Source organism: Lactuca serriola, chromosome 9 (genome assembly GCF_051521515.1).
Source record: "Lactuca serriola cultivar US96UC23 chromosome 9, Lser_US96UC23_V15, whole genome shotgun sequence".
NCBI lineage: Eukaryota > Viridiplantae > Streptophyta > Magnoliopsida > Asterales > Asteraceae > Lactuca > Lactuca serriola.
In genome coordinates this window covers 178,857,361-178,922,677 of record NC_136416.1, presented here as the reverse complement: position 1 = coordinate 178,922,677, position 65,317 = coordinate 178,857,361, and the positions used below count along the sequence as shown (strand labels likewise).

Below are 65,317 nucleotides of genomic sequence, written 5' to 3'. Positions count from 1 at the left end.
TGGGTCCTATGCTTCGGGTCATGTTACACCGTGGGAGCTCTTTATGAAAAATTTATCACTCCAGTATTGGTGCTCCGCCTTTTGAGCTCTTATGTAGGCGGAAATATCGTACCCCAGTTTGTTGGGGCGAGGTTGGTCACAGGGTTATGGGGCGGACCAAGGTGGTCCTTCAGACTACGGAGATTTTCAGTAGATCAGGCAGAGATTGCAGACTGCTCAGCGTCGGCAGAAGAGCTATGCCGACCGGCGCACGATCCGGGTTGGAATTGCAGGTTGGCGATATGGTATTGTTGAAGGTCTCACCTTGGAAAGGTGTGATTCGCTTCAGGAAGAGGGGGAAATTGGGTCCCCGGTATATTAGGCCATTTCAGATTATTTCCAGGGTTGGCAAGGTGGCGTACAGATTGGATCTTCCTGAGAAGCTCAGTCAGATTCACAACACTTTCCATGTTTCGCAGCTACGAAAGTGCATATTGGATGAGGACGCGGTGGTTTCATTGGATAAAATTCAGGTTGACGAGCGCCTGAATTATGTTGAGAGGCCGATAGCTATTCTGGAAAGGAAGGTAAAGGTTTTGCGAAGCAAGGAAGTACCTTTGGTAGAGGTACGATGGCAGCACCGGAGGGGCTCCGAGTGGACCTAGGAGCTGGAGGCTGAGATACGAGAGCATTACCCGGATTTGTTCACCGCAGCAGACTTCGAGGATGAAGTATAGTTCGAGTGGAAGAGAGTTGTAACACCCCGATTTCCAGGTATGAGAGTTATTCCATTTTTACATGTTTTTCCTGTGAAGCACGGCGTGGTGAAGCCTCACCACGACGTGTTGAGGAACTTTTGGGCCGCGTGTTTTTATGGACCAACATGCCGTGTTGGCGGCTGGTTGAGGAAACCCTAATTTTCAAGGTTTGGCACCCAATATAATCTCCTTAAGTCCCAAGGGGTTGTCTTCTATCAGCCTCCAACTCCCCATATCGACCCTTGAGAACCCTAATCATATTTCCCTCTCATTTGTGAGTTAGTGTGGTGTTTTTGGAACCAAAGAAGATATAATTTGGAAGTAGGAAGTAAGAATCCAACAAGCAAACCCTCATATTTCAGTTTGGCACTCTTCTGGACCTTTGTAAGTGTCCAAGATCTGATTTTTATTCCTCTTTGTGTTAGGGTGCAAAGTCATGCTTGGATGTAGTGTTTTAGGCTTTCATCTTTGTATGTGTAAATGGGTTGAGTCTTTCCTATAAATAGGAAGTGAGTGACTCCCATTATGTAAGAGTCCATTTTAGAGTGTTAGACTAGAGAGAGAAATTGTATACAAACCCATTTGTATAATCTTTCTAGATCTAATAAGATTTATTTACTCCATGTGTTCTTGATTTGTATGATGAATCACTAGATCTTTCCTAACTCCACACATGCCATCATAATCAACACCACTACAATTGGTATCAGAGCGGGTGTTCTTGATTTTCATCAAGAATTGATCCTTGATGGCTATTTTGATTTGGTAATTCTTATTGTTCATTGATCTTCGTGTTTTAGAGAGTTTTTGGATTCTAGAAATCGAATTCATCTTTGATTCTATTCATAATTTGATTTTCTTCACTAGAATTCAAGTGATTTTTACTTTCTCTCTCTAGAAAACTCATTCAAAATCACTTTCTCTCTCTAGAAATCTTTAAGTTTTTGTGATCATGGTGCATTTGGAGTATGATTCTTGGATTGTAATCATTGAAGGTGTGAAATACGAAGTCAACGAATTTCAATTCTATGGATTATTGTTGAAAGGAGGTTTGATTTCATGGGATTCTTTGGTTTCTTATGGAGGTTTGAAAGATGATCATGGAAGATTGATATTTCAACAACTTTCGAAGATTGAATGTTTGTATGATCTTTCCATGTTCATGATAGCTCGTAGCAAGAATCGAGAGGAAGGAGAAGAAAGAGACTTGTTTAATAAGAGTTACATTTCTCTTGTTGAAAACCCAAGTGATCTTCAAGCTCTTATGTTTGTTGAAGATGTTCTTGATGATCATCATGTTCTTGATCTTCTTGATGTTCAAGAAAAAGGAGTTCAAGTTGATTCTCATGATGAAAAAGTTTTTTGCTCGATTGGAGTTCAAACCGATGATATTTTGTGTTCTTGTGATTCGTTTGAAGGAATGATTCCTTATCGGAAGCCGGTGATCCAAGAAAATCACAAGTATCAAACTCCAAAAGATTTGATTCAAACTCAAAATGTTCATGTTGTTGAAAGTGGGTTTGTTCATGAAGTCAAGTCTTCAAGATGCAAAAAGATGAGAAAGAAAAAGAGGAAGAAGATTAATCGGAAGAATAAGCGGGTTTACTCACAAAAATCGTCATATGTTGTGAAGCCAAAATCCGTGAAGCAAATTTGGGTTCCAAAGCAACAATCTCCAAAGGTTGCATTGAATTTGAAGTCAAAACCCAAATGTGTTGGTGGTTCTTTTGAAGATGTTCTTGGATCGTTGAAGAACACGAAGAACACGAAGAATGAGTTGTACATCTCGCATGGTGGGTGGTATTGTAACACCCAAAGTTTTGAAGGCCAAGAAAGGAAAGAAAAACCCTAATTTCAAGGGGAGACTCGGCGAGTCCAAGGAGGGACTCGGCGAGTCCGAGCAGGATCTGGGTCGGGGAGTAAGTGACCGACTCGGCGAGTCGGCCATGGAGACTCGGCGAGTCTGGTCTGTACGAGGAAAACCCTAATTCCGGGAGTTGTATCCTTATAAAGGGTGTTATGTCCCTCCCTCAGCCTCCATATCATCCTAGAGAACCTGTAAACCTTAGACTTCGTGGGAGCTTCCATCATTTGAGAGAAATAGCTTTGGAGGAAGGAAATTTTGGAAAGGAACTTGAAGATCAAGAAGGTTGCTTCAAAGGAGAGGTGTAAATCTGAGATCTACTTCAGTTTGTGTTCATCTTGGAGGTATTAAGCTGCCATTTTCCCTTCTTTGCATCTAGATCTATTTTTGTTATGGGATTTGGGGGTTTTATGGTTGATTGAGACCCAATTCGAGTTAGGGGCTTAGATATGTTGTTGCCACTTCAGATCTAGTGTTGGGATGGTCCAGTATGTCATAAAGCATCAGGAGATGAGTAGTTGGTGAAGCCCTTTTGTCCTAAAACCAAACCCTAGTATGTTTTGAGCCTAGATCTCTTTAGTTATACGTAAAGTTTGCAACTTTACGTGGGGATTGAGCTTTGGAAGTATGGATCTATGGTTTGGAGTCCCTGCATGACTCAAAAGTCCTCTGCATGTTTGGAGATCTGAATGGACTCGGCAAGTCCTTTGAGTGGACTCGGCGAGTAGCATGAAGATGAGGAGGAACTCGACGAGTGGGATGAACAGCTCGTTGGAGTCAGATGAAGATGGGCAGGAACTCGGCGAGTTGGAAGAACAACTCGGTGAGTCTGTTGAAGGTTGTCCTGGACTCGGCGAGTCAGGTCGCGAAACCCCAAACCCTTCGAGTTGAGACTCGAATCAGTGAGTCGAATGGAGACTCGGTGAGTTGGACAGGTCAGGACTCGGTAATCGGTAGACTCGGCGAGTCATGGACTGACTCAGCGAGTCGAGTTGCGAATAGAAGGACTCTGAGCATATGAACTCGGCGAGTCATTAGGTGGACTCGGCGAGTAGGGTTGACCTGGAAGGTTGACTTTGACTATGACCATAGTTGACTTGGTTGTCTTTCGGGGGTCAGTTAGACTCAGTGTCGTATTGATATTGGTAGTTCGGGGAGCGAGTGGAGCTGAAGTTCAGAGAGTTTCCGTGCAACAGCTAGAGGGTTCATCAGCCGGTTCAGCCAGTGCAAGTGAGTTTCCCTTTATATGAATGGGTCTACGGCCACAATGCCGACCCATGTAGTTATGAGTAGAAGACCCGGGGGTTAGCCCTAGGCACAGTATGCTAGATGATATTCGGGACGAGGTCCAACGATAGAGGGCGGGTGCCCAAGGAATGGTTTATGTGATAGTTTATACTTGTTGTCTGTGTGATACTTGTATGTGCCTGGTAGGGAGGAGAGTGTGGGCGAGGTCCCGTATCTCACCAATAGTAGAGTGTGGATGGTGTTCCACATCTCAGTAGCAGCAGAGCAGGGGCAAGGCCCAAGTTAGGGAAGGAGTGAGGGTGGGCTGGGCCCATACCTCACTATCAGCAGAAGTATGGACGGGGTTCCATGACTCATCAGTAGCAGGACAAGGGCGGGGCCCAGAGATAGGCGAGGCCTTAGGACAAGATCCGTTAGTATGTGTTTAGATTATGTGATGTGATGTGATATGTTTACGTGCTATTATATTTTAGTGGGAGAGGCCCTGTGACAGGCGAGGCCTAAGTGAAACAAATCTGTATCTGAGCGGGGCTCGAAGCCAGGCGGGGCCTGGAGCGGCGGGGCCGTTGTAGCGGGCGAGGCCCGAGGTAGGGGGCAAGGCCCAGGATAGCGGGTGTGGCCCAGTATGTGCAGTATGTGGTTATGCATGGTATGTGGTAGGGTAGGTAACTCACTAAGCTTCGTGCTTACGGTTTTCAGTTTTGGTTTCAGGTACTTCCGGTAGCGGATGATGGAGCTCGGGGTGATCGCATGGCACACACCGTAGATTTGTCAGCCTGGGAATGTTTTACTCTGATAATGAACATGTGCTTTGGAAACTATTACTTGATTATGTTTTGAATCGATGATTTTACTTTAAGTAGTATTTATTAAAAGAAATTTTTAGTCTTGAATTTTGGGACGTTACAGGTACAATGTTCAATTTGGAGATTTTCTCATTCCGACAAAAGAACCTAGATCTTCCAAATTTGATTCGTTCGTTGAAAATGGATCTCGATTCGTCAAAAAGGTATCTCAAATTCTCAAATGGATTCCAAAACATTCATGATTTCGATTCGTGCTTTGCGTTTTTCATTTTTGATCAATTTGTTTCGTTGGATCTAATCCGTTTCAACCTCTTTGTTGATCCAATTATTTTTGTTTAGATCAAAATCTTTAAAATCAAAATTGTATTCTCAATTTTATTTCTTTCGTATCAAATGATTACTGTTCATAAAGCTCATTTTGACAAATTCAGATACTGTTCGTTTATATGAGCCCAAACTTATGATTTTACTGTTCATCTTACCTTTTGTGTAAGCCCAACATCCAAACAAATATGTTCGACTCTAATTCGCAGTTCATCACTCTTCATTCTCAAATACGCTTTATCAGTTGTACATCTTGTTAATAATTCACGTTTAGTTCAACTTTTTCTCATAGATTTGATTTCGTTTCATCATCTTTAACACTCAATCAGTTTTGATTCTTAAGTTAGAATTGTGAATCGGCTGTGTATGATAAGCCGATAATGATCAATAAATCATCAATCCATTCTTTGATTTAGATGAAATTGATCAGCTTCTGAGTTAGAAGAATCAATTATTATCTGTTTGACATGAAAATCGATGATAGATTCATGGATTTATGTTTGTCGATTGATGAATTTCGATGAAGAACGCTTGAAGAACGGTAGAAATTTTTGGTTGAAAATCGGTGTTTTGATCTGAAATAGTTCAAAGAATTATTGATTTCGTTGTTTATGGTTGGAAGGAGAAAGCTAAATCAATTTGAGTTGGAATCGATATCAAGGATCTATGAAGATTGATTGAAAATTCCAAAAGTGTTGGACTCGATAACTGGGTTTACTTGATTTCGTTTGTTGATGTGTTTAGGGTGAATGAAAAACGAATCATTTGGAGTCTGGGTGTGATTTTGTGTTGACGAAACGATTTTGGAGTTGCGAATTTGATTTTGAAAATCGATTGCTTGGTTTGAAGTCAAAATCGATTGTTGATGTAAGGAAACGCGAAGTATGGAATTTGTTTTGAGGAAGAAGAACTGTGATTTGTTCAAATTGACTGATTTTGAGGAAATCGATTGCTTGGATTTTCGCATATGAGTGAATGCGAATTTTTTTTTAGCAAAGACAGTGAATTTCAAAAGCAGTTCGCATTTAAGTTCAAACCGGATTCGCATTTGTGTAAATCAAAATTCAGGTTCGCATTTGTGTGAATGGAATTCGCATTTGGTGTTTTGTTCAATTTTGGAGTCGAAGATTTTGATTGTGTTCGCATCTATAGAATGCGAAGGAGATAATGATTCGCATTATATGATAAAATGAAAATGCGAATGGTTGAAGAAAATCATTTTTTTGTGTTCGCATGGGTGTAAGATGCGAAGTCTTTTACTGTGAAACATTCGTGATTTGGGGAAGAACACAAAGAATTTCAGTTTGCACCCCTGATCTTTTCACGAAATGACAGTTTATGCCCAACTTCGCAAATGGATAATATAAGGTGAGAAATTGTAGAATTTTCAGTTTTGGTCCCTGCAGTTTGTGCGAATTTACGCTTTATGCCCGGTTTCGCAAATGGGCTAGAGTTTCGCATATTTGACTGTTTTTGGCGCAACGGGTCCTTGCAAGTTTCAGAAAGTGACAATTTCTACCCGGATTTTGAAAAATCTTGCAACTTTCACCTAAAAAGTCAAAAAATTTCATAAATTGGAAATTTTTGTGGCTTTTTAGTGATTGTTTTTCCGTGCAAGATTTTTGGTGATTCATTTTTGGTACACATTAAGGGGGAGTATTGTGAAGACTATTCCTCGGGCGCTTCTCATCCTTAGTGGGTTTTATAATCATTTTTTGATTATAAAATGGGGGAGAAGTGATGGGTATTCAAAGCTTCTCGGGTTTGTCGAATATTCATTTGCGGATTTGAAGACCGGTGTTACTTCGAGGGGGAGTTTGGTCTTGATCGCGCTAGCTCGTTGGAGATTAAAGTCGGACATCCAATCCTAACTTTGAGGGGGAGAATGTTAGGGTGCAAAGTCATGCTTGGATGTAGTGTTTTAGGCTTTCCTCTTTGTATGTGTAAATGGGTTGAGTCTTTCCTATAAATAGGAAGTGAGTGACTCCCATTATGTAAGAGTCCATTTTGGAGTGTTAGACTAGAGAGAGAAATTGTATACAAACCCATTTGTATAATCTTTCTAGATCTAATAAGAGCTTACAAAGATTTATTTACTCCATGTGTTCTTGATTTGTATGATGAATCACTAGATCTTTCCTAATTCCGCACATGCCATCATAATCAACACCACTACACTTTGTTGCTAGATCTTGAGTTTTGTCCCACTTTCTTGTTGTTCTTGAGTGAGGGAGTGGTTGGATCTCATAAAGTTAGCAACTTTATGAATCTTCAGGTCTAAGTGACCTTGTAGAGTCGCGGATTTGGCCTATAGTCGAGTTTTGATGCCATGCATGGAGGGTAGGTCATAAATCCCCATTTTTGACCTATTTTGGGTTCAAGACATGCATTGGACATGCATGTCTTTAAAGCACCGACCTTTGAGATGGTTTTGGTGCTAGAATCTCTTCTGGAAAGGATGGGTTTCAGACTTTAAGGATTTAGTGCTTCTTGATTAAGCCTTTGAACCTTCAAGCCTTATGGTTGGGTTTTGGAACCATTGGAGAAGTTTCAAAGGATAAAGTTGGAAACTTTATCCTTCTTGATAGCATTTGGGTCTAGATCTGAGCCTTGGAGTCCCTGGAATCGTAGAAAACAAGTGAATGTAATTAAGCTGTTGGAACTCGGGCAAATACGGCGTGTTTGCAAGCCAACACAGTGTGTTGGCTGGAGTTTTCCCGATCGTCTGGATGCTACCGAAACACGGCGTGTTGGGTCAATATAGACTATTGACCTTAAACTGTTGACTTTGACCAAGTTTGACCTTGAGGGTATTTTGGGTATTTTGGAATTCTTATGGAAATTGGTCATTTGATGGAAGTATGTATCGTATAGGGAGCTAAGAATCGGAGTTGGGCCTCATCAGTTCTACTCAGTTTGCCAGGTGAGTTGTCATCACTGTACTCTCGGGTCGAAGGCACCAATGTCGGCCCTTTGGATTGTTATCATAATTTATTGTGTGCTTGTTATGTTGTTGTGATATGTTAGATCGGCATCCTGGTAGATAGGATGTGCTATGTTATAGTGATCTGATAGACTTGTATGATTGTCTGTATATGTTAGTTATGTTTGATTATGTTATATATGAATGTGTGGTGGTTGGTTGGGTTAAGGCGGTCGTGTTGTGTGCAAAAGGCTAATAGACCCAAGGCGGCCCGGATAGACTGAAGGCTTGTGAGGCGGACCATTCAGGCTGAAGGCCCGGAGAACGGTCCATACAGGTTGAAGGTCTGGTGCGGCGGTCCAGTCATGTTGAAGGTTTAGTATTCATGTTATTTCCGTAATATCTATAATTATGTGTTGTGGTGATATTTTGGGGAAACTCACTAAGCGTTGGGCTTACAGTTTTAGGTTATGTTTCAGGTACGTCAGATGATTGTGGGAAGGCGAAGGTTTGATCGTGCACCTCCTCATATTATGTTTTGTAATTTTGGGAAAAACTTTGATGTTAAACATGTTTTGAAACTACAATGTAAACAATTATGGTTTTGGTTGGTTTGAAGAAGTTTAAATTTTTATGAAATTTTATGGATGTTACAAGTTATTCAGTCGGTTGGGTCCTGTGCTTCGGGTTATGTTACGTCGTGGGAACTTTATTATGAAAAAGTTTTCAGTCTAGCATTGGGTCATGTTACGCCATGTTGGTCTATAAAAACAATGCGGCCCAAAAGTTCCTCAACACACCGTGGTGAGACTTCACCATGTCGTGCTTCAGAGGAAAAACATGCAAAAATAGAATAACTCTCATACTTGAAAATCAAGGGTGTTACAACTTGGAAAAATGTATTTATGTATCTAATAAAAGTTTAAACTCTCATATCTTTTCAAATTTCTACCTAAAATTATAATTAACTATATTTTTTCTTAAATTTTATAATGAAGATATTCTATTTTACTATGTTTTATGCTTATTTTGTAACTCACACCCAAGCTTATCTAATTAGTTGAATTATTTGAGATTTTTTGTATTCTTAAATGATCAATTATGACGGGATATAAATATAATACAAGCTTTTATACTTTATTATCATGTGAAGCTTTTATACTTTATTATCATGTGATTTTTTTTTTCATTGATAAAATATTATTCATATATTTGGGTGTTTAATATTTTGAAAAATAAAACGTTATGCATAATTAGTTACATAGAAATTATATTTTAGTATTTATAGTTAAACCTGGATTTTGGAAAATTATAAAATGATAGAATGAACTCTTGAAGAATTTATTAGAAAAATAAAGGATGTGATTCAATAAAAATGATTATTTTTATATATTAAATCCAAATTTTTTTATTTAAGTAATGCATTTAATTGATTAAAGTTTTCAACTTTAAGCTATATAGTAAATTTGTTAATTTATTCATCCAAACTAATATATTCATCGAGAATAATAGGTTTCAAGATTAATCATTTATCTTTTACCATATTAATTTGGATTTTTTTTAATTTATTAATTATTACACATTGTTATCAAATAAATCATCCACATTGTTTTTTTTAACCGGCAAATATAAATATTATAATCTACTCCTAAACTAACATCTAATTCCACATATGTTCACCGCGAGACTTAAACCCTCGATCTCAAGGAGGGAGGACACCACCTGATACGGCTGGGCTAAAAGCCCTTTGGTAACTACTGATTATCACCATTATCTACTATTGTGACCTCATCGATAATCATCACTTTATTGGACTTGGATCTAGATCCATGTGGTAAAATTGTTAGATAAATATATTATGTTTTAGTGTAAGTTTGAGAATAAGGATCATTTAAATCCAACTTATGATTATAAGACGTAAAATCTTTCTTATTAAGTTTATGGGATGGCTCTAGCTTATCGTCTAACTCTTTTATCAATGCTTTCAATAGAGTCATGGAAGTAGGTGTGAACCCTTGTTTACCCATGTTCGATATCCACCCAATTTTCTTTATTATTGGGAACATACGTAGCTAATTTGAGGAAATCTATGTCATCTTTAAGAGGTAGTTGGCAGAGTCCAAAGTTGGTTCAGATATACCAAAATGATAATACATTGTTTGGCTATTTGTATACCCCAACTCTTGAAGCATTGCGTGTAGCTCATGATTTGAGAAGACATCAATGTCAACGAAATCCACTTAGTCGACTATGTCAACAAGGTAACGTCTATGAGGAAACTTTGTGAACATTCCCCTATGATGAATCATCGACATGAAGTAGTTGTCTATTCCTTTCATATAAACTTAATACACGCACAAACGAATAGTTTTTTTTACATCAATGTGTGTTGAGCGAGAACAAACTCTTCACAATCTCACCCAATTTTCTTTATTATTGGGAACATACCTAGCTAATTTGAGGAAATCTAGGTCATTTTTAAGAAGTAGCATGCCATAGTCCAAAGTCACTTCAGATATAACAAAATGATAATACATTGTTTGGCTATTTGTATACCCCAATTCTTGAAGCATTGTGTGTAGCTCATTATTTGAGAAGACATCAATGTCAACGAACTCCACTTAGTCGACTATGTCAACAAGGTAACGTCTATCAGGAAACTTTGTGAACATTCCACTATGATGAATCATCGACATCAAGTAGCTGTCTATTCCTTTCGTATAAACCTAATACACACACAAACGAATGTTTTTTTACATCAATGTGTGTTGAGAGAGAACAAACTTTCCACAATCTCAAAACCATTTTTGTTTCACAAACCTTACCATTGTAAAGGTTTGTGTGTGTGTGTTTTTTTTTCGAGTTGCAGGTTTAGGATATTATTAATGGGTTTTTTTTAAGGGATGATCACAATTAGCTTATGGACTACTTATGTCAAGTCTAATTATAATTAATGATATAAATGACGGTAACAAATAAAAATACAATATTCCCCTCATGTGAGGTGCATGTTTGGCGAGAAAACGGTCACAATGAGACGGAAAGGAAGAAAATGACGAGAAAACGACGATTCATGCCATTTTTTGAAAACATAAGGGTTGTTATGAACTCACCTTACCACTTTTCAGAAAACATATAATCATTTTTTAAATTTTGTCAACATATAATTTAGCATATAATTTGTTCATTACAAAGTAAAACTTGTAGGGACTAAAAACACAGTCCAGCCTTTTTCTAGAAATTAAAAGGAAGATAGAATGGCATCAAGACTGGATCTAGTATATTATCATATGATAATGAAGTCACATGCATTATAGATTTTGTTAGATGCTCTGTTGTTGACCAATGTTACATCTTTTTCTGCACGTCGTGTGATAAAATATTCCCTGGGTTTCCTTTTGTATGGCTTTCATATTTTAATATTTATCAGTTTCTTGGTTTAGTTTTTCATTTTTTCTAATATAAAATATATATGAGAAATTAAATATGTTTCTATATTTTGTTTATATTTTTCTTCCTACTTATTTAACATGATAACAAGTATATAAATTTAACATCTCAATTAAATTTAAATTAAATTAAAGGACACTTGTCATCATCTTAAATAGGTCTAAAAGAAAAACATAAACAAAATTTAGGAGGATATTTAACTTCTTCTCAATTTTTCTATAAAAAATTATGATTTTTGTTTCTGGATTGCAAATTAGTCAACTTCTATATCATTTGAGTATATGTTAACATATTAAATAAACTCGATACATACATCGAATCAAGTTTAAGCTTATAAAACCCTAGTTACATTTATTATCGAGTTTTTTTATGTACCAATATTTTTTATCGGATGTATGCATTGCAAAATGACATTTTTACATTAATCTGTTAACATTATTTCTTAAAACAAATTAAACTTTTTGAACTAACATATGTTATTTTTTTCACGCTGATGTAAAAATTTTGTGTTATAATTTGTAAGGGTGGGCGATTTCGGATAAATTGGAAAAAGGACCAAAAGGTAATCCAAGAGAAAGTCTCTATTTTGACGCTTTTGCGTAAAAGCATATCTTTTTTGCAAAATATGGCTATTTTGGTCCTTTTGGATGAACAATTGTTTGTTTGTAATAAAAAACTAACTATGATATTCAAAATTCGATTTAGGGAAAGTACTTTCAAAGATTATCAATATACTTCCACAAGTGATAATTATTATTTATTAAAGAGTATAATATATGTCTAAGTTTATATTCATTTGAAACTCCCACTAATACTCAAGAGCTTTTTAACTTATAATTATTAATTAGTAATTAATCACTAATAGATTTTTATTCTTCTATCATTTATAGACTCTATAATCTATATTAATAGTATACAGGTAAGTTTCGCTCACAAAAAACATTCATGTGTTTGATTAGATTTGTGATTCAAATATAAATAGTTAAAAGAAAATTAGTTTTGTTGAATCTTTGGATAATAGTGTTTCTATATATCAAATATGCATTGATTTTTGTATATTTTTAATAAGTTTTTTATATACAAATGTTATAATATGAGATTTACAGATCGCAATTGTGGTTGGATTCCTCGGATGTAAGCTTTCATGGTTGTCAATTTGCGACTATTGTCAACTTCATGGAGTTGTAGTAACACCCTTTAAGTAAGAAGGTATATTTGTTTTTCAAATTCATTCTTCTTATCTCTCATCTCATGTTGCAAGCTCTAGTACAAATTGAGTCGACATCTTTTTTTTAAACTATGATTGTGATTTATTTGTCTACATCTTAGGGTTAGGTTAACGGTTTTTAAAACAAGAAAACACTTATATTCAACATCACGGAATAATAACAACTAAAAGAAAAGAAAAGTGGAGAAGAATTCATTCACACGAATCATATATATACATTAAAGATACGTGTGTTTTTCAAAAAAAGAAAGATTTATATCGACATACATGGATCAAAATTCTATGCCGCTATTTAACTGAACAGAAAACGAAGGTTGAGCAACACTTCCATTTCCTAGAGGCGTTTCAACTTTTAACACTATCCCTGATCTTCCAACATTCCCATTCCACTTCGATCTTCCTACCTAAAAATTACATAAATTAATTAAGTGGCTAAATTGATATTTTATGTATTTCTTTTTTGTGGATATAAAGTAACAAGAAACATACAGAGAGTGATGCAAATGCTGAGGGATGTGATGCTAAGGAACAACCACCAATTAGATTCAAATTCTCATTCACCGAATGCACAACTTCCGCCTTCACTCCCGGATTGCTCCCACCAACAGTTGGGTGTAAGCTAACCGACATAAATAAATTTACATCTTAAAACAAATTTATTTCTCATTTAAATAAATAAATATTATACTGACAACAAGGTTGTTGTCAGTCAACCTGTGTCGGTGATAATTGACAATTGTCACCGACACATGTTGATGGGACAAAAACCGTAACTTTTTGTCCCATCCAAAAAAGTAATTGACGTCAATGAGACAAAAACTGTCAGTGACAATTGACAAATTGTCACCGATGCATGTTGATGGGACAAAAACTGTAACTTTTTGTCCCATCTAGAAAAGTAATTGATGTCAATGAGACAAAAACTGTGTCGGTCATCAAAAGGTCCCATCCAGAAAGATGGGACAAGGCGACCGATGTAAATGAGACAAAAATTGTAACAAACTTTTGTCTCCTTGAAACAAAGTGGAACAAGGAGTTGTTGTAGATCTCACGTCTGTGGAAAAGACATAAATGCCCTTTGTTGTTTTACCTGAGTTGGATAGTTGGTCTAACCATGAGACCAGATCTTTTCCAAGCTAAAGCTTGTTCGAATCCCATTGTAAACGATCTTTCCGGCCATTGTACCATTGGTGTAATTCGCGTTCCCCAATTATTCTACAGAAAATAAATTTCAATTTCCAATTTTGATAATAAAAAAGAAAGTAGAATTACAAGAAGAAGAAGAAGAAGAAATGACCTTGCATGAGAAACTGAACCTCATTTCTCCTGGATATTGACCTTGAGCTTGAAGAAGACCACCAAAAAGTGGTAAAAAAGCACTTGTAGATACGCCTTCACCAGCCACATACGTTAGTTGACCATTTGGAAACTGTAAATCCATAAATGACTGCGAAGAAAATTTTAATTATATAAATATCGGTTATAACCGAAAGAACAAACACAAGGGTAGTTTTGTACTTACACACGCCAAAGGATTGAGGCAAATCATGGACATCAAAAGCCACCTTCTATGTTTCGACCACACAGCTGGGCAAAGTGAGTGCATTCCATTCTAATAAACAAAAAAAAAAAGTAAAATTATCGAATTAACTTTTATAGAAAACCAAAATGTTATAAAAACAATAGGCGAATAGAATATACCTTTCTATCATAACCATACCAAAGCAAATGTTGTTTTGACAAATGAACAGGTAAAAGAAGAGTAGAATCACGAACAAAAAGTACAGGTCCAAGCTGGACAAGAAATAGAGATGGATTCTCGTTTGCTGACGTGGCACGTCCATGTGACGCTTCTACCCTCCAAAAATCTCCCCTTGCAACCAAAGAACTCTCCACATCATGTGTTCGACTATCAAATGTTGATGAGATGTTGAGTATTCCCTGTAAATAAACCAATTGTATGAATTCCATTCCGGTGGTGTTTGAAGGAATTGGAATGTGAGATTCCATTCCGTGAGGTGTTTGGTTTAAATTTTAATAACCGATATGCTTAATCTAGTAAACTATCAACATTGGCTACATAATATACCTGAGATTTGCCTGAAAATCGAGCAAGCTTCAAGTTAAATCCAGAAACCTCATCTTCATCAGACTCGTCTTTCACTTTTTCAGTTTCGTTGAACCCAAAATCTTTAAACCTTTTCGTCAACGCACCAAGATCCTCATGAACCTGCATATTAACCCCCAAATCAGCAGTTCTTTGAACGCCGGTATCCACCCTTAACACCACCGTATCTTCCTCATGCCGGAATGGCACCGGCAACCTCCTGAAGAACTGCTGAACAACGCCGTTTAAATTTGCCCCAAAGTCCACCCCAGCTTGACCTAACCTATTCCCAATATCAAAAATCGCAGAAACCCCATTAATTCCATAACTGGTTTTCTCAATTACAAGCCCTAGATCTCTTGTAACGAAATTCTGAGTAGGGAACTCGACATCAAACAGCTTGGGTGGGTGAGCGTTTGGCCATGTGAATGATGGAGGGGTGATGTGAGATTGAATCAAACCTGTAAACCCTTGTGTTAATCTATCAGCTAAATCTAATCCGTGACGCTGTACCTCTTCCCATGCTTCAAATGATCTCTCAACAGACATCTTTCCAACTTGAGTAACAATCGGAACTCAAACCTTTTTCAATTGGTGAACTCGTCCCACATGACTCCAACAAGTCAAGAACTTAAAAGCTGTTGAATTTAGGGTTTTGAATGGGTTTTCTCGATCCGATTTAAAGTGAATTAGTAAGAAATTGGGTAGGGAAAGATTCTTGAGTTCTAGGGTATCGTGGAAATTGGGAAGATAAGAGAACAGAAAGGAGAGTGCGTGGTCGTTGTCGTTGTGTGTGGTGATGGGTTTTGTTTGTTTGATGAATTGGGAAAAATGTTTTGAAGTTTCAATCGAACGAAGTGACTTTTGAGGCACTCTTCTTCTCATCATCTTCGTGTGGTGCATTTTATTATTTTCCTTTTCTTTTTTGACATTTATTAAAATCAACAAAATCAGAATCAGAATAAATAAATATAGATGTGTGCTATAATTTTGATAGAGCAGATATTATTTAAGATAGATTTGGTCAAAGTTTTGGGCAAACAATTATTTCGTTTTCAAAGTTTAAAACGAGCTAAATTAGACCCCAAACATTAATTGTTTTCAAAGTTTAAAACGAGCTAAATTAGACTCCAAACATTTTCAATTGTATTTATTTGGTTAGTGTAAATGTCACATGGAGTTCATTCGGTTTGTGTCAAATTCGGCGTCAGCATCCTACATTCCTACATGGAAAATAAGAGAAATCAATTCAAAAAAATAAGGAATGATGTTTAATTCATTCATCTTTTTACATGGCTAATAAGCGTTTTATGGCTTTCACACTTCAAACCAAACACGATCGAAACACTCTCAAACATTGAGAAATCCTTTTTACGGTCATAATCTATCTCGCTATACCCACCACTAAGGTTGTACAGTATATACACAACGAGCGAGCTCGTGGTCTACGTAGCCACAAAAGTCCATCATGCACACTATCCCAGCCATCCGTGGTCAGGCGTGCTCATGCTCAATCTACTTCAGGGTGTGGTGGATGCACTTTCTCACGGGTTTTGTTCAATGGTTGAGATTGTTCGGAGATTGTCGAGTGGTATCAGTTGATGGTGCTGTAGATGCATCAATCTTTCTTTGAGTGTGGGGCAATGGATATTTTTGGACCCATGGTTAGAGTGTTGGAGCAACGTTGACCGGTTTTCTGGACGAGCTTCTTATCCATGCAGAATCCAATTTCGGCAAGTCACGCCAGCAGGGCTGGAAGTAGTCAATCTGATATCGGTTCTGTAACCATTCAAGTTAGTTATGGAGTTCTTCCTTCAACAGTAGGTCTGGTTCAATAAGTTGAGCAATTGTAGGACCTGTTCGATTATTTAATATTAGGATTTTACCTTGAGAAGCTTTTATGGTTGGGATGTCTATTGACATGGATTGTAACTACAAGTCGGAAATCTTAGTGTGTCGTCGCTATGAATTGTGGACATATAGTGAAAATCTTGAAGTTGTAAGGGAGTGGCTGATTCCAAGTAGAGGAGTCAAATTTTTAAATAAATGTCCAACTGCTCAAGATGAAGTCTTTTATTGAAGATTCATCAAGTTCATCTTGAAGATGTAAAGAATTTAAAGGTTAACGTTGAAGTCAAGCTCCAACTGCAGATTGACAAGAAAAGTCAGCTACTTTTTAAAGGGAGTTTGTTGGGTCATTTAGAAAAGAAAGTTATAAACCAATGGGGGGAGGGGGTTGTTGGGTCTAAAATATGGTTTATACTTTGCTTTTCTAGGCAATTGGGTTTTCGGTACATGTGGTGTGTGCAGTTAAAAGTGTTCACGGCCCAATGGGTGTTTAGTGGCCTACTCGTCGAGTCCATGAAGAACTCGACGAATAGGAGCTGGCAGAAGAAACCCTAGAGCCGGGGGTTTTGCACCCTATTTAAGGAAGCATAAGCCTCCTTTGGGCTCTTTATAGTCCTTGAGAGCTCAGAAAACCCTAATTTGTGTGGTACTTCATCCTTGTGTGTCTTAAGCTTTGGAAAGGAGGTTTTTGGAAAGGAAGAACTTGGAGGGCAAGAGTCAAGGAGCAAGGAAGGCGTGGGAATCAGAAATCTACCTCAGTTAGCATCATTTGGAGGTATCAAGTCGTCACCTTTACTTTATTTTCCTTCTAGACCTCATTTGGTTGAGATTTAGGGTTTTTATGGTTTGATTGAGATGATAGTGTGGGATGTGAGCTAGATCCGAAGTTGTAACTTCAGATCTGGACCCTCCTTGGGTTCTAGAGTCATAAATCTTTGAGCTTGATCATGTATGAAGCCTCCTTGAGTATGAAACCCCCATTGTGAGCTTGGAATTGACATTAAGAGCCTTTTTAGCCATGCATGCACGTAAAGTTTGCAACTTTACGTGAAATGCATGCCTTAAAAGCTTGGATCTGTAAGTTGGAGCCACTACATGGCTTAAAAGAGTCTGTATGGCTTAAGGACTGGAGGAACTCGGCGAGTTGCAAGGTCGACTCGGCGAGTCATATGAAGATAATCCTGGACCCGACGAGTTGGATGAACAACTCGGCGAGTCCGATAAAGATTGTCATAGAACTCGACGAGTTGTATGAACAACTCGTCAAGTCGGTTGAGGTTTCCCCAATTTATGTATGCATGTGTAACCGTCAAGTTGCAAGAAGGAAACTCGACGAGTGGCCTTAGAGTTCAATCATAAAACAAAGGAACTCGACGAGTAGGCTAGTACTTCAAGGAACTCGGCAAGTAGCCGAGGGTACTCGGCGAGTTAGGGTCAACATGGATCGTTGACATTGACTGATGACTTTGATTTTGACTAGGGTTTGATTAGTTGGCTTTTGGGGTACCTTGAAAGGTTGGGAACTTATGGGTATAATTATATTATGGTAATAGGCGGTGGAGTTTTTGACAGTGATCTGAGAGTTTGAGTTCATCTACCGAGTCGACATCTGCAAGGTGAGTTATCCTCACTATATCAATAAGGTCTACGGCACCAAGGCCGACCCTTTAGTTGTTATTGTTATGGTATGCTACATGTGGATATGATCTGTTAGATCGGAATCAGGATAGACAGTATATTGTGCTCTTATAATCCGTAGGGATTGGTATGTTAGTGACCTGCTAGGTCGGTGCTCTAGTTACGAGAGATTTCTGTGATTGATAATCAGTGAGGTAGATATGTTGGATGTTTTTATATGCCAGTATATGATAGTTATGCGCACTTGGTTATTTTTTTGTTGGTTGGGTTGAGGCGGTCTTGCTTTATGCTGAAGGACAACATACCCTATGAGTGGTCCGGGGAGACTGTAGGCCCACGTGGCGGTCCAGTCATGCCGAAGGCTCGGGATAGGATCAGATAGACTGTAGGCCCTGCAGGGCGGTCCAGTCAGGCCGATGGCCCAATATGCATGTTATTGATTGTCTGTTACTGATATGATGTTATCAGGGTGGTATTAGTATTTTGGGGGTGGCTCACTAAGCCCCCGGGTTTACAATTTTCAGTTTATTATTTCAGGTACTTCAGGAGATCATGGCAAAGCGAAGGCGAGACCGTACCGCTCCTCATCCTTTTGATCTAGTTATTGGGACACTCTGATGAATAATGATTTGAAAACATTTTGTAAACAAATACTGTTTGGTTTTATTTATGATTGAAAAAGTTTAAATTTGGCGTAAAATTTTTGGATGTGACAAAGACACACATAGTTTTGATCATAGACATAAAAGGGAAATTGTAAAAAAATCTCAATAGTTTCGGAAACGTTTCAATTTAGTCCAATATTTTTTAACATAAAAGTCTCGATTATTTCATTTTGGCTCAAATTAACAAAATAGTCATTTTCTTCTTTTAACAATATATGATATACTATCGTGTAAAATCAAATAACTGAGACTTTTCTGTTCAAATTTTTTGTGGGACTAAAGTAAAATTTTTCCAAAAATATTGAGACTTTTCTGATAATTTCCTAACACAAAGCGAAAAATGTCGTACGGTTTATAGAATTCAAACCTGACACTAGAAGTGATTATTGTTTTCTTATTTATTAAAAACTCATTTTTTTAATTAAAATCCACAGATTTCTTACGATTAATTATAAATTTCTAATGACAGATTATGTTTTTAATATTGGAGTTACCGTGCTAACCATAAGCTCCATGAATTTGACACTTCCTTACTGTTCATTTGATAAATGGATTTAAGGTATTTTGTATTACACCAACGACTACGATTAATAGTTAAAATGACAAAGTTTAGGGGATGGGAATGGTAATAAGGTGGATGAGGCTATTATTCACGTAGGTAGCATCAGATTTATGGTTTAAACTCGTTCAATGTTCTGATAACCTTTATATAAAAAACTTCGTTTTCAGTAACATAAGATGTCTCACGACGAGATAATTCTAAATCCACTAGAAATTTTGATAAGGATAACATGGTTTGTTTGTTTTTTTCAATTAAAAGTCTATGTTTAAAATAAGGGTAAATGTCATATTAGCCCATCGAATTTATCGTGTTTGTTTAAAAAGGTCATCCAACTTTTTTTTTGTACATTAAGGGAATGAACTCTTGTTTAACCTGTTAAAAAAGTCACTTAACCCACTATAACAAGTTTTAATCTAGGAAAAGGGCAAGGGCTAGGGCTACGACTTGGGCTTATGTGGAAATTGCTGTTGAACATTGGTCGTCTTCTCGGTAACCCTAAACCCCAAAAACTAACACTTGACACCTCTATTCACCCACCAAATTGAATCGAGATCCATTACAATTAATGGAGGGAAAAACGAAGACAAGGAAAATGAATTCACCCTAGAAGAATATCAATTAAGTATGTATTACTGTACCAATGCTCCATGTGACATTGAAAATGGAGGATCAGCCAAGAGAGTTCTGATACCAAGACCACGTTCAAGATCGTGTTGTCAATCATCAAGGAAGGTTACAAATTGAGTCTAAGATGCCAAATAACAACCTTTGTCAACGTCCAAGCTCTTATCTCCAAATCCGAACCATGGAAAACTGATTTTAGGTTCTATAATTGATTCTTTTTTCTGGTAGTGTAATCGTTTCTTCAAGTATTTTGATTTGTGTTCACAGTTTCTGGTTTTGATTCTTAGTTATTCGATTCTACTGATTATCCGCTTCTTGTTTTTGCGCATTGGGGCTTTGAAATTGTTTTTGCAATCTATCTTCGTTCTTGATGTTAATTGTTGATTTTAATGATGATTGATGATCTGGTTCAGTTTAAAAAAAGGCTAAATAGAAATTCATCGTCTTCAGTAAAACCTAGATATATGGTTTTGGGTTTGTTCTTGCGGTGGAAGATGGATGTTGGCGATTGTTCTTGGCATCTTGAATGTGTTTTAAAAGTGAGCACTTTAGCGATTGGGATTTGTGTAACACCCAAAATAAGGAAGACCAAGAAAGGAAAGTAACCCTAAGTTTAAGGGCCGACTCGTCAAGTCCAAGGAGGAACCCGGCGAGTCCGAGCGGGATCCGAGTCGAGGAGTAAGTGACCGACTCGGCGAGTCGGCTAAGGGGACTCGGCGAGTCTGGTCTGAACAAGGAAAACCCTAATCCTGGGAGTTGTATCCTATATAAAGGGTGTTATGTCCCTTCCTCAGCCTCCATATCATCCTAGAGAGCCTGTAAACCCTAGATTTTGTGTGAGCTTCCATCATTTGAGAGAAATAGCTTTGGAGGAAGGAACCTTTGAAAGGAACTTGAAGATCAAGAGGGTTGCTTCAAAGGGGAGGTGTAGATCCGAGATCTACTTCAGTTTGTGTTCATCTTGGAGGTAATAAGCTGCTATCTTCCCTCCTTTGCATCTAGATCTATTTTTGTTATGAGATTTGGGGTTTTATGGTTGTTTGAGACCCAATTTGGGCTTGGGGCTAAGATATGTGGTTGCCACTTCAGATCTAGTGTTGGGATGGTCCAATATGTCATAAAGCATCAGATATTGAGTAGTTGGTGAAGCCCTTTTGTCCTAAAACCTAGCCCTAGTGTGTTTTGAGCCTAGATCTCTTTAGTTATACGTAAAGTTTGCAACTTTACGTGAGGATTGAGCTTTAGAAGTATGGATCTATGATTTGGAGCCCCTGCATGGCTCAAAAAGCCACTGAATGGATTCAGAACAGGAGCGACTCGGCGAGTCACGTGGGTGGACTCGGCGAGTTGGATGAAGTTGGGCAGGAACTCGACGAGTTGGAAGAACAACTCGGCGAGTCTGTTGAAGATTGCCTTGGACTCGGCGAGTCAAGTCGCGAAACCCCAAACCCTTCGAGTTGAGACTCGAATCAGTGAGTCGAGTGGAGACTCGGTGAATTGGACAGGTCAGGACTCGGAAATCGGTGGACTCAGCGAGTCATGGACTGACTCGGCGAGTCGAGTCGCGAATGGAAGGACTCTGAGCATATGAACTCGGCGAGTCAGAAGGCAGACTCGGCGAGTTGGGTTGACCTGGAAGGTTGACTTTGACCAGGACTTTGACTTTGACCAGAGTTGACTTAGTTGACATTCGGGGGACAGTTAGACTAAGTGTTGCTTTGATATTGGTAGCTCGGGGAGCTAGTAGAGTAGGAGTTCAGAGAGTTGTCGGGCAACAGCTAGAGGGGTTATCAGCAAGTTCAGCAAGTGCAGGTGAGTTTCCCTTTGTGTGAATGGGTCTAAGGCCACAATGCCGGCCTATGTAGTTATGAGTAGAAGACCCGAGGGTTAGCCCTAGGCACAGTATGCTAGGATGATATTCAGGAAGAGGTCCAATGATAGCGGGCGGGTGCCTAAGGAATGGTTTATATGATAGTTTATACTTGTTGTCTGTGTGATACCTGTATATGCCTGGTAGGGAGGTGAGTGTGGGCGAGGTCCCGTATCTCACCAATAGCAGAGTGTGGATCGTGTTCCACATCTCATTAGCAGCAGATCAGGGGCGAGGCCCAAGTTAGGGAAAGAGTGAGTGTGGGCTGGGCCCGTATCTCACTATCAGTAGGAGCATGGACGGGGTTCCATGACTCATCAGTAGCAGGACAAGGGCGAGGCCCAGGATAGGCGAGGCCTTAGGACAGGATCCGTTAGTATATGTTTAGCTTATGTGATGTGATATGTTTATGTGATATTATATGTTAGCGGGCGAGGCCCAATGACAGGCGATGCCTAAGTGGAACATATTTGTATCCGAGCGGGGCTCGAAGCCATGCGAGGTCTGGAGCGGCGGGGTCGTTGTAGCGGGCGAGGCCCAGAATAGCGGGTGTGGCCCAGTATGTGCAGTATGTGGATGTGCATGGTATGTGGTAGGTTGGGGAACTCATTAAGCTTCGTGCTTACGGTTTTCAGTTTTGGTTTCAGGTACTTCCGATAGCGGAGGGAAGAGCTCGGGGTGATCGCATGGCACACACACCATAGATTAGACAGCCTGGGAATGTTTTACTCTGATAATGAACATATGTTTGGAAATTAATACTCTGATTATGTTTTGGATTGATGATTTTGCTTTAAGTAATGTTTTATTAAAAGAAATTTTTAGTCTTGAATTTTGGGTCGTTACAAGTTGGTATCAGAGCCTTGGTTTGAGGGATTTGGACGTGCTCTCGGGTGTGTCTGAACTCAAACTAAGGAATTGGTATGGAAGTTTTCAAAATGAAAAGACAGTTTTGTAAAAAGAGTTTGAGAAAGAAAACTGTTTTAGAAAAGCAAAAAGAACTCAGAAAGAAATTTTTTTTGAAAAGAGAAGAGGGGTGTGGTACATGCAATCAGTCAAGCTCAAGTAAGTACCCCAAAATACCCATACAAGTTTATGATTTGATTATTAGTTAGTAGAACAGCATGCTAGATTAGGACTAAGGATCTAGGGAGGATGCCTTATGTGCTTGTTATATGTGTTTTTGAGCTGCATGATAATGCTGGTTAGACAGTAATATGATAGCCTATTTAGGTTATGTCTGAGTTTATGAGCTTGTGTTGCATGTTTATACAGATTCTTGGTATGATATTATGATTGCTTGAGTATGTTATGGTTAGATTTTCCATTGTCTGAATGTTGCTTGCTTTGTGCATTGTGGGATTCCGAGTGATGGGAGTTAGCCATTAGGTGGATACATCACGTCACATGTGATCAGGGTTTAATAATCTCAGAGTGCTGGATTTGGGGCCCTATTGTGCAGCTCTTGTTTGAGTCCAACCGTTGTAGGAACGAGTCTTTTACTCGAAGGATTATCTGAGCCTCGTCACATGTGATGGTATCCGGGTAATGGCTAATTGGCATCACAAGGAGTCCTTCAGCAGCTGAGGACTGGTTTGGTGTGAGTCAGAGGTTTCCCTAGGGCAAGCCTAAGATGAGATAGTGCTGGGAGCAGTAGTAGTAGAAAAGGGACCTAGTGGAGTCGAAGCAATTCTTGAGGAAAGTACAGATAGATGTGGAAGGTAGTATGGGCATGTACTAGTGAAAGCAAAGGATCCGTACTCGATTCGGGAAAGGCCGAGACAAGATCGGGAACCTGGTAGTGTGTGTGTTTGGTCTCGCAACAGTGATAAGTATTTTGATAGTGGTTGTGGTATATTTCCAGTATGGTGACGTTGCGAGAGAGGCCAATGGGCGGATCAGGCGCCGGAGAGGGATCGGGCTCGGGTTCAGGGGCCTAGCAGCTCAAGGAGCGAATGAGGGAGTTGATATCAGTGGAGGTTACACGCAGTATTCTAGATCATACTCTTGTCATCTTTGGCACGGTCAAGGAGGGTATACTGGAGATTTTGGATGAGAGGCTGGGAGCCTTCCGTACCGAGATGATGGCTTTGATGGGAGCGCATACCTTGACATTTCGAGAGTTCAGGGCTTGCGGGGCACCAGATTATCATGGGGCTAGGGACCCCATCGCTAGCAGCAGATGGTTGGCTGATGTTGCCAACGCATTCCACACGAGCCGGTGTCCTGAGGGGGACAAGGTCAGACTCTCTTCTTGTCTTCTGAAGGACAGATCGAGGGATTGGTGGGAGGAGATCGGTCATGCTTTGGGGGATGATGTCGCGTTGGACGTGATGACATGGAGCGATTTCTCGGCCAGGTTCAGGGTGGAGTTTTCGCCGGTTATTGAGGTGCAGCAGTTGGCACGAGAGTTTCAAGATTTGACGCAGACCACTGAGACTGTGGCGAAGATCACCGCTAAGTTCAGGGAGAGGGCTCTTCTTGTACCGCAGTATGTCACGGATGAGGAGATGAAGAAGGCTCGATACCATGAGATGTTGAGGGATGACATCATGCAGTTTGTGAGCAGGTCCAGTTGCAAAACGTTGGAGGATATGATCGTGCGAGCTAGAGAGAGAAAGAGAGAGAGAGAGATTGATTTGGAGCAGATCCGGAAGAGGAAGCAGGATGAGGTTCAGGCAGCCACGGGCTCGGGCAAAAGGCCCAAGGGATCGGAGTCGAGATCGAGGGATTATTAGGACCGCAGTCGGTGCGGGAAGTGTGGCAGGGCGCACGGGGGCGCGTGCAGGAGTGGTAGCGGTGGTGAGTCTGGCTGCTTCAAGTACGGTCGGACTGGTCATTTTAGCAGGGATTGTACTGTTACCACCACACAGGGATCAGACTTGATATGTTTTCACTGTAATCAGCGGGGCCACAAAATGCCCAGTGCCCCAGTTTGCTTCCGGCAGGACGGGTGATGGCACCTGCCCCTGCAACTTTGAGGATCACAGACGGCCGTCAGGGCCGTGCAGAGGCACCTGCGGTAGGAGGCAGGGCTTTTCAGATGACTACCTTGGAGACGCGGGCAACATCGGACGTTGCAGGTATGCGACTCCCGTTTTCAGTTCTTTTATTTGTGCATGATTATATTGTTATGGTTCTGCATCATTATCGGTATGGGTATTTTATTTTGTGTGGCTTGATTGTGATCGAGTTATATGCCATCTGCATACCTTGGATATTGAATGGTAGTTAAGGGATGTACCATATCGGAGAAGGTCGCTTAGGATGCAGTAATCGTAGCATGCCTGGGAGGGACTTGGTATGTCTCGCTAGTTCGGAACTGTATAGTTTTAGAAATGGAGTGGTTAGATCCCTAGCTATGGTAAGCTTGGGATTCCTCAGCAGATTGATTATGGAATGGTAGCAAGGATTGGGATTTCTTTTCGAGCATTGAGCAGCGAGGTGTAAGAAGGATCAAAGTGGGGGAGAATCCTCCGAGTGTACAAGGGTAAGAGCATGCAGATCCAGAATTAGTACGCTATCTCTGAAAAGGAAAAGAAGTAGTACATCGTTTGGTGGGTTGAGGAGTTCAAGGTTGGGAGTTTGGGAAGCTCCCCATCAGTTAGTGTGTGTAATGGTGATGGATAGTTCATGGTTGGGAATTCGGGTTGGAGGATCGCCTGTAGGACTCGAGTGAGTCGGAATGAAGATCTTGAGGACAGATAGCATAGGATGCTTTTGTGTTAGTAGACTGTGGCAGAGGCAGTATGTAGAGCATGGTAGAGCGGCGGAAGAGTTGTAGATTTCTCCAGCAGCGGTCAGAGATGGAAGGTGTTGTAAGAATACGAGGCAGCCGTAGAATTCACTAGCAGTCAGATATGGAAGGTGTTGTACTACTACGGGGCAGCCGTAGCCTTCACTAGCAGTCAGAGATGGAAGGTGTTGTAAGACTATGGGGCAGCCGTAACATTCACTAACAGTCAGAGATGGAAGGTGATGTAAGACTGCGGGTAAGCCGTAGCATTCCATAGTAGCTTCGTTAGCGGAGTTGGGGCGAGGCCCTTATCTCCTAGTGATCAGATAGGGATCAGGAATGGGTAGTGGATGAGAATAGTAGGGAGTTTGCCTGTATAGCCCTAGAGAGGTGAGACCTTGGGAGAGGCCGCTCCAGGATGTAGTTGGGTGAGACCCGTGGGCAAGGCCCGTATGAGAGTAGCAGTATAGGTGAGACTTGAGAGCAGGGTTTCTCAGTAATATGGTTGGGTGAGACCTGTGGGCGAGGCCCGTGCGAGAGTGGTTAGACAAATGAGACTAGAAGGATAGAGGCGGGTGAGACCCGTGGGCGAGGCCCGCGAGTTTTAGTAGCACAGGTGGGACCTGGTAGGGACCTTAGTGTCGAGGGGGGATCAAGGATCCCAAGATTGTAATGCCTAAATGGCAGAATAGATTGAGCAGTTATAGGTAGTCGAAGTTTCTTCGGAAGTCGCTGGGAGCGACTAGGAGTTGTGTTGGGGCTAGCGACCGGTGGGAGCCGGTAATCCAGATATTGATAGATTGGTAGGGACCAGGGTGGTCTCGGTTCATCCGGAAGGCAGATAAGGAATAGCAGAAATTTCCAGCCAGTAGCAGTGCTGGTAAGCGGTCTATGGTGGAATTCAGTTAGTTGATCGTGGGGTGCTCGACACCCAATTATAGTAGAGATGAATGCCCAATGGATACTGACAATAATGACCCGTACTGGAGGTAGCAGGAGTAATGGATTTGGTGAAGGATAGGACCTTCACAGTGACAAAGGAAATAGATGGTTATGGAGCATCCCCTTGGGAAGGCAAGAAAACGCACAAGGAAAGAGGGGGTGAACCCCTATGGGCTCAGTTACAGTACTCGGAGAGTACCAAAAGGATTGTTGGTTGAGTAAGTTGTGTTCCCAGAATGTTCGGGGTCAGGGTTGACTCGAGATTATTTCCTGTAAGGATTAATGTTAGTCGGAATGACCAGGCGAAAGGCCAGCGAAGGTAGGCAGCTGGTGTTGGATTAATTAGTAGAGTATTGGAAGCAGATCGCAGACGGTTGGCCATAGCAAACTTCGAGGACGGAGTTTAGTGTAAGTGGGGGAGAGTTGTAACACCCAAAATCGGGAAGACCAAGAAAGGAAAAGAAACCCTAAGTTTAAGGGCCGACTCGTCGAGTCCAAGGAGGAACTCGGCGAGTTCGAGCGGGATCCGGGTCGAGGAGTAAGTGACCGACTCGGCGAGTCGGCTAAGGGGACTCGGCGAGTCTGGTCTGAACAAGGAAAACCCTAATCCCGAGAGTTATATCCTATATAAAGGGTGTTATGTCCCTTCCTCAGCCTCCATATCATCCTAGAGATCCTTTAAACCCTAGATTCCGTGTGAGCTTCCATCATTTGAGAGAAATAGCTTTGGAGGAAGGAACCTTTGAAAGGAACTTGAAGATCAAGAGGGTTGCTTTAAAGGAGAGGTGTAGATCCGAGATCTACTTCAGTTTGTGTTCATCTTGGAGGTAATAAGCTGCTATCTTCCCTCCTTTGCATCTAGATCTATTTTTGTTATGAGATTTGGGGTTTTATGGTTGTTTGAGATCCAATTCGGGCTTGGGGCTTAGATATGTGGTTGCCATTTCAGATCTAGTGTTGGGATGGTCCAATATGTCATAAAACATCAGATATTGAGTAGTTGGTGAAGCCCTTTTGTCCTAAAACCTAGCCCTAGTGTGTTTTGAGCCTAGATCTCTTTAGTTATACATAAAGTTTGCAACTTTACGTGAGGATTAAGCTTTGGAAGTGTGGATCTATGATTTGGAGCCCCTGCATGGCTCGAAAAGCCACTGAATGGATTCAGAACAGGAGCGATTCGGCGAGTCACGTGGGTGGACTCAGCGAGTTGGATGAAGTTGGGCAGGAACTCGACGAGTTGGAAGAACAACTCGGCGACTCTGTTGAAGATTGCCTTGGACTCGGCGAGTCAAGTCGCGAAACCCCAAACCCTTCAAGTTGAGACTCGAATCAGTGAGTCGAGTGGAGACTCGGTGAGTTGGACATGTCAGGACTCGGAAATTGGTGGACTCGGCGAGTCGAGTCGCGAATGGAAGGACTCTGAGCATATGAACTCGGCGAGTTAGAAGGCAGACTCGGCGAGTAGGGTTGACTTGGAAGGTTGACTTTGACCAGGACTTTGACTTTGACTAGAGTTGACTTAGTTGACTTTCGGGGGACAGTTAGATCAAGTGTTGCTTTGATATTGGTAGCTCGGGGAGCTAGTGGAGCAGGAGTTCAGAGAGTTGTCGGGCAACACCTAGAGGGGTTATCACCAAGTTCAGCAAGTGCAGGTGAGTTTCCCTTTGTGTGAACGGGTCTAAGGCCACAATGCCGACCCATGTAGTTATGAGTAGAAGACTCGGGGGTTAGCCCTAGGCACAGTATGCTAGAATGATATTCAGGACGAGGTCCAATGATAGCGGACGAGTGCCTAAGGAATGGTTTAGATGATTGTTTATATTTGTTGTCCGCATGATACTTGTATGTGCCTGGTAGGGAGGTGAGTGTGGGCGAGGTCCCGTATCTCACTAATAGCAGAGTGTGGATCGTGTTCCACATCTCATTAGCAGCAGATCAGGGGCGATGCCCAAGTTAGGGAAAGAGTGAGTGTGGGCTAGGCCCGTATCTCACTATTAGTAGGAGCATGGACGGGGTTCCATGACTCATCAGTAGCAGGACAAGGGGGAGGCCCAGGATAGGCGTGGCCTTAGGACAGGATCTGTTAGTATATGTTTAGCTTATGTGATGTGATATGTTTATGTGCTATTATATGTTAGCGGGCGAGGTCCAGTGACAGGCGAGGCCTAAGTGAAACAAATTTGTATCCGAGCGGGGCTCGAAGCCAGGCGAGGCCTGGAGCGGCGGGGCCGTTGTAGCGGGCGAGGCCCGAGGTAGGGGCGAGGCCTAGAATAGCGGGCGTGGCCCAGTATGTGCAGTATGTGGATGTGCATGGTATGTGGTAGGTTGGGGAACTCACTAAGTTTCGTGCTTACGGTTTTCAGTTTTGGTTTCAGGTACTTCCGATAGCGGAGGGAAGAGCTCGGGGTGATCGCATGACACACACCATAGATTAGACAGCCTGGGAATGTTTTACTCTGATAATGAACATATGTTTGGAAATTAATACTCTGATTATGTTTTGGATTGATGATTTTGCTTTAAGTAATGTTTTATTAAAAGAAATTTTTAGTCTTAAATTTTGGGTCGTTACAATTTGTGTCTTTGAACAATTACTGTTTATGGTCTTCATCAGTAAAGAATAGAATAGATGAAGTTGGAGACAATAACAAAACACAAATTTGGTTGACTTTCTTCTTTGCTAACTTCATACGTGGCTTTGTATTTATTGCCACATAAGCATTGTTAACGGATGGCTGCTTCAGATTTTCAATAATGGTTTAATTGACATCGTTTTTGTAAGTTTAATGACCTATTGTGCAAAAAAAATAACAATAGTGACCTTTTAAAACAAACGTGACAAGTTTGTTGGGTTAATATGATACCCTTAAAATAAAGGGATACCCATAAACCAACTAATTATTTTTCGATACTAAAAAATTACTTTATGTATGATCTTATATAAATTAACAAGTCGTGATTTCAATCATTTTATGCAATGCCGGTTCTGAGAATTTAAATGCCCTCGACGAGCCGGAAAAAAATACCATCAGACCTTAACGGGTAACGAATTAAATTACATAAACTATTTTTTTTTAAACGTGGCTCTATTATGTATTTCATATTTGGCTCTTTCTTTGGACTTATATCCTTCTTGTCACATTTTTATTGACATCTGAAGTTGTAACTCAAATACTAAATATTGTAATTTTTTTTGGAATCGGTGGAATTTATTAAAACCATGGCCTAAAGGAAAAAGACCGGGCACAAAAGAAAAAACAAAAACAAAACTTACAAAATGTCAAAAGGGGAACAAACCCAACAATTCCATCTACAATTTCCAAAATTACCCCTATATTTCAGCCAACTAAAAACCATAGAAATCACATTATCCGCCAACTTTGAAGAGTTCATTTGGATTTTGTTAAACCAAACATCGATCCTTGCTTTCCACATACACCATAGAAACTCATAGCAGATAGCAAGAAATAATACCGACAAGATGTTTTTCTTCTCAAAAAATATGTGTTTTATACATATTATGTAGCGCAAATATTTATGTAGATTGCAATGATTATAATAAAACTATGTATAAAATTATTTTGTTTTCTTATGTATATGGTATTTACTGTTACTTGTTAATGATTAAATGTTTTTCTTAGATAATATATGTAAACAAATAAAGACAACCATGGTGAATTGATCAACAATGATTGCTTCGTTAAAATCCTGCATCTTGGTTTTTTTTTTCACATGTCGACATACACTTTAAGGATAGGACTATGCGGCATACTATATGCAGTCTATAATATTTGCTTATAGACAGGATTGTAATCAGGTATTTAGTTCAACAAAAATACCAATCAACTGTGATCAGCATTAACTAATAACTATAATATGATAAAGTGATTATGATAATCTATTCATTCATTCAAGTATAAAGACACAATATTCAAATTCAACATTCAATTTTTTATAACATAAATACATTCAATTTCTAATTTCATTCAATTTCTCATAATATAAATTAATCAATTTCTAAATTCTAAATTTTGGAACAAAAAAGCAAACTAGTTAGGGAACCCGTAGTAAGGGGGGACGAACCGCCGAATTTACATCTGAAATCGCCAACATGAACACTAACGAAATCTTTAATTTCGTATAGAAAGAAAACGAACCACTTCTCTTTTCGGAGCCCACGGAGCGGTATATGAAGAATGTTGAATGAAATTGAATGCTTACCTGATTAGTAATCGATTAACAAAGTCACATAGAGTAACTCTAATCTTCAATTGACCAGCTTTCAATGATCGGCGACAATCGACAGACGACAATGACAATCACTTCTTGCTTCGGCGTTGCGTTCTCGTTTCTCACGCATCTTCTCAACTCGTTGACTTGCCCTATCGTTCATTCATTTGGTGGGCCTGACCTGAATATAATTTTTTTAAAAAAAATGTCCCCTACAAAAATAGGCCTTGTGTGTATGCCACTTTTGCCCATGCCTTCGAGGGGTATGTAATTATATTCTAATGAAAATTTGAGATTAGCCTCAATATGAGATCATTGCTTTTCTTTTAATAGACAATTTGAATGTATGCACTTTATTTTATCGTAGTTTTAGTGAAAAAAAAATATAATTTTTATGAAACATTAATTTAGACAAAATAAAAATATAAAATAACTTTATTGAACAAAAATATAACATACTCATTTATTATTTAGCATTGTGAAATTATTCATTGAGTTTTTTTAGGAATCTCCATAAAATAAAAATCGAAATTCGAAATTCAAACTATTTTACGCATTTGACTATTTGAGTATTAATTTGCGTAAAATTCTTAAACATTCAACGATTGGGGGAAAATATGGATAAGTAGGTTCTCTATATATCATCATCATCTCCATGAGTGAGTATCACGCACAACAAAACCCTAATCATAATTCACCTTCTAAATCCTCTCAATTTTTGTTTGATCCAAGCTTTTCATAGTTCGATCATCACAACTAATCAAACAATTCCGACGCAGATGGATTGATGGATGCCTCTCGCAAAACCTATCCGATGGAAGAACCTAATGTCGTTCAATACCCGATCATTCATCTCCATGATTACGAACCCAAATTCCTTACTCCCAAGGTAACCCTAACTCTCCTTACAATCCATCAATATTTTCTTTTCTCTCCTCTCGAATTATATTATTCTCTGTTAATTCTAGATGAAAAATACCAAGTTTAGTTTTTTCCAATTCAATTCATCGATATTGTTTCGTGAAAAGTTAGCTTTGATGTTTATGTGTTGGAATTTAAGCATTATAGTGTACGCTCAACTCTAACAAATGCAACCATTCAATTAAACAACACCGAGATTTATATTCGAATGTAAATGCTTAGGTTTCTGAAGATGTCAATGATCACAACGAAATCAACGATATAGTGGAAAATTCTGATCTTAGCGAAGAACAAAAATCTGTTCTTGAAGTGGAAAAAACAGATACTAATAAAGATCAGTTTTTCTATTACGACCCACCCTTAACCGAAGACACTGGAGTTTGGATTCCTGTTTCCATTCCACCAATGTCAGAATCACAACGAGAAGAATGGAATCGAGGTCTGGGAATCAATCCAAACCAATTCGACAACAACATGGAATGGGATGATTTTGTCAACGAAGACAAGGAATTAACACTATGGGATGTCGTTCTTGATATGTTACTTGCAGCTCAAGGCAAAGTGAGATCAATCACTTCAGGTGATACATACGCATATCAAATTTCATGGTTATCAGATCAACTTCTAGAACGTACATGGAAAGAAGTCTCAAACAATCTTACAGAAGTCAATGCTGATACAATTAAGGAGCTTCTAGAAGCCGAGCCACCAAAATGGCTGGCTGATAGCGCAGCTTCTTATTGTATGCTTTGTAACGTGAGATTCCACCCTATAATGTGTTCAAGGCATCATTGTAGATTCTGTGGGGGTGTGTTTTGTAACGAGTGTTCAAAAGGAAGGAGTTTATTGCCTGAAAAGTTTCGTAAAGGGGACCCACAAAGGGTTTGTGATGTGTGTTGTGTGAGGCTTCAGTGTGTGCAAGTGTACTTGATGGACCGAGTTAGCCGTGCAGTACAGGTGGCGACACGTGATTTGACGGATCTTAGTACTTTGAGATCTTGGCTTAATTTCCCCTGGGGGCAAAGTATGGAACAAGAGATTTATAAAGCTGCAAATACGATTCGAGGTTACTTTAAGGTAAAAAAGATATCTTCAATTACAAGGGCATTTCCGTCTTTTCTACTAACCCAACCATACATTTTCTGGGTGAGACAAAAAAGCTGCAATTTTTTGTCCCATTAACATCAGTATCAGACTATCATTACTTTCGGTACTAATACAAGTACAACCTGTCATGTTATGTCATGTGTAACAAAACAAATGGGGCCCACATGGATTTTGAAGAATTTTGGTTGACATTTATGAATATTTATAGGTTGGAGCTTTGACACCTGAAAAATCAATACCGGATTCTATTTTAAAACAAGCGAAAGGGCTTGCGATTATTACGGTTGCAAAAGTTGGAATGATGGTGACTTACAATGTGGGTACGGGTTTAGTTATTGCCCGTAGAGAAGATGGATCGTGGTCTCCACCATCTGCTATTTCTTCATTTGGTATGGGTTGGGGAGCTCAGGTGAAATATATACACTACCATTTCTCTCCATATAGTATTTATTATCTACTTACTCTTGTCCCCTTTTTACTTTCAGCTTTATTGTTAGTATCTGCTTTTTGCTTTATTTCCCACCAACCATTTCAACTTCATTGCTAGTATCTGTTTTTTTTTTTTTTGCTTTATTTCTTTCCACTCGTTTCAGCTTTATTGTGGTATCTATGTTCTGCGTTTTGCTTTAGTGCTAGTATTTGCTTTTTGCTTTATTTCCCTCCACCTAGTTCAAATTTATGTCCCTCCACCCTTTTCGACTTTATGCTTTATTTCTCTCCACTCGTTTCAACAGCTTTATTGCTAGTATCTGCCTTCTGCTTTAGTGCTAGTATTTACCTTTTTGCTTTATTTCCCTTGACGCATTTCAATTTTATTGCTAGTGTCTGTTTTCTACTTTTTTCCCTCCACCATTTCAACTTGATGTTTTATGTCCCTCCATCTATTTTAAATTTATTGCTAGTATCTACTTTCTACTTTATTTCCCTCCACCTATTTCAAATTTATTGTTAGTATCTGCTTTATTCTTTATTTCCCTTCACCCGTTTCAATTTTTTTGCTAGTATCTGTTTTTCGTTTATTTTCCCTCCACCTATTTCAAATTTTTTGCTAGTATCTGCATTCTGCTATATTTCCCTCCATCAATTTCCATTTCAATATTTTTGCTAGTATCTACTTTCTGCTTTGTTTCCCTCCACCTATTTCAAATTTATTGTTAGTATCTGCTTTATTCTTTATTTCCCTTCACCCGTTTCAATTTTTTTGCTAGTATCTGTTTTTCGTTTATTTTCCCTCCACCTATTTCAAATTTTTTGCTAGTATCTGCATTCTGCTATATTTCCCTCCATCAATTTCCATTTCAATATTTTTGCTAGTATCTATTTTCTGCTTTGTTTCCCTCCACCTATTTCAAATTTATTGTTAGTATCTGCTTTATTCTTTATTTCCCTTCACCCGTTTCAATTTTTTTGCTAGTATCTGTTTTTCGTTTATTTTCCCTCCACCTATTTCAAATTTTTTGCTAGTATCTGCATTCTGCTATATTTCCCTCCATCAATTTCCATTTCAATATTTTTGCTAGTATCTACTTTCTGCTTTGTTTCCCTCCACCTATTTCAAATTTATTGTTAGTATCTGCTTTATTCTTTATTTCCCTTCACCCGTTTCAATTTTTTTGCTAGTATCTGTTTTTCGTTTATTTTCCCTCCACCTATTTCAAATTTTTTGCTAGTATCTGCATTCTGCTATATTTCCCTCCATCAATTTCCATTTCAATATTTTTGCTAGTATCTACTTTCTGCTGTGTTTCCCTCCACCTATTTCAAATTTATTGTTAGTATCTGCTTTATTCTTTATTTCCCTTCACCCGTTTCAATTTTTTTGCTAGTATCTGTTTTTCGTTTATTTTCCCTCCACCTATTTCAAATTTTTTGCTAGTATCTGCATTCTGCTATATTTCCCTCCATCAATTTCCATTTCAATATTTTTGCTAGTATCTATTTTCTGCTTTGTTTCCCTCCACCTATTTCAAATTTATTGTTAGTATCTGCTTTATTCTTTATTTCCCTTCACCCGTTTCAATTTTTTTGCTAGTATCTGTTTTTCGTTTATTTTCCCTCCACCTATTTCAAATTTTTTGCTAGTATCTGCATTCTGCTATATTTCCCTCCATCAATTTCCATTTCAATATTTTTGCTAGTATCTACTTTCTGCTTTGTTTCCCTCCACCTATTTCAAATTTATTGTTAGTATCTGCTTTATTCTTTATTTCCCTTCACCCGTTTCAATTTTTTTGCTAGTATCTGTTTTTCGTTTATTTTCCCTCCACCTATTTCAAATTTTTTGCTAGTATTTGCATTCTGCTATATTTCCCTCCATCAATTTCCATTTCAATATTTTTGCTAGTATCTATTTTCTGCTTTGTTTCCCTCCACCTATTTCAAATTTATTGTTAGTATCTGCTTTATTCTTTATTTCCCTTCACCCGTTTCAATTTTTTTGCTAGTATCTGTTTTTCGTTTATTTTCCCTCCACCTATTTCAAATTTTTTGCTAGTATCTGCATTCTGCTATATTTCCCTCCATCAATTTCCATTTCAATATTTTTGCTAGTATCTACTTTCTGCTTTGTTTCCCTCCACCTATTTCAAATTTATTGTTAGTATCTGCTTTATTCTTTATTTCCCTTCACCCGTTTCAATTTTTTTGCTAGTATCTGTTTTTCGTTTATTTTCCCTCCACCTATTTCAAATTTTTTGCTAGTATCTGCATTCTGCTATATTTCCCTCCATCAATTTCCATTTCAATATTTTTGCTAGTATCTACTTTCTGCTTTGTTTCCCTCCACCTATTTCAAATTTATTGTTAGTATCTGCTTTATTCTTTATTTCCCTTCACCCGTTTCAATTTTTTTGCTAGTATCTGTTTTTCGTTTATTTTCCCTCCACCTATTTCAAATTTTTTGCTAGTATCTGCATTCTGCTATATTTCCCTCCATCAATTTCCATTTCAATATTTTTTTGCTAGTATCTACTTTCTGCTTTGTTTCCCTCCACCTATTTCAAATTTATTGTTAGTATCTGCTTTCTGCTTTATTTCCCTCCACCTATTTCAGCTTTATTGCTAGTATCTGCTTTCTTCTTTACATAAAAAAAAAAACTTTTGTATTAACTTCTTAGTTGATATTTTTTGACATGTTTTTGTGTGGTTTTATAAAAACAGGTTGGAGGGGAGTTTACTGATTTTATAATTGTGCTAAGGAATAGTGATGCGGTCAGGACATTTGGTGGAAACGCACATTTATCGGTTGGGGCAGGTGCAAGTGCAGCTGCTGGTGTTATTGGACGGGCAGCTGAAGCTGGTTTTCGGGCAGGTGATGGTGGATATGCTGCTTGCTATACTTACAGTTGTAGTAAAGGTAACACTTGAATTCATATTTAGATATTTTTTACATTAGTTTTAAAACAAAGCGTCTGTTTGATTTTTTTTTTTTATTATATATTTTCAGGTGCTTTTGTTGGGTGTTCATTTGAAGGAAGCATGGTGACAACACGTGTGCAAGAAAATTGCAGATTTTATGGAAACCCATCAATAAAATCATCCGATATTCTTCTTGGGGCATTACCTCGACCTCCTGCGGCTGCGATCCTCTACAATGCGCTCTCGGAGTTGTATATGAAAGTAAATAAATAATTTTTATTTCTTTAAAAAATTTGGCATTCTTTGTTTTGTTCTTGACAAAGTCTTGCTTGTATAGCGAAAGAACCATTTGGGGGTATTAGATTCATTTGGATTGTTTGTGAATGCGTTTAAAACCGATTGATTTGTTTGTTTATATGCAAAACTATTGATTTATAAGATGGTGATTGTGTTTAACTGTTTATTGTGTTGCCTTTTGTATAAGTTCCACTAAAAAGGGTAAATGAGAAGCAGTTTCAAAGAGTTAGATGTTACATTTTAAATTGGAAATAAGGGTTGTAGTGGTAGTAGTGGAAATATCTTTAAAAAAGGGACGACTTTCGTTGACCTAAATAATATATAGGGTCCAACCACAAATGACCAAATTATAGCAACTTTTATGTCTATAGCACTTTATGTTTTTCAAAAGTATAGTAATAGAAGGTGACCACTCAAATTTGTATATTAGTATAAATGATTCACTTGAATCAATTGACTTTTACAAGGAAAAATGTCGTTAAATAGTAATCAAGTTTGAGAATTGGTTTATATGAATACCTCCATTTTTTCTTTTCAAGGTTTAATTACTCAATTTTTTTTTTGTTCGGTGTATCTAAAATAAGGTAATTTGTAATGTGCTGTGTATGAAACAAAATAAACAAGGGCTAATGTTAAAATGGGTAATGAAGTATTTGTTTTTATTACAAAACACCATTTATTTAAAAAGTGGTATCAAAAGGTAATCAACTTTGTGTTCACAAAGTACCATTATTTCGATGGTAGTTTGTAAACAAAAACAATTAGTTTGGGTAATAGTTTGTAAACAAAAACAATTAATTTGTTACCCATTTATGACTTTTAAAAAAAATAAAATAAAACAATGGTGTTTTACAAGGAAAAGAAATCGTTCGTTACTCATTTATAACATTAATAAAAACCAAGTTTTAAACTACCTTCCATTTCCTATTCCATTTCCTATTGAGGCTTTAGTGGAATTATTTACAAAAAGGCGAGAGAATGATAAAAGGGAGTTCACTTTTTTGTTTTAATTGCAAATTATAAAGATTTTAAATCATCTCTAATGATAAATCTATGTCACATCATCAACCCATTAATATTGACCTGTAAGTAAATAAGTTCTCAAATGGTTATCCTCTTTTATGACTTTTTTATTTAATTTAATTAATTTATCCACTTCTATAATGTTCCATAAAACCACCTCATTTAACTAATTGTTTTTTAAAACGTCAAATTTTAATATAAATTTTTTTAATAAATATTATTGCTAGCCGTTTAATATTTTAATAAATACTATCTTTTAACATAAATATTTAAATAATTGATTGCTTGGGACAGCATTTGTAAATCCATGAAGGAGGGTGGGTTGGTAATTAGACAGGAAATTGCATGCCAAACTTGCGGGGGCTTATGTTGTTGGTCAGTTTCTCTGGGGCAAGTTTATGAAATCTAAATAGGATCATCCATTGGATGTGACGTCTAAACCTATTTCTTTCTGAAGTAAGCTCTCATGTTTGGAGGAATGTTTTCCCTCATGTTAGTACCATTCTGGGCAACTCTCATTGGGTGGTAGGTGCTGGTAACATCAGCTTTAGCATGGTTAACTGGGGTGCTGATGCTTTTTCTGTGCAGAATGTGGATCTTACATTGCTTTAATAAATACTAACACTAAATGAAGGAGAGAAAATGAAGAATTATTAAAAATAAAAGGGTTAAGTGACCATTCTATCAAACTATATTGACCACTCAATATATATATTGAGTGGTCAATAAAAATAAACCAAAAAGATATGATGTTCTCCAATGGTAATAAATCATCTTACAAATTATCCAAATAATAAAAAGCTCCCATTGGAGATGCTTAGTAAACTACTGATTAGTTAGCTACTTAATTTCAATAATATTTTCTGTCAGTTATTTTTCTGATTCGGCAAATACATGCCAAATTTGTAATCGATAAAGCGAACATACTTTTGTCGATTTTAATTTGTTTTATTTATTTTAATTTTTAACATATTTTTGTCAATTTTAATTTTAATTTGTTTTAATTGCATATTTTTGTCAATTTTAATTTTAATTTGTTTTAATTGCATATTTTTGTCAAAATCCAAAACATGCAATTATGAAAAATCCATAGTGCTATGGTCCACCTACCTCTTTTCGTTTCTCTTTCTACTAAAGCCAACATACTTGTTACTTAGGATCCCTTACCACGAACCACTAGTAATCATTTATCACACCAACATAAAAAAAATCAATCTACAACTTCATTCATTGCAAAATAACACTAATTGAATACAATCAAATACACATCTTTCATTCATACATATAACATACCTTAATAATAAAAAAAAAAGGATAAACCATAACCACACCATGTGAATCCCTTTGAGAGCCTTTCACCGCCAGTGGAAAATTATACAGCATCAACAGTATTTTTGGACATGTCAGGTTTTGAACCCTAGACTTTCACCTCAACCACTGGGAGCTATAAACACACATTAATAGCAGCGATCTCTTCTCTAGGCCACATTTTATCTGCACGATAGTATTTTTAATTTTTAGGGTTACTTTTTATGATGAGGTAAGGAGATTATTTTCGTCTTTTGCACAGATGAGACATCATCACTAGTCACCATCCCATCTTGTTGCACCTTTTTGGTGGGACAATAATTGCAGCTTTTGTCCTATTGACATAAGTCTGCATTTCAGTCTATATTCTTAAGTTTATTCTATCATGTCATATAATGTCATGTCATGCATAACGAACCTGGTCTTTGAACCGCCAAGAGTAAGCTCGAGATCATCCTGCCCGCACACCTCATGAATCCTTTCTCCTTCCCACGGTTTCACCCTTCCGAATGCAAACTCCTCCGAAACGACTTCCGCCATTGGAATATCCGCATTATTATCAAACCCTAGAGGAATCGCAGGGGAACAAGTCCCACTCTGTCCGGGGGTCCACATCCGGGACCCACCATGACCCAAACCTGTTTCCTTAAACCCAAACGGGTTTGCAGCCACAAGGCTAAACGTAGGCGACGCGGGTCCACTCTGTGGGACCCGAACACCAGAGAACCAAGAAAGGGTCGGTGCACCCCAAGGTGAGCTGGTTTTGATCCGAGGTGGGGATTGAGCGGTTGGTGAGCTCACGGGTGGGGTAACCGGTGCGCTTATGGAGCCATTGTGGATGTAAGCATGGGGTAGCTTAGAGGACATGGATGATGACGACGATGATGATGAGAGATTTTTGAGCCATGGTATGAGAGAATCGGGGTGAGGGTTGGTTGTTGGGCTTGCGATGGATGATGAAGGTGGGCTAGGGTTACATGAGGCATAGGGGCTCTGTTGGTATGATGAGCCAGGGCTCGCAGATATTGAACCACCAATGTGGGTCCAATCCGCAGGCTTGCATCCCTAAATAGCACAAAACACTTGATTATGAGATATTAAGTATAACACATGTATTTAGAGAAATGGTCAAAGGTTTGAGTCTTAACGTGAAATCTTTATTTTCAATTTTAAGGATTTGACTTTATGTCAGCCACCAAGTGGGCCATATAGACATTTCACATAATGTTTACGATGTCAAACTAGGGTTTATGGAAGGATAACTTCTCTTTTTCTTCCAAAAATAATCATAATATAAACACATGATGGAAGTTGCTAGAATGGAAAAATGAAATACAATAATGAATACATGGTTCATGGTTGGTTTGTTTTGTGATGTAATATTTAGTTATTTACCCTCGAGGAAGAAATTATGGGATATTTGAAGGGTGATACTGTCTTTTCGGGTCTAATTGGGGGAATCTTTTTGATATGTGTGTCCAACAAAAGAAAACAATGAATACGTATAAAAGTTGTTCAAAGTACTGGCCAGATCTAATGTACGCCGGAGTAGAACTAGACATAAAGCAATCAACGTATGAACTGAACTAACTCAAACCCTAACATCATAATGCTAACATGCGCCATGGCACAGGAGATGTTACACTCTAATTTCATAACAGATGGAAGAAATGAGGCATCTTTTCACCTGAAGAAGACAATGACTAGCTAAAATGCGCCAAACTAAACCACCGGCAATTTGGGCCAATACTACTACAGCTACGCTTATGTTCGTAATTTTGGAAAGAAATTCATCAGTAAGAACAGAAAGACATTCAAAATCGAATGAATTCGGCAACATTTTAGTGAACTTATTGAATCAGATTTGATTACAGAAAGTGTACCTTACGATATGTGGTGCCGTCGGACTCGACGGTCCAGCCAGCCTCGTCGGCGAGGGCTTTGAGGACCTCGTTGTTATCACAGTGCTTAGGCAGCTTGTAGTTGCCGTACATTCTCAGGCCGGCGAATATCTTCGCCGAGATCGCCCTCCTCCTCCGCTCCCTCCGCTTGTTGTTCTCCCTTTCCTTCCACGTCGGCATCCGAGTTCCCGACATCTCTCCCCCTCTAAACACACAAAACACCGGCGATGAGGTCTGTGCAAAATACACATAAATATGCAGGAAACACTTTCTCGATCGGAACAATTTGTGTAGGTAGCAGCGATTAGAGCGACATGTGTACTAACAAATTTATATCGTGTATGCTCAAATTTGCAGAAAAAAAAAGCAACAATTGAATGAACTGGAGTTGTAATTAAGTAGCCGGATGAAAGGTAGACAAAGTTTGAGCAGCGAGTACAGGTAACTGCATTTATGAACAATTTCGCCGGAGAACCGGCTGATCTGCGGCGAAGCGAAGAGCGGATTGGTGAGAATTGAGAGGGAAAGGCCAGGGGCTATTAAATGTATGTGAACGGAAGTGTGTGTGGGCCCGTCATGTAGTGTGGGCCATTAGAACACTGACGATTTGTTATTGTCAAACGGTTCTGTTTATTTACGGAATTTGCCACTGGCTTCTTGTAAATGGAATGACATTGTTACCCTTATGGTAAGTTTTTTATAAAAGGAGGTGATAATTTCATTCTTTGTTTTTTTGTTTGTTCATTTCCAAATAGTAAATTCTAGAAAAGCATGACATATTTAAAGAAAATATTAAAAAAATATTATATTACTTTTTAGTATGTTTAAACTCCTATATTTTCTGAAATTGTCTAATTTAAGTTTTAAATACTAGGTAACTAGCTTCTAAATGTCGGTTGGATACAATTTTTAGATTATAAAATTTCAAAAAAGAGTATAAATTTTTAAAGCATTAAAATTAAACAATATAGTAGTTTTTTTAATGATCGGATGAAATACGTTAGATTTTTATGAGAAATAAAAAGCTAAAAATTAGACTTTTTAAAAATATAAAAGTTTTAATACATTAAAAAATAATATAGTAATTTTACCTTTTCGAAGTTTTTTATTGTTAATTGAAAAGAAAAAAATTATAATGAAAAACATAAAACTCAAAAAAACATAATGTTTAAATAGATGAAAAAACTTTAAAAAAATCTTTATATTTTATTTCATAATTGGTTTAGTCCTTATATGTTTTTTATTAAATTAAATCCCAAAAATCTATATTTGTATTCATTTTTGACCATTTACCCAGCTAACATATTATCTTACTTTCAAAATTTATATTTTTAGCCAAAATTTTAAATTTTATTACAAATTTTATAAAAAAATTTACACTTTTAACCTAGGTTTCAAATTTTTGTTATGAATTTATGATAATTTTAGTTTCTTTACATCTTTTTATTTTTCAAAAATATTTTTTGAATATGTTTTGTTTGCAGTATAAAATCACATTTATACAAAAATCATATTTTCACATAAAATCACATTTATACAAAAATCATATTTTCACATAAAAACATTCTTTTTCTATATAAAAACATTTTTTATAAAATACTTTTGTATGAAAAATATCTATATAAAAACTTTTTTTTTTTAAATGTATGCAAAATAACTATTTTAAAATTTATTTTTATTTTAATTATCTATTTATAAAACTATAGTTATGTAAAAATACGATACACTTATGTAAAATAAGTTATTATACACATATATACCTTAAAAAAACTTTTACAAAATAGGTATTTGGTAAGTGCATAAAAAACATTTATGTGCATATATATATATATATATATATATATATATATATATATATATATATATATATATATATATATATATATATATATATATATATATATGAATTCATTTTTATAAAAAAAAAATCTATACAAATATTTATTTTATAAAAAAAACATATGCAAACACCTATTTTATAATAAATACATTTGTATACAAACACGTCATGTATATATTTATGTATAAAAAGGTGTTTGTATATAGAAATATATCCAAATATGTTTACTATGAAATATGTGGTTGTGTGTGTGTGTGTATATATATATATATATATATATATATATATATATATATATATGTTGGAATAGTGTCTAAGGGTGCAACTATATTAGGCAAGTATTTGACCCGATTGTGCATGGTCTTTTTGGGTTGCCTTCACCATAGCAACTTGATAGGATGATTTATTATGAGAGAATAAATATTATTAATATATTATGAGAATAATATAAGGAATAATAATATTGTTATTTGATTAATATAAGTCATAGATTAATTAGTATTAATTTGGTGACTTAAAGAGATTAATTAAATAAGAGGGTATAAACTGTCAATTGTTTGAAAGTTACACTTTGGGCTGTAAATCCTTCTTGGATAGAGGATGGACGAATTCTAGGGCTTGGGATAACCTCAAATTCGTCCAAGGCTTATCATGGAAAGGATTTGGATTGCTTTAAGGAAAGATTATCCAACTAGGGTTTAAGGGTGAAACCCTAGGAGCCTTACAAGTATAAATAGACCCCTAGGGCAAGGGAAATCGGCACCTCTGCTAAAGCAAAGAAACCCTGGCCGATTTCTAGCCCCTCTCCTCTCTCTCAAATCATCCTCCTTGCTAGTTGGTGTTTGTAAGCCATTAGAGGAGTGACAATTGTGACTCTAGAGCTCCAAGACAACAAGATCAAAACAAGAGATTCAAAGGTAAACTTCTAGATCTAATTTTGTATTGTTCTTATACCTAATTAGTCATTAGAAGTCTTGGATTCAAAGCATGTTTAATTATAGAAACCTAGATCCAAGCATTAGGGTTTGCATGTGCACATAGGAATGTTCATATGACCAAAACCCATCAATGGTCTCAGAGCCTAGATTGGTTTCTGTTAAATTGTTGCTTGTTTGTTTGAATCTTGCTTGAAAAATTCGATTTTTATGTTTCTGAGTCATGGACTCGGCGAGTCCCATGGTGCACTCAGCGAGTCTAAGCGTCAGGAAGGGCCAAATTCGGGATTTTTTGATATTTATCTTATGGAAACTTGCCTTTATCATATTAGATCAACCCTAATCCGATTTTTTGATATATATATGACTATAATCTTGATCTAATTAAATAGATTTATCAATTAATAAAATATTTAATTTCCTTATGTGATAATTAGTTAATTATTTTGATTAAATTGGTAAATTATTATGCAAGAAATTTTAAATAAATCAAATATAGATAATTATGGAATTAATTGTTAATTAAGATTATTTGTTATTTGATCCTCCATGTTTTAAATGTTTAAAACTTGTCCTCAAGTTGTGAAATTTATGTTTTGTGGTTAAAAGGTTTAATTTAGACAATTTAAATTTCAAACCCTAGAATTTTACAAGTTTAAAATACAACCCTACACTAATATAATATTACAAGATTAATATATATATATATATATATATATATATATATATATATATATATATATATATATATATGTACAACTAAAATGCTCGTTTTACCGTTAGTAGGCCTCATTCACGAAGCCAATCTATAAGGTGGGTATAAGGTTGCGGCCTATAAAATGGCGCTTAATGGGTGTACACTCACACCCACCGCTTGCTTGATCGGTGGAGGGTCGTTAGCCGAACGGGTAGGATAGGGCAACCTCATCCTCTCATTAAAAGTATAATATGAAATACAAAGTAACTACATGTTTTTAAAATTTCCCAATCTTAGTTACTTTAGGAAAACTGAATTGATGCAATCCCATGAAATTACACTTTGCACCCTTGCTAAGAAGTTAGTGGAGCGTGTGTGGTATACCGGCACACTAATTGGTTCTAAGCAAAAGTGGCAAAGGGTGATTCATTATTTATCATAGTTCGATGGAGCGTGTGTGGTTTACCGGCACATCGAATAGGTGATCGTTACAATGAAGGCACCATGTGAATTTGCATGGTAATTCACACCTGATTTGTGATCCTCGGTATCCCAGTCACAAACAAGAGGGGCATATCGAGATTTAAACATGCCATTGAAAAGTTTCAATGAATCTCATCTAAACCTAGGAATTCTCAAATTCATTTAGAACTTATACTTAGGTTTTCATGGTGGAGAATTAGTGAATCGTCATTCACTTACCTTCAAATTGTTTGCATGTTAGATTACGGCATCCCTTTTCTAATATGTAAATATTGTTGTTGGATCCTAGCCCTAGTTTTTCTTATTGGGTGATAATTAGGGATTCATATTCTAATCTATCTTTGTCCTTTCTATTTGTAGATGTTGAACGCGAACAACGTTGCTGCTAGTTCTTTCACATTGATGAGTCTTTGTCAAAAGGTCACTTTCGATGGGACGAACTTTAGCGAATGGATAAGATACATTCGCACTATTTCTCGCTATGAGGATAAGGAGTATGTCCTCGATGAGAAGCTCGAGAAGATCAACCCTGAAATCGCTACTCCAGCTGAAATGACCGCTTTTGAAACTCACGAGCGAGATGCAACGAAGGTACATTGCATCATGATAGCCACTATGAACTCCGAATTCCAAAAGTCCTATGAGGACATGTACCCGTACGAGATGCATCAAGACTTATTGGAGAGATACCACCAAAACGCGAGACAAGAGCGTTATGAGATTTTCACTAACATGATTTCCGCTAAAATGGGTCATGGAGAGTATCTTACTGTGCACCTGCAAAAGATGCAAAGGTATGTCGACCGTCTTCGCAAGTTGAATGTTGACTTTGGGGAAGACTTGGCGATCGACATGGTGCTTCACTCTTTGCCTCCTAGCTACAATCAATTTAGGATGACCTACCACATGAATAAAGAGGAGGTCACCCTAAGCAAACTCCAAGGTCTCTTGAGGGTCGCTAAGAGCAACTTCAAGGACAAGTTTGTTGCACCAACTCCCAATCCACCCACTGCTCCTGTCTTGGCTTTTGGAAAAGGAAAGGGAAAGAAGAGGAAGGCTTCGTCTAAGAACTATCGCAAGGTTAAAGCCCGAGATGGTGCCTCTTCTAGTGGGACCAAAGTTGATCCTGCTAAACCCTGCCCTAACCCAAAGGAGGCAGAGTGTCACCACTGTCACAAGATAGGACATTGGAAGAGAAGCTGCCCAGAGTACCTGCAAGCCATCAAGGAAGGAAAGATCAAGCCGTCTTTCGCAGGTATATACACAATCAAATCTAACGATTCATCTCATGCTATTTATTGGGTTCTTGATACCGGTTGTGGTTACCACATTTGTTCTAATGTGCAGGGACTAAGAAGAAATAGGGATGTGGAGGCTGGAAGAATAAATCTAATCATGGGGAACAGAAGATCGTCGCCTGTGACCAAGATTGGAGTATATTCTTTAGTGCTTAGGAATGGTTTAAGTTTAGATTTTAACAATTGTTGCTATTCGCCAGAAATTGCTAGAAACATCATTTCATTTCATGGTTTGTTTAGACAAGGTTTTAGATTTTCTTTTAATAATGAGAATGGTTCTATTTTGGCTTATCTAAATGGTGTCTTTTATTTTGAAGCTATACCATGTAATGGAATTTATGAAACTGTTATAATTGTTGATAACTTAGGAAATGATGTTTTGAACATAGATTCTTCCAATAGTATGGATAGAGCATCCTTGTGGCATTGTCGTCTTGGACATGTCAACAAGAAACGCATAGCCCAACTCCAAAAGGATGGAGTGTTGGAGTCATTCTACCTTAGGGAAGATGACACATACGAGTCTTGTTTACTTGGAAAGATGACCAAGTCACCCTTCACAAGTACGTGTTAAAGGGGCGAGGGTCTATTGTACCTAATACATACCGACGTATGTGGACCATTTAGATCAACCACGAAGGATGGGAACCGCTTCTACGTGACTTTTACCGATGACTATAGTAGATATGGGTATATCTATTTAATCAAGCAAAAGTCAGAAACTTTTGAAAAGTTCAAAGAGTTCAAGAATGAAGTGGAGAATCAATTGGGCAGGAAAATCAAGATGCTTCGATCCGATCGAGGAGGAGAGTACCTAAGTCTTGAATTCCACGATTATCTCAAGGAGTGTGGAATAGTTTCACAATTGACGCCTCCTAGGTCACCGCAGTTGAATGGTGTGGCAGAAAGGCGTAATCGAACCTTATTGGATATGGTTTGCTCTATGATGAGTCGTGCTTCACTACCAATCTCTTTTTGGGGGTATGCCTTAGAGACTGCCACCCATATCCTTAACTGAGTCCCTACTAAAAAGGTTGCCAAAACACCTCACGAGATGTGGACAGGGAAAGCTCCCTCGTTAGCACATATCAAGGTTTGGGGTTGTGAGGCTTTCGTAAGACGAGATACTCACGACAAGCTCGAACCTCATAGTGAGCGATGTATTTTCATTGGCTACCCGTAGAAATCCTTTGGATATCTCTTCTATAGACCGAAGGACAATGTTATCTTTGTTGCGAAGAGAGGAGTTTTCCGAGAGCGAGAACTCATAGACCAAGGAGACAGTGGGAGGCAAATCGAGCTTGAAGAGATTCAAGAGTCGATAGATGAAGGAACCTCTACCGCTGGCACTCAACCCGAGGAGGAAACTCCGGTTGAACCAATTGACGAGTCCTTACCTATTAGACGTTCCGAAAGAGTTAGAGTTCAACCCCAGTTTTATGGTTTTCATATTACTACCGAAGGGGACACGTATATTAGTGATGGTACACTAATAAACCTTGATGAACCTAATAACTATAAGGAAGCCATGACAGGCCCGGAGTCTGCGAAATGGAAAGAGGCAATGGATAGCGAGATCCAATCCATGTATGACAACCAAGTTTGGAATTTGGTTGATAATGTGCCTGGACGTAAGACCGTTGGGTGCAAATGGATCTTCAAGAAGAAGACCGACGTGGATGGAAACGTACACACATATAAAGCACGATTGGTCGTGAAGGGCTTTACTCAAACTCCCGGAGTTGACTATGACGAGACCTTCTCACCAGTTGCGAAGATTAAATCTATTAGAGTGATGCTAGCTATTGTCGCATTTCATGATTATGAGATTTGGCAAATGGATGTCAAGACCGCTTTCCTTAACGGAAAGTTAGTTGAGGATGTTTACATGGCTCAGTCAGAGGGGTTTGTGGATTCGAAGCATCCGAATAGAGTGTGTAAGCTTGAGAAGTCCATTTATGGACTTAAGCAAGCATCTCGTAGATGGAATCTTTGCTTCGATGAGAAAATCAAGGAGTTTGGATTTGTACGAAGCGAAGATGAATCGTGTGTATATGTCAAAGCCAGTGGGAGTATAGTAAGCTTCCTCATTTTATATGTCGATGACATATTGCTCATAGGAAACGACATCCCGACTCTGCAGGAGGTTAAGTCCTGGCTCGGGAAGTGCTTTGCTATGAAGGACCTCGGAGAGGCTTGTTATATTTTGGGAATAAGGATAGTAAGAGAGAGAAGTAAGAGACTAATAGGACTTATTCAGAACACTTACTTAGAGAAGGTACTAAAACATTTTAGTATGGAAAACTCGAAGAAGGGAGAATTACCGATACAAAGTAATGCCAAGTTGAGTAAGACTCAAAGTCCGAGTACCGAAGCAGAAATAGCAGAAATGAGTCGAGTACCATACGCTTCCGCAATTGGCTCAATCATGTACGCTATGACTTGTACTCGCCCTGATGTAGCCTTTGCTTTGAGCATGGTTAGCAGATATCAAGGGAACCCTGGCAAAGCTCATTAGGTTGCGGTTAAAAATATCCTTAAGTACCTTCGGAGGACGAAGGAATGGTTCTTAGTCCTCGGAAGGAGTGATGACTTGAAAGTGCGAGGGTATAGTGACGCCAACTTTTAGACCGACAGGGACAACTATCGTTCGCAGTCGGGCTGGGTCTTTACCATCGATGGAGGAGCAGTGACATGGAAAAGTTCCAAGCAGGAAACCGTAGCTGATTCAACGTGCGAATCAGAGTACATTGCAGCGAGCGAAGCGTCGAAGGAGGCAATATGGTTGAAGAACTTCATCGATGATCTTGGAGTTGTACCCGCCATAAAGGAGCCCACGGAGATTTTCTGTGATAATGAATGAGCGGTTGCCTTGACCAAGGAACCGAGAGATCATGGTAGATCAAGACACATCGACAGAAAATACCACTTTATCATCGTGTAGAGGAAGGACAACTCGTAGTGAAGAGGATATCATCAGAAGATAACCCAGCAGAACCGCTTACGAAGGGACTGAGTAGGGTTAAGCACTTGCAGCATGCTAGGAGTATTGGGCTGAAGGATGATATTAGCATAGATTAAATAGTATTAGAAACGTGTAATAGATAAATGTAATTAACATTTGATGATTAAATAAAGGAGTTTTATTTATGAGTAATGTTACTGTCTTATGTTAATTGTTTATCTATTGTTTCATTTTGCATGTTTTGACTTCCAGAATAATTGAATTTATTGAGAATAATCGAATTATTCAAATTGTCCACAATCGTTCATATGTTGGAAGTAGATATGAATGAAGATTGTCATGAATTGGTGCGTAGATTGTCTAAATGGTATTAGACATGGAAAAAGATTGTTGCGACGTTCATGAGTGCTTATGAACTGGTTTTGAGCATTGGAACAAACCCGTGCTTGCTGGAATCACCTTATGGAATACGACAAAAAGGGGTGATTGCAAGACGATAATATCATATAGTCTTAAAACCTAGATATATGGTTTGTTATTTGTTAATTGGTTGTACATTGATAATGCGAAAACGCATCAGTAACTCGATGTTATAAAACGCATTGTTGTGTATAGTTGACTAATGAATAAAGTAAATGCATATAAGTCGAAGTTTATCTGTAACTTTTATCCTAAGAAGGTAAAAGTGATATCTCGGCCGCTCAATGATTTGATTTGACTTATGTGTCGGGCCCGGTCAGAACTGAATTGATGTGTTCGATTAAGTTCTATGTCGAATAAATCAGAGATCGAGAAACCTAAATGCTTGACTAATCATTCCATAGAACTGTCAGCATGATATCTAACAGAGGACTGTACGATCCCTTATCTAAAGGACAAGATTGATTAGATCAGAATTTGACAGCGTCTTTGAGAGCTACGATTGCAAATCGAATTGTACTTGTGCATATAGTTACTAGACTTATCCAAGTGGGAGACTGTTGGAATAGTGTCTAAGGCTGCAACTATATTAGGCAAGTATTTGACCCGATTGTGCATGGTCCTTTTGGGTTGCCTTCACCATAGCAACTTGATAGGATGATTTATTATAAGAGAATAAATATTATTAATATATTATGAGAATAATATAAGGAATAATAATATTGTTATTTGATTAATATAAGTCATAGATTAATTAATATTAATTTGGTTACTTAAAGAGATTAATTAAATAAGAGGGTATAAACTGTCAATTGTTTGAAAGTTACACTTTGGGCTGTAAATCCTTCTTGGTTAGAGGATGGACGAATTCTAGGGCTTGGGATAACCTCAAATTCGTCCAAGGCTTATCATGGAAAGGATTTGGATTGCTTTAAGGAAAGATTATCCAACTAGGGTTTAAGGGTGAAACCCTAGGAGCCTTACAAGTATAAATAGACCCCTAGGGTAAGGGAAATCGGCACCTCTGCTAAAGCAAAGAAACCCTGGCCGATTTCTAGCCCCTCTCCTCTCTCTCAAATCATCCTCCTTGCTAGTTGGTGTTTGTAAGCCATTAGAGGAGTGACAATTGTGACTCTAGAGCTCTAAGACAACAAGATCAAAACAAGAGATTCAAAGGTAAACTTCTAGATCTGATTTTGTATTGTTCTTATACCTAATTAGTCATTAGAAGTCTTGGATTCAAAGCATGTTTAATTAGAGAAACCTAGATCCAAGCATTAGGGTTTGCATGTGCACATAGGAATGTTCATATGGCCAAAACCCATCAATATATATATATATATATATATATATATATATATATATATATATATGTATATATATAATAAAAACATGTTTGTATATATTTTTATAAAATTTTTGATTGTATACATTTTTTTTATAAAAATGTGTTATTATAATGTAACATCCCAAAAATACTAAGTAAATTTTTTTTAAGTCAACCAAACAACTATTCATTCATTCCAAAAACCCAATCAATGTATAAAAATGTATCAAATAGTTACCAGGGTATAAAATGGGTCATAAAATATGGAGCACTGGTACGTGCGATACAATTACATCGAATTATTCACTATTAACTTGTTCAACTCTCGGTAATCAATGCACATCATGTGTGAACCGTCTTTTTTCTTCACAAACATGACCGGTGCTCCCCAAGGCAAACTACTTGGTCTGATGAACCCATTGTCTAGTAGTTCATACAGTTGTACAGACAACTCCTGCATTTTCGGTGGTGCTAAATGATAAAGTACCTTGGCTATCGGATCTGCACCCGAAGCCAAATCAATCTTAAACTCAACCTATCTCTCGAGAGGCACTCCCAACAAATCCTCGTGAAACACATCAGGGTTATCCGAAACAACTAGCGTATTAGCAATGGTCGTCTTCCTCTCAAACCGAGTATCCAACACATAAGACAAAAATCCATAACATCCCCGTTGAAGATACCACCTAGTCCTTGCACCTGAACAGAGAGTTGGCCAACATTATGCACCCTCGCCGTGAATAACCAACTTCTCCCCCACTTGGGGTTCGAACTATCACTAATTGGTGTTCACAATCAATCTTATCCATATTAGGTCTCAACTAGTCTATACCCACAATCACCTTAGTCTCGCGTAACAGAATGGGAACCAAATCAATCGAACATCTCTCACTGAAAACCTCCAAGATACAATCCCGATGAACCCTCGAAACTTTCACTGGATGATCATCAACAATATCAACCTCCAAAGGGAAATCTAGCTCACCGGGAGTGTCGTCAAACCTCTCGTTAAGCGCAAGAGACATAAAAGATCAGGGTAGCACCCGAATCAAAAAGAACTAGAGCAGGTAATCTGTTCACTAAGAACATCCCTAAACATCATAACATGAAATATAAGCATAAACAATAATGAAAGCGAATAATAAATAGAAAACATACCTATGACCACATCAGGAGTCGTACGAGTCTGCACGACTGTCAGTTGGAAAGCCATGCTCTTCACCACAGGGGTCGTTGCCTTGCCCTTATGGCCATCTGTGATCCTTAATGTAGCTGGAACGGGTACCGCCACCGCTCCTCTCGTCAACTTCAGGCAATTGACCTTCTTATGTCCCATCTAATTGCAATGAAAGCAAATTATACCACCTGATCCCTGAGTACAACTCCTGATAAAATGTACAGTCTTTCTTCACTTGAAGCAACTATCACCCTTCTCTCGACAAGTCCCCTCATACACTCTCCTACATCTACCACATCGGCCCCCGACCCAAATGACCTCCAAATCGAGGATCATAAGTTTTGGGTCTCTTCGCGGAACCCCCACGTGTCTGCACAAGCCCTGCCTTCCTTTTCTCGAGGTGCTCCAAATCAAACTCTCGCTTCTGGGCTCTAGTTATCATATCCTCTAAAGTCCGAAAAGCTTGCTAACAAACTCCCGGATATTCGCCATCAACATGTCATGATACCGAGTCTTTTTCATCTCCTCGTCTGCGACATATTGTGGAACAAATAAAGCTCTCTACCTAAATTTGGCGGTGATCTCCGCCATGTTCTCAGTCATCTGACGCAGATCTTAGAACTCTCTCACCAACTGTTGCACCTCAACAGCTGGTGCAAACTCTACTCAAAATTAATCTATATATGATTTTATTCACGAAAAAAAAAATCATATTTGAAACAAAATTTGAAAAAAAAAAGATGTAAAAAAAAAATAAGTTTAGGATCAATTCGTAATAAAAATTTTGAAATTTAGGCCAAAGGTGTAAATTATGGAGTAAATTTATAAAAATTGTCCAAGATATGGAAGTCGACTTCGACATGACTGTCAGACAGAAAGCAGTCTTTGAGTGTCTGCGGGCGCCTCATGCTCATGATTTTCTGCTAACTATCCCTATTGATGGTTTTGGCCAACACATGTCTCATGTGGAGTACCGAACTATCCTTCGTTACCGTCTCATGATTCCCATATTCCCACTTGACGAGATATGCCTAGTTTGTCGCAAAGCATGTTTGGATATCTTTGGGGAACACGCGGTTCATTGTAGAGAGCTCCCTGGTTTCAAGTATAGACATGATGTGGTTCGGGATGTTCTCTTTGATGCTTGTCCGCGTGCTGGTATTTCTGTGAAGAAAGAAGCACCAGTAAACTTTTTGACGGACCCGCATGATGGCAGGTCCACACTTAGACCGGCTGACATTTTGGTCTTTGGATGGATATGAGGGAAGCATGCGTGCGTGGATCTTACTGGGGTCTCTCATCTCGGTGGTTTGGGGAGCGGGGGTTTCACAGATGGGCATGCCGCTGCGTGCAAAGTGGTAAAGCACGAGAATAAATGTAGAGGAAATCAACATTTGGTTTTCTCATACTAGAGGCGGTGGAGCTCCTTAATAGAGTCCAACGGGTCATACATTCTAATGTCATATCTCTTAGATCCACAAATGTTGTTTTCAAAAGAATTGGTTTTGCCATCCAGAAAGGGCTAGTGGTGCAACTTGTTGTCCGTTGCCTTCAATCGATATGTATTGAACTATAATATTTTTAGAATATCAAAAGGAGTAAATTTGTAATACAATTTAAAATCTTGGCCAAAAGAATAAATTTTGAACGTGGGATGACTTGTCGAGCAGATAAAAAAGTTAAAATGAATAAAATTATCGATTTTTGAAACTTAATGGAATAAAAAAATTTGTAAAAACTAAATAGATAGACCAAAATATAAATAGATAGAAAATGAAAATAACATATCCTTTTTTTATTAAAGGGTAGTTTTGGAAAATAAAAATTGAGCAATGGCTTAGGAAAAAGGGCATTTTGGGAAGACAAAGTGAGATGAGAACCAAACAACTGTAACCGGTGCAAGTAGTATTTGTGATGCGCGTGACTTACTGATAAAGTCTGACGCGTGATTTACACGTGCCGATAGGAGTATTACACAGGTGTTTGCACGAGTCAAAAGTTCGGTGCACGTGTAAAAATCTTTCAGAATTACTATTATACTCAAAATAACGCGAGTGAGATATGGGAAGTGGTGTTTGAGACTTTGGCGTGGGATGTGGACCCACAGTGATGACGTGGACTCCAATACCTATCACCCCTTCACGTGACTGAAGTCCCGAACCATCAGTCTATTTCACACAGGGGAAGTCCAGCTGGCAAGTTCTAATTGGCGAAATAATGTTAAGTATTAATGTTAATATATTTTAAAACAAACCGACCTTAGCTCAGTTGGTAGAGCGGAGGACTGTAGTAGTTACTTATAGCAATCCTTAGGTCGCTGGTTCGAATCCGGCAGGTCGGACTTTTTATGTTTTTTTTTTTGGTTATTTATACTGGCTTTACATTTTTCATATGTTAAATATATGAATTCAGTTTTTTAGTTATAATTAAAAACTAAGATTCAGTAAAGTTTTCTCTGTCTTTTTTTCGTATCTTGAAAAATAACTATAAAGACCTGAAGGCTTTGTATATAATGCACAGATCAATTTCAAAGTCATGATACATTTAGAGGACAACTACTATTATTTATTTATTTATTTATTATTTTTTTTCCAAACAGTTCCATACATATAATAGCATATATCATAGCTATATGAATAGTTATATGGGAATTATGAAGGATTGCTAATAGATATAGAAAGGCATCAATATAGCATTAACATGGAAGAACAATCGAGATACCTAATTCCTTTTAAGGCTTTGTATATGATTCATCTATGATAAATCTATAGTATGTTTTTATATTACAAAAGTCAAGATTCAATAACAACATCAAACTCTAAGAATCTCATTAAAGTATGATATGTGGAAGGTAGATGTCGACACTCATATCTTTATCGATGTTAGAACGACTACTTCACATAAAAAACCTTGGGCGTGTACAAGTCGTGAACTTGTAAACAAGAAAAACAAGAAAAACAAGAAGAAAGTAATACAATGTAAGCAACACATGCATTACTAAAAGAAAATAAACTCGAGGATACGCAAATGAGGCAAACAGAGGGATAATTTGTCAATATAAACGGTAAAACGTAAGGAATAAATCATATTATACACATATGAGGATAAAAAAAAACATACAAAAGGGAAGCATGTAACAAAAGGTCTGTGCAAACGACATAAGCAAATAAGTCATGAATAGGGACCTAGGTTATTGAACAACCCAAATATTGAGCTTCTACATCCTCCAATTTAAGGTTATATATTTGAAAAGAGCTAATTTATCAATATCTAGGCTTAAACTATCCTCTTACTTCATATCAGGATGTCTTATTCCTCTCTTGCGATATACTATCATTAACTCAATCTCTGTAGTTGAGGACAATCTCCTTTAGACATGTCCATACCACATCAATCATTTTTTTTTCAAATTCTAATTGATCCACATCCCTCTCAACAAATTGTTGATAGCCGCCTTCAATATACAATCCAACAAAATTCTACCACAAGTCCATATAAGCACCCTCATATATGCTACTTTCATTTTACTCTTGTACTCCTTTTTGCCTAATTAATATTCGGATCTATATATAATGCAAACTGAATACCTACTTTACAAAATAGAACCTTCCGGTTATATACAACACTTGAGAAGGCACTACGTTACGAAAGACAAGATAAAATTCTTTGTTTTGAATTTTCTTTTATTTCAAATATAGTATTAAAATGGTGATAGATTTGTTAACATAATGTTAGGATGTCAAACCCAACAAATAAAAGAGGTACAATATACTCAAATTACAATGTTTACAATGCATTATAGAGTAATACAAGGAAACATGATCGATCCTCAGAGACACGTGATAATTACTTATGTTTTTTTTGCACAATGTATAAATTAGTCACAAAACAAGGGGTTTGTTTGCAAGATTTTAAAGAAATAACACCTTGTAAGAGAATTTAGAATTGTAACGGTTCCAATCTTATGTTTGACTATCTTGGTAATGTGATTTAGATATGATATGACATTTACTCAATTCCATCTAAGTTGTTACTTGAAAGTATTAATAAGCTCTAACATTTTCCATCCACCAAATTATTATATTCAAAACAAGCTCTTTTAAAACTAACCTAATCTTTGAATTCAAATCTAAACAACCTCTTAGAAATAAATCAAAAGATTGTATTATGTTTGTTGTGAATGTTCCCTATGATATCCAATAATCCTCACAAACTCGGGAGCGTAAAAATGTGTAGATACTATTTACATTAAAATCATTTATTGGAAATCAATTTAATACTTGTTACTAGTTCTAAAATCATTCACTGGAAATCAATTTAATACTTATGGCGTAAACATTTGATCTCTAAACTTATTTTTTTGGCTTTATAGGGGCACAATGTGATTTTTTTTGGTCTAAATAGTCATTGTCTCATGGTGAACCGGCTATGCAATTACAAGTTGAAAATGACTAAAAGAGCAAATAGTATCCTGGTTTATACTCATAAAGTCTGACAAAAACTTTAGAGACTGAATCGATCAACCCTAGAAACTTCGTAAGACATTTGTGTCATTTCCCCCATAAAATTAAAACAAAGATGTAAAAAGTTTATAAAAAATTAATTATATAAAAACAATTTATAAAAATAAATTCGTAAAAAAACATAAAAGTTTAAAAAAGTTAAGTTAAAAAAAAAAACTATAGAGCAAATTCATAATTTTTTTTAACACTAAGCTAAAATTTTAAGAGAAGTAAACCAAGTTCTGAAAAAGGAAAAATGACTTAATTAAATAATATATTTTTTATTTTTTACACACGTAGTCATTCACTCTTTTATATACATTCGACTATTTAACTTGGTTTTTAGTACGCATTCAGTACTTATAAACGATTACTCCAAGTTGAGTTAGACAAATAACTTAATAAGGTAATATAAGATCTAATTTTTATACATTTCATCTTTAATGTTTGCACACATTTAGTCCTTATGATAGCTTTATTCAGGTTTTGCTTATAACATTATACGTTGAATAATCACTAATGATGTGTTCTTATACATGACTCTTCCCTCACTTATATTAGTAACATAATTCACGAATTAGTCAAATAATATTGGTGCCCTAGTTTTCTCCAAACAGAAGATGTCTTCGGCTTCGGTTTCATTTATCTTTATAGCAGACAACGATATTCTTTGTGACTGCTTCCTCCAAACTCAAATTTGCACTTCCAAGACAACTATCCAAAAAAGTTTTGAGTCTTCCTTAATTCATATGTGGTTCACGTATGAATTAGGGAAGAATCTAAACTTTTTGTTAGAGTATTCTTTTGGCTTGGAAGTGTAAATTTGAGTTTGGAGGAAGCAATCACAAAGAATCTCGTTGTTTGCTATGGAGATATATAAACTGAAGTTGAAGACATCTCCTGCTTGGAGAAAACTAGGACACCAACATTATTTGATCGATTCATGAATTACGTTACTGATATAAGTGAGGGACGAATCGTGTTTGAGAACACCTCATTAGTGATTGTCTCACGTATGATGTTGTAAGCAAAACCTGAAGAAATCGGTCATAAGAACTAAATGTGTACAAAAACATAATAATTAAATGTATACAAATATATTAATGATTAAATGTGTACAGAGTGAAAATTATATTACTCCAAAGTCATTTTATTGGTTGAACTTGAAGTAGCTGATTATAAAATTAAATGTATAAAAAAAAGTTAAATGGATAAATATAAAAAAAGAAACTCGATATACAAAATAAAAAATAAATTACCTTATCATATCAATTTCATATCTTATCAAATAAATTACCTTATCAAACTCGGTATACACTTGTGAATGTGAATGTGAAGGCAAAGTCCTTACCGGTGGGCTTACACTTCTTTATTATAAAAGGCCGATTACAACAATTATAAAGATTGTATGCACTGATTACTATAATAATAAAATTATACGATAATTACGGATCTAGCCAAATTAAAAAAGTGATCAACAATTTTTAGCAAAATATTAGTAAATGTCCAAATATAGCCCACAAAACCGTAGGTTTGTATATTCGTCTACTGTTTCGTCAATTCATCTACTGTTTCGTGTTTTGTATAATTTTTTTTTCATTTGTAAACTAGAAAACTGTAGGTTTTTTAAAACCTACGATTTCTTCTTGGTTTAGCTACGGTTTCCCAAACTGTAGCCTACGGTTTTGGGGAAAAAATACGTTTTTTTTTAATCTACTGTTTTGGGAAAAAACATACAGTTTTAATTTTTTTTTTATAAGATGTTTTTTTTCTAACAAAAAATTATAAGATCCATACAAAGGGATACAAATGTTTATTAGTTATAAATTTTTTTTATTAAAAAAACCCGTATATTTTGGGAAACCTACGGTGTACAAGTGTTTACTGCACAAACTGTGCAGTAAATGCTTGTACACCGTAGGTTTCCAAAAAACCTAAAGCTTCCCTTTTATTTTTTGTTTTATAAAAAAATAATTATACGACTACAAAATACATACAATTCCGATCCTATTGATACAAATTTAAAAAAAAAAACGAAAAAAAATAAATTTTCGTATGATTCATACGAAACCTGTGGTGTACAAGTTGACACTACACAATACTATTGATACAAATATAAAACCTACATTTATATATATATATATATATATATATATATATATATATATATATATATATATATATATATATATATATATATATATATTCAATTTTATTCAAAAAAAATTTAACCTCATATACAAAACCTACTCCTAATCACAAACATGGTAAAATTTTGATGAAAAGTAGACAAACCTGGTTGTTCTTCGGGTGTTCCATTGAGAGAAAAAAGTAGTCAAACCAAAGAAAACAATAGGAAAAATGACGTAATCTGAAAAAAATTTCATTATATACTTTGGGCTAATGGACCACGAAAAAGTAAACGGGCCGGTGAAACAGTAGTCCATTAGCACGAAAGAGTACTTTTCGGCCTAAAACAGTAGTCAACGGCGTTGACCGTAGTCAACCATAAATTGACTACTCTTTTGGAGTTATTTTTGGGTAAGTTGTATTTTTTTGTCTGTCTTTTGACAAGTAATTAACAAAAATGGCTAGATTTGTATTTTTCCTTAAAATTATTATTCACCATGCTACAAATTATACAGACTTTATAATGTATATAAAATTTCTAAAACCAAAAGTTATGATTATTTTTCTTAATATTTCTATGTAATGCAATTTAGTGGATTATCTTTGCATGATATATTCAAACGATAAACAAAATAGTTTTCTTTGGTCAACTGTTTTGAGATATGTTTAGGTGTATTTGTGTATATAAGCTACAGTTTATTTCTTAAGTCTCATATAACTAGTCCATGTTTTTTTTGGTTTGTTCCAAAATAATAGTCTACTTCTAATTCTAAAAATAAATGTATTTTTACCAAAATACCCATCATTATCAGTTAAATTATCATGAAATTAAATACAACTATTATAAAATTAAATGAAACAAAATGATAAATCTGTCATTTTATTTAATAAAGTTAATGGTAATTAATGTTTTCTTAATCTGTGTATTTTTTTTGTCTGTGGACAATTATTTGGGACGGTGGAAATACAATATAATGTTTATCAAAACTACTAACATAGCCTATGAACCAACATTTTGAAAATTGACATAACTTATTGATAAACTCATGAGTTTTTTCCATTAAGGGGATGTTTGATTTCAACTTACCGTATCCAGTAAGAGCTTACTTGGTCAGCAGTCGGACTGTTTAGTAAATCCAAAATTTTACTGACTCGGTCGGCATGACTAACCCAAAGAGCTTACTCGGTTCGTTCCAAATATGTAGCTTACTGAAAAAAAAAGCTCGCGCTCTCTTCTTCCCTTATCTACCCTTGTGACCTAAAAGAAAAATACGCAGCAACAAAACACGATTCTTTCACTTCAGATTCCCTTTTCAGATAGAGAACAAAACAAATATTGACGTTTCAGTCTGACCTCCTTCTCCGACCAGAGCTGCATCAACATGTATGTTTCGTCTTTTTTTTTTTCAGCTTGATTGATTGGTTGTTCTTCTCTATATGAAATATGTTACTTGTAACTGATTTTGGTTCCTAGATATGCAAAATCTATGAAAAAAAACCATGGTTCATTTTTCTGATTTTGATTCTCTATCTGAAATTGTGTTTGTATCAGATTTTGTTGTTCTTCCTTTTTTTTAGTGTAATTTTATGCTTTCAATTCAAGCTTGTTAGTTTCTGTTTGCTGTTCTTTTTTTTTTTTTTTTTTTTTTCTACATTGATTATTAGGGAGCGCCATGAAACTAAAGCTATCAACAAAAAATGTCCTTCTATGTGTTCTAGACAACAGGAATGATGCAGAGCAATTTGAGACGTTAGTTGGTTGTGATTGGTTTAAGGAGGAAGTAGAATTATACATGTATGTTGATACTTCATAGAAGAGATCATCATCCTCTTGGAATCTTGAAGAGCACCATATATAATGTTGTCAATTGGGTTGTTACTCATAATTTTGGAACAAAAAAAAAACACTTGATTAGTTTATGCATATGTAGAAATTCAATCAGTTTGTAAATCAATAAATTTATGATAATGATTTTATGTGAATATTTGTAATTGTGAGAATTGCTTTTGTAGTGAATGTCATTACTATAATTAAATAGATTCATGTTGTGTTGTAAACATAAGGGTAAAATAGTTATTTTGATCATTCAACACAATCAACCAGTCAAATACATAATCAAACAACATGGTTTTAGTCAGATGTAGATTTAGTCGGAATTTGTAACCCACTCAGCTTCTAACTGAGTTGGCTCTAACACAGTTGACAATTATCAAACGACCCCTAAATTTTCCAAATATATATTTATATGGTTATTTCTTACTAAGAGTCATTTTTAACCTACATTCCCTAAAACAAAAATTTCCCGTTGAAATTAATTTCACTATCAAAGAAACACACAAATTATTTAATGCTCTTATAAATCAATACCTATTACAAAATAAATTCAAGATTCAATTTCACTTAAACGAACGACTTCTTTCAGCAACCGATTAACTGTATTCTTTATATCATCAGGCACTTTTAATTCATTAGGTACGGCTTCAAGAGCATACAAAATTATAACCCTCATCACCACAGTCAAGTCAACATTTTTCGCCCCCTTTTTCCATACGCTTTGGTTAACAAATTTGCACGAATCTTTTAACGCGCATTTGCTACATACCTAAAAGGCAAATAGAATTAAACTAGGAAAAATCTTTTTTTCTCTTTAGTGTTTTTATTATTTTAAGGGCTAAATGCAAGAAATAGTTTGTATTACACCATTCTACTTTCATTTATTTCTATTACAACATTGTATTTTCAATTTTTTTACTAACGCGACTTAACGGTCCAAATTACATCATGTGAGATGTAAATCAGGTACACTGGCCAATCCACATTGGAATTAGTACTTATGTACTCTCTACTTTGAAAAATCTACCCAATTATAAAAGTCGAACTTTTTCACTTGCTTTGTATTTGGACAACATTGCTATAACTATTAGGTTGATTTTTAAAAAGTAAATGTTGTAATATGAAGAAATGAAGTAGGTTGTTAAAATAAACAAATCCACAGATGTACGTTGCTATTTCTTGCATTTACCCCTTATTGTAATTTATAAGAAAACCTAATGAAAGCAAATCACTAACGGGTTCTTCTTGAATCCCAAAAGAATGGCGCATGGCTTTGGAGGAAAAAACATTCTTTCTACCAAGGGAAGGGCATCCGAATTGAGCAACCTTTTTCAAATCACCATTTGACAACCACCTAAATCATCAAAATTTAGAAAAAAAGTATTAACTTTTCAATCCTAATGTTACTTAATTAAGCTTTTCCGATTGCTAAAGCTTCAAAGAAATTGCTTCATTAACTACTAAAGGAAGAAAAAGGGAAGAACTTGTACTTACCTGTAGATGTCTCGATGATCTTTGGCAAACTTTTCAGCTGCAAACTTCAAGAAATCTCGGCCATAGTTGTTCTCGAAACAAGAAACATCGAATTTATTGTTTAGGAGAAAGTTTGCATTCGATAAGTACCCTTTTGAATGCAAAAAATTAGCGAACATAGCCATATCTGGTGATAGCTTCTTAAATTCCATTGATTTCTCTACTTTCTTCGACTCTGTTTTTGATTTCCCTCTTTGATCAGTACTCATAAACAAACTCGATAATATCTGCACACCCTTTTTTGATTCTTGATCATCAATGTGGTCTTGTTCACCCGTTTTTGATAATCCGACTGCTTCTGTGAAAAGGGTGTCCAGTGGCTTCGAAAATATACTTGATAAAGACTTTGTTTCTTTCGTTGAATCTTTTTTATATCTTCCCAATTCCACCTCCAATTTTCTCAAACTTTTCTTGAGTTTTCCCTTTTCATCTTCACTGTTTTTAGTGTCTGCTTTAGATAACCCAACTTCTTCTGCGAAAAGGATTTCCAACGGTTTCTTTGACTTCCCATTTGCTTCTTGCGTAGCGAATTTGTGTTGGAATTGAGAAGAAAGCGATACGCTCCGGCTAAAAATAGAACTGGGTGACGATGATTTGGTATTGATGAAAGGAATCAAGTGGGTTTCAGTGTGTAAATTAGGGTTTAAGAGTGTGCGAATTTGATGCAAACGGAAAGTTTTGGGGCAGATCATTTGTGGGTTTTTGTTGTGGTGAAGTGAAGTATTAATTTGATTGCTAGGGTTTAAGGGAAGAGAAGATTTTGGGAGGCGAGTTCCGTCTACGTCATTTCAAACTAATATGAATTGTTCTTAAACTCTAATTACGATTTAGTATTACCCGTAACTCGTTAGTGTATTTTTCATATGATTTATTGTTAAAATTTGTTTACATAATTTACCATTAAGTTATATATAGGCAATCTTCTCCGACCAAACACCATCTACTTTAGCCACCACCGTCAACCTTCCACTGCAATCATCCACCTCCCGCAACAAACACCATATTTCATTATCAGAAAAGGAACAATTAAGGGGGTGTTTGGCTTGGCTTTTCAAAGCCAAAAGTACTTTTTGAAAAAGAAAAAAAAACAAAAGATGTTTGGCAAAATGATTTTTTCGATGTTTTTACATAATCAAAAAGAACTTTTTGGAAAAGTCAGGAAATCCTGACTTTTTGTAACTTTTCCAAAAAGAACTTTTGGAGTTTAAAAAACTAAGCCAAACACCCTCTAAGTACCAATACACAACGAAAGTCGAAGTAGAGTGATGAAATTTCAGTCAAATTATCTTGTGGATCTCAATGAAGTTAGTGAATGATTCAAAGGGGATTTTCTTTAGTGGTATCAAAGTTGACGAATAAAAAAAAAACTTATCAATTAAATATTGAGGGTTCAAGTCCGTCTGGTGGAACCAAAATTAGTGATATGTTCATGTGGATGCAACGGTTGGCCTTGACTCTCCCAGTAATTTGAGTTATAATATATACTTGTTACATATGGTATATACCATAAAAAAACTTGAAATTGAAAACTACTTTGCCGATTAAACATTTAATGTTGCCTAGGGGTGAGTAAACCCAAACCAAGAAACCAAGGAACCGACTAAAACCGATGAAACCGAAACCGAAAAAACTGAAACCGAAGCAAAACCGACGGTTTGGGTTTGAATTTTTTAAAAACCGAAACATCGGGTTCGGTTTCGGTTCTTACCCGAAAACGACTCATCCAACCCGAGAAACCGACCCATACTTAAAACCGATAAACCGCCCCTATAAACCGACCCATCCAACCAAAGAAATCGACCCATACTTGGTTGTGTTTTGGTTGTAATAGACTGGTTCGGACTTTGGTTGTAACTTGTAATAGTATTGTAAGACTTATGTTTTTTGAAGTATTTAACTTACATTTGGTGTTTTTTGAAATATTTAACTTGTAGGTTAATTTATGGAAAATGGGTTAAAACCCAAAACCCATGGGTTTAAAGCCAGAACCTGTGAGTATATGGATTAAACCCAAAAAACCGGAAAACCGCCCAAACCGACCTCAAAACCCAAGCCGATCCTATTGGGTTCTGAAAACCAGAAACCGGTCATTTATGGGTTGGGTTGCGTTTTGGTCCAAAACCGACCCATGCACAACCCTAATGTTGCCACTTTTTAAATAGTTCCCCACGTTTCTTATTTCATATCAATTTCATTGTGAATTTATTATTCAAGGTTAGTATAATATTTTTTTTCTATTATCTTAATTACTTAACTATTTGTTTTTATTTTCATCATACACAATTTTAAGTCGACTTATTTCTTACTAATTTAGATTCAAAAATCTCTAATAAATTAGATTATTATTTGTTGCAATGAATTAATTAGTTGTATCATTGTATTATATGTATTATTATTATATGTAATTTTCCTTTTGTATAAGAATTTAATAGTATGTTTGTAATTGAAAATATTTGTGATTAGTGAATTTTGTTGAGCAATGAGAACAAAGAAAACATGATTAGATTCGTTTTTATGCATAATGATTTACCAAGAGGTGAGAAGAAAACCACAACATAAATGTATAATCAAGTATCTTCAAAGGATGAGAGAGCGTTGTATGCAACTAAAATGAAGATTTTACTTTAGAATGCATACATTGTTACATTTTGTTATCGTTTCAACTATTCTGCTACTCGTTCATGATTTGTAAAATTATTTGGTCTATCTTAAAACAAAATCCTGGCTACGCCACTAAACGAAATATGTATATTTAGGAGTATAGTAGTGGGTGCATGTGCAATCCGTTCAAAAAAATGAAGGGTTATCCCACGTCTTGCTTTACGCGATTGCTTGCTATTCGGTATCGAGACATTGCATGTGTGATGTCTAGCAAAAGCATAAAAGACAGTGAACGAGAAAACAATACCGTCTTCAGTAGTTTTGACCCAACATATAAGTAAGTCTGTAAGTGTGAGTGTGAAGTAGAGATAAACAATAGCGATCTTAGACTGGTCTCAAGTCGGTCTCGAAACGGTGTTGTTTGGAACCGGTCTCAAAATGGTTCGATCTTTTTTAGATAGTCCCAGACGGTCTTATAACATCCCAAAAATCATAGTAAAAATTTTCATTTTCAAAACCATTTAATAATTCATAAATCATACAAAACATTGTTTGCAAAAGCCATAATCATTAATCAGAGTATCCCAAAATCATCTATCAATAAAATATCGAAGGATGTGCACAATCACGCCTTTGCCTTGCCCCGATCATCCGATGTACCTGAAACCATGAAATCAAATTGTAAGCCAAAGTTTAGTGAGTTACCCCAAAATACCAACACACAATACTAACAAGAACAATACATGCAATATGGTTTGTTGGCCTCCCACCTCAACCCAACCACCAATATGTCGACATATGCAGAAGATATACCATAATCAACAAATACAAGTAATCATACAAATCTGTTAATCTAACA

At 36.9% G+C, this 65,317-nt stretch overlaps 4 protein-coding genes and 1 non-coding gene across 6 annotated transcripts; 2 read left to right on the top strand and 3 right to left on the bottom strand.

Moving 5' to 3' along the window:
* Positions 1-12,750: 12,750 nt before the first annotated feature.
* On the bottom strand, positions 12,751-15,565 carry LOC145073313 (uncharacterized). Its single transcript, XM_079019860.1, has 7 exons — positions 14,670-15,565; positions 14,282-14,521; positions 14,103-14,192; positions 13,878-14,027; positions 13,671-13,795; positions 13,070-13,199; positions 12,751-12,984 (listed from the first exon to the last, which is right to left on the bottom strand). Exons 1-7 carry the CDS (start codon positions 15,234-15,236, stop codon positions 12,853-12,855), a joined length of 1,434 nt encoding a protein of 477 aa, XP_078875986.1. The 5' UTR covers positions 15,237-15,565; the 3' UTR covers positions 12,751-12,852.
* A 15,763-nt stretch (positions 15,566-31,328) lies between these two features.
* LOC145072146 (uncharacterized) lies at positions 31,329-36,648 on the top strand. The gene is made up of 6 exons (XM_079018531.1): positions 31,329-31,461; positions 31,582-31,691; positions 31,946-32,800; positions 33,039-33,239; positions 35,990-36,185; positions 36,276-36,648. The coding sequence occupies exons 1-6, from the start codon at positions 31,458-31,460 to the stop codon at positions 36,458-36,460; spliced, it is 1,551 nt and encodes a 516-aa protein (XP_078874657.1). The 5' UTR covers positions 31,329-31,457; the 3' UTR covers positions 36,461-36,648.
* Positions 36,649-38,708: 2,060 nt separating this feature from the next.
* On the bottom strand, positions 38,709-41,241 carry LOC145073272 (BES1/BZR1 homolog protein 4-like). 2 transcript variants are annotated; one of them, XM_079019826.1, is made up of 3 exons: positions 40,699-41,240; positions 39,234-39,880; positions 38,709-39,001 (listed from the first exon to the last, which is right to left on the bottom strand). In XM_079019826.1, exons 1-3 carry the CDS (start codon positions 40,909-40,911, stop codon positions 38,998-39,000), a joined length of 864 nt encoding a protein of 287 aa, XP_078875952.1. In that variant the 5' UTR covers positions 40,912-41,240; the 3' UTR covers positions 38,709-38,997. The 2 variants fall into 2 exon arrangements, with proteins under 2 accessions (XP_078875952.1, XP_078875951.1); XM_079019825.1 differs by lacking the exon at positions 38,709-39,001 and adding an exon at positions 39,020-39,150 and having other exon boundaries at positions 40,699-41,241.
* A 12,870-nt stretch (positions 41,242-54,111) lies between these two features.
* TRNAY-GUA (transfer RNA tyrosine (anticodon GUA)) lies at positions 54,112-54,199 on the top strand. The gene is given in 2 exon segments: positions 54,112-54,148; positions 54,164-54,199. It is a non-coding gene; the product is annotated as a tRNA-Tyr (tRNA).
* Positions 54,200-60,831: 6,632 nt separating this feature from the next.
* Positions 60,832-62,666, bottom strand: LOC145076777 (craniofacial development protein). Its single transcript, XM_079022569.1, has 3 exons — positions 61,819-62,666; positions 61,561-61,678; positions 60,832-61,093 (listed from the first exon to the last, which is right to left on the bottom strand). The coding sequence occupies exons 1-3, from the start codon at positions 62,547-62,549 to the stop codon at positions 60,875-60,877; spliced, it is 1,068 nt and encodes a 355-aa protein (XP_078878695.1). The 5' UTR covers positions 62,550-62,666; the 3' UTR covers positions 60,832-60,874.
* Between the last annotated feature and the right edge of the window lie 2,651 nt (positions 62,667-65,317).

Excerpts from the sequence above, each read along its gene's own strand:
- LOC145076777 (XM_079022569.1), bottom strand. The coding sequence starts at position 62,549 with ATGATCTGCCCCAAAACTTTCCGTTTGCATCAAATTCGCACACTCTTA. Across the intron at positions 61,679-61,818 it reads GATCATCGAGACATCTACAG|GTGGTTGTCAAATGGTGATT; the intron begins GTAAGTACAAGT and ends TTGATGATTTAG. Across the intron at positions 61,094-61,560 it reads TTGGGATTCAAGAAGAACCC|GTATGTAGCAAATGCGCGTT; the intron begins GTTAGTGATTTG and ends TTTGCCTTTTAG.
- LOC145073313 (XM_079019860.1), bottom strand. The coding sequence starts at position 15,236 with ATGTCTGTTGAGAGATCATTTGAAGCATGGGAAGAGGTACAGCGTCAC. Across the intron at positions 14,028-14,102 it reads GCCTCAATCCTTTGGCGTGT|TCATTTATGGATTTACAGTT; the intron begins GTAAGTACAAAA and ends TTTTCTTCGCAG. Across the intron at positions 12,985-13,069 it reads CAGCATTTGCATCACTCTCT|GTAGGAAGATCGAAGTGGAA; the intron begins GTATGTTTCTTG and ends TGTAATTTTTAG.
- LOC145073272 (XM_079019825.1), bottom strand. The coding sequence starts at position 40,911 with ATGTCGGGAACTCGGATGCCGACGTGGAAGGAAAGGGAGAACAACAAG. Across the intron at positions 39,881-40,698 it reads ACGGCACCACATATCGTAAG|GGATGCAAGCCTGCGGATTG; the intron begins GTACACTTTCTG and ends TGTGCTATTTAG. Across the intron at positions 39,151-39,233 it reads CTTGGCGGTTCAAAGACCAG|GACAAAAGCTGCAATTATTG; the intron begins GTTCGTTATGCA and ends TTATGTCAATAG.
- LOC145072146 (XM_079018531.1), top strand. Across the intron at positions 32,801-33,038 it reads CGATTCGAGGTTACTTTAAG|GTTGGAGCTTTGACACCTGA; the intron begins GTAAAAAAGATA and ends GAATATTTATAG. Across the intron at positions 33,240-35,989 it reads GTATGGGTTGGGGAGCTCAG|GTTGGAGGGGAGTTTACTGA; the intron begins GTGAAATATATA and ends TTATAAAAACAG.